At 44.7% G+C, this 72,089-nt stretch overlaps 1 protein-coding gene across 1 annotated transcript; it reads right to left on the bottom strand.

The window, feature by feature from the left end:
- Positions 1 to 1,187: 1,187 nt before the first annotated feature.
- LOC311148102 (pleckstrin homology domain-containing family G member 4B-like) lies at positions 1,188 to 44,325 on the bottom strand. Its single transcript, XM_084185011.1, has 24 exons — positions 44,209 to 44,325; positions 33,198 to 33,395; positions 31,484 to 32,984; positions 31,207 to 31,395; positions 30,980 to 31,103; positions 30,790 to 30,883; positions 17,007 to 17,093; positions 16,762 to 16,878; positions 16,275 to 16,373; positions 16,024 to 16,175; positions 15,781 to 15,919; positions 15,568 to 15,690; positions 15,254 to 15,442; positions 12,776 to 13,719; positions 12,324 to 12,573; positions 12,080 to 12,169; positions 11,751 to 11,969; positions 11,406 to 11,576; positions 5,644 to 5,821; positions 4,802 to 4,990; positions 4,445 to 4,702; positions 3,832 to 4,079; positions 3,615 to 3,672; positions 1,188 to 3,516 (listed from the first exon to the last, which is right to left on the bottom strand). Exons 1-23 carry the CDS (start codon positions 44,209 to 44,211, stop codon positions 3,631 to 3,633), a joined length of 5,604 nt encoding a protein of 1,867 aa, XP_084041137.1. The 5' UTR covers positions 44,212 to 44,325; the 3' UTR covers positions 1,188 to 3,516; positions 3,615 to 3,630.
- Positions 44,326 to 72,089: the final 27,764 nt, after the last annotated feature.

The raw sequence follows: 72,089 nt of genomic DNA on the forward strand, positions 1-72,089 counted from the left end.
TCTCACCATCAGCCAGTCAAACCCATTATGTTCGGTGTGGTGAGTAGTAATGTTGATTTTACTCTCAAAATCGCATTGTTCTATATCCAAGGCTGCGAAAGAAGCCAAATAAAAACACATTTCAATCTTATGAAGACCCTTTTCTTAAGTAATAATGTACACTGAGTGTACAAAACATTAGGAACACCTTCAAATATTGAGTTGCACCCCCCCTTTTGCCCTCAGAACAACCTCAATTTGTTGGGGCATGGAAAGTGTTCCATAGGGATGCTGGACCATGTTGATTCCAATGCTTTCCACAGTTGTCAAATTGTCTGGATGTCCTTTGGGTGGACATTCTTGATACACACAGGAAACTGTTGAGCATGAAAAACCAAGCAGCGTTGCAGTTCTTGACACACTCAAACTGGTGCGCCTGGCACCTACTACCATACCCTGTTCGTAGGCACTTAAATCTTTTGTCTTGCCCATTCACCCTCTGAATAGCACACATACACAATCCATGTCTCAATTGTCTCAAGGCTTAAAAATCCTTCTTTAAACTGTCTCCTCCACTTCATCTACACTGATTTGAAATGGATTTAACAAGTGACACATTTTCATCAGCAATAAATTCCAAAATGTCAAGCGTATTTTTCTGCTGGTGGTATTTAATTGCAAAATATGTAATTTCAATTGTTTAACAACCTATCAACCAACCTGTCAACCTTGGAGTGTTTCCATCAGTAAAACACCAGAACATTTTTTGAAGAACCATAGTACATTTTGATCTACTGTAAGTCTGTACACTAAAGAAGCGTTGCTCTTTTACGTTGATCCAATACTTTAGATAATGCCCGGTGTTACTGGTCTTGCAGTTAGGGAGCGTGCTTTATGATGTCCTGGCTTCAATGTTACTCCAGGGATATTCGTAGCATGTGTAATATGACCATGTTGTCTGTCAGGCCACGTCCCCCTTGAAGCTCTTTTTAGTCACGTTAGTTCCTTCCTCAACATGATTCAAATAGCTTGCATCACATAAAGATGTCATTGTGAAATGTACATTTGTAAATTCAGCCTATGGTAAAGCTATACCACTTACTATATGTAACAAAGACTCACATGCAAACTTCACACCTGCATACAGGTCTGCAAATACTTTACAACAGCTTTAAAAATCTTCAGAAAAAAAATGTACTTGTTTTTTTCATTACCTTTTATTGTTTTATGTAACATATATTAATAAACACAGCGGTTATAATTAAATGACTACCCAAATTTAAATCAATAATATCTCAACGCCTAATTTGTTTACTCATGTTCTGTGTACTGATATTGTAGGTAACACGTGTGACACAAACTGTTCAGGACAGCGGAGGGGAGCTCTGGTAGAGGAAGGTACAGTTCAACAGGTTGGCCTACGCAACAATGTTATCTGATGTTCAACTGATGGCTATGTGCTGACCAAAAGGGTTATGCTCGGTCAGTCAGGTCACAAGGTTGAGTCATGGCCTATGACCTCTGAAGTGTCAGGATTCACATTCCAGTGAAGGAGGTTGTTCCCATTTCTTCTGATTGCACAACATCAGTGTGCGCTGATGTTCAAACCACCTGCTGGAGAAATACAGGAAAAGTCCTACATTCTCTACAAAAATGGCACTGATCCTATAATAAATAGCTTTTCAGTGAGAATTATATACGTTGGGTATTATATAAAAAACACAGTTGGAAAAATAAAACCAAAAAAGTGTGGACAATGAACAAAACTAACATTGATAACAGTGGTTTCAAAGAAAGTCTCACCATATTGACATGTTAAAAAGATAGGCTGCGATTCAATCAGATCAAGGGTTAACCCGCGTTGGCCGTAACTGCAGTGTGAGTTGACAAATCGGAGAGCGGCTGCTCGTGTGTTCAAAATGGCGATAGAAAGTGTTGCTCTATCGATGACAGAGATGATGACAGGCTAATGCATGTTGTCATGTTCATTTGGATGGGGGGATTTATAGCCTATTGGACATGTAGACAGTAGCCTAGAACAGGGATGGCCAACTTTGATGGGGGTGGGGGCCACAAAAATCTGAACTCATCACGAGGGGGCTCCCCCCCACCATGCGAGCATGACATTTTAGCGGCCCACCTCTACACATTTTGCCATTTGGTGGAGAGAAATATTTGCATATATGATATCTGAGTGAGAGTGACGAACAAAATCAGTGGGCCCCCCCCGGTCGGTAATTCAACCATGACTACTTTACGAATCTAAAAAGAAATAGTGGACATGGGTTAATTGAGTGACTCAGTGACTGACATAACAAGAGATAATCTGCTGATGTACAACCAAATTTCAAAATTGCACCTTGTGTAGTACTCTACTATTCTAACTCTCAACAGTAGGTGGAGACCCAAAAAAATGTAGGGGGTATGGGATTTGTCTGATATAAAGCCAGGTGTGGTTTCGTTGCATCCGATGGCAGTGTCTACGATAAGGTAATGCAAGGAGCCGCTTCTGGATTTGAGAGCTCTAACGCAGTTCCATCTCCGACATCGTCAAAACTGCTATACGGATGTCGTCTACCGCAGATCTTATAGAACCTAGCCCTAAGCAAAATTGCTAATTCATTTTTCACAGAAAAGAAAGAACTCAACAATGTACATTGTTTGTAATGAGAATATGTTAACTATTAGAACAACTAAACTGGAGAATAATCATAAGACACTGGTTTCTAATGAGTTGAGAATGCCAGATGGACCCCTTAAATTATTCAAATTGAGTGGTTTTCTCCCTTTCCAGAGATTTTTCACGGCAATAGAGTACAAAGCTTTCTACCCAAATGGAAAAAAACGTATTAAGTAACTTGCTGCTCCTCTGCTATCCCACCTGGATATCAAGTTGATCCCTAATTTATCTACAAATCTGGGCAGGAAATCATGTCAGAGTGCCACTGACAAGTTGCCCTGAGCCTGCAGAGAAAACGAATGGGGACAAGTGTTTCTATAGTCAGTTGTTTGAGTTTGACATGTCTACCGGTACATTATAAACAGTGTTAAATGTGTGTAAAAAAAAAATATTCACCCATATTTGACATTTCATGGGGATATGGGGTCATCAAGAGAGTCAACATGACATGATGAGAATGATTTGTAAATTCCAAAGAAATCCCTTTTTACAGCTGAAATACAACTCATATTATAAAGAAAAAAGTATGTTCTATGAACCAATGACAGCAAAACAATAGCCATTCAGTTAAAGCAGTAGTAGATCAAGAAGTGTTTGCTTAAGTAGTATTATCAGATAAATGGACACCATAAACCCTTTAAAATCTGACCACAGACCACCGTAGTTCTTTAAAGACAAAAAGTCACTTTCTCTTCAGTGCTTGTGAACTAGTGGTCCATTCAGTCTGTTATCAGAGTTTTTAATTGAAATATTCTTCTTGCCAGGACTGTCAGCCTGACTGCTCTCCATCATCAATGCTCAAAGATCCACAGGATGTTCTCGGTAGGCTGCACCATCAATCTGACTGGATGAACCATCTAGAAGGAAATCAATTCCATAATATGTTAAACAACTACACTGCACATGTATGCACCTTGTATGGTAATAAAAAGTACTGTATTTGGTCCCAACTCACCCGTTGAATGCACAGGTTAAACTTCTGTTGATTTTCCTATAGCAACCATTTCTTTGCCCTGTGAGGAAGGTATTGGCTGTCAGTTTTCTTTGATCTTTATAGAGATTAAATATTCAAAATGTAACTAAAATTATCAATTTGAAAATGTGCAGTATAATTATTATGAAGGTTTACTATTAGGTCCAATTACTGGCTTGATCACATCATTTCACCACACCTTTTGGAGGCTCTGAAGAGCAGCCAGCGCTGGTGGTTTGGGAGCAATGGAGGGCTTCTTCCTGATGGTGGCAGGTGAGCTGTTCTTCCTGAGATTGGGTGCTGCTGTTCTCTGGGTGACACAGGACTGGGAACTCTGGGACGTGACAGATGACAAGTCCTCCACCTCTCCACCAATGGCAGAGAGGCAGCTGCGCTCCAAGCTGCTGAACACACTGCCACTCTCACCTGACGACTCCGTGCTGTCCACTGGAATCAACAGAAAGGTAAGTAGATATGGCATCACCCACGTTTAGTCACATGCTTACACATATCAAGAGTCATGTTCTGTATGTCTGATTGTGTTAGTCTGTAGTCTTGCACCATGCATAGGGCCCTGTGTTTTGGTTAATCATGTCACATGACCTGGATTTTAACCTTTATTTAAAGCTTTTTCATCATACTGTCCCCTTTTCTTTTTATGTCAGGTGGTCCAGCACCATCCTCAGACAATTGCTTTAATTTGTTGGTCTAATTCTCATTTCTGGAAAATACTTAAAACAAAGGTTAAAATCCAGGTAATGGACATGATTAGCCAAAACACAGGGCCCTAATGCAAGAACAAGAAAACTCACTGAGAAGATTAAGGTTTTGTTTCTGGTGATTATGATGGTTATTGAGGTCATCTTCAGTCACCGTCACAGTCTCCGGGGAGGAATAGACAATGTGATCGGTTTCCCCACCTTGTGTCTGGTTACCAGGGTAACCAACAGGAGGTAAAGAACCTTGTCCAGAGGAAAAAGATGAGTGGCTGCAGGAGGCACTACTGCCTGAACCAATGGAGTTGGGCCGGAGATATTCAAGATCTGTTTGTGGAAAAGACGGCACAGGAGCTGACAAAGCAAAGAGACAATTCAGTCAGTGAGTACATTACACATTTGTGTTGTCAGTTCATGGGTATGGGACTTGGGTCTTGGCTGTGGACTTGTTACCTCTTCCTAGCAGAACACAGTTGACGACCCTGTCACCGACGTCTGCCCTGTCCCAATTGACAGCCCTGTCACCGACGTCTGCCCTGTCCCAATTGACAGCCCTGTCACAGATGGCTGCCTCGCTAGGCTGTATGTCCATGAAAGGTTTCCTCCCCATGCCCATGAACACTCTCTCCTGTATCCGCAGCTCTACAACACACGAAACACAACACCTGTCTTCATGCTCAAACATACTGAACCAAAACATAAATTGGATGTATTTAACGTCTGATATGGCATTTGTTCACAATTGCACCTCCACGGGGGTTCCCAAACTTTTTCGCTCAGGCTCCCCTTCCAGCATTGGGGAACATCCCCAACGTGGCGCCCCCCTATGAGCACCATGTCTATTTCTATGGACACAAGCACTGTTCATGACACAAACTGTTCACACCCCTCTTGTTGGCAGAGAGAAAAATGTGCAGGTTTAAAGCTTATTTCCTGCAATTCTACACATTTTGTCATGGTGTGCAGAGCAAATTGTGTAGTTTGAAAGCACATTTTCTTGCAATTCTATACATTTTGCCATGTCTAATGTTTATTCATATGATATTTGAGTGACTCAAACATTACAAGAAAATGTATGGGCTAAGAAACCTAGCTAAAGAACATTAGCTGACATGGGCTAGTTGATCTGGACATTTATAAATAGCTCTCTAAGGTATGCAATGACCGACATGACAAGAGGAAAAGTGATGATGCACTACCCATTTTCGAAATTGCACCTTGTGCATTCTATTATTACAACTTTCAAGATTAAGTTGAAAGCTGGACTGAGTTCCCCCCCCAAAACTAGGATTCACCTCTGCTGTTGGCAGCTTGTTCCCAGAGGATCTGCTCCAGGTCTCTGGCCCAGGCCCTTTTCACCTCCGCCCTGTCAGCCTTCAGAGTGTACGTGTCCTGGAACTTCCTCCTCCGGAACCAGATCTCAAAACAGAAACCACTCTCTCCAGAGTTATGGGTCATCCCGATATCAGATGTCTAGACAGAAACAGAAGTGAAAGAAAGACTAAAGAAAGAAAGACTAAATAAAGAATGCTTGCTGTTTCCAATTTCTGTCACAAGCAGGGCTTGAACTCCGGTCACAGATGTGGAGAGCTGGGGGTACTACCCCTTAGCCACAGAGGAGGTGTAGTTGGACCCAAATGAAACACCCAAGGCAATACTCCAGGCAAGTAGATTTAATGCAAACAAAACAGGAGGCAAAACAAAATAGCTCCACGAGGGGAGAAAACCAAACTAAAGACAACTTAGAACAGCTTACTTGGACAAACACGGTGGGACAAAGCAGGAGACACATAGCCAGGACTCAATAACCAAGTGAGACACAAGGGGAAAACACACAGCTAAAATACACAAGGGGAAACAAGGCACAGGTGACCTGGATCAAGCTAATTAGGACACACGAGGAAGAACTAAGGCAGAGGGGAACACAGATGACCTCTAGAGGCCCGGAGACAAACAGGAGGCAGGAAGCTGACACACACGAGGAAGAACTAAGGCAGAGGGGAACACAGATGACCTCTAGAGGCCCGGAGACAAACAGGAGGCAGGAAGCTGACAGGACCCCCTCCTCTAGGAACGACTCCTGACGTTCCTTCCAGAACACCCTGGCCCCAGGGTGCGAAAATCTCGGATCAAACCTGGGTCCAGGATGTCCCTGGCTGGAACCCAGGAGCGCTCCTCTGGCCCGTAGCCCTCCCAGTCCACCAGATACTGCAGAGAGTTCTGGACCCTCCGGGAGTCCAGTATCCGGCGGACTGTGTAGGCTGGCTGGCCGTCAATGATCCTGGGAGGTGGCGGGGGTCTGCGTGGGGGGGCAAAGGGAGAAGACAAGACAGGTTTAAGGAGTGAAACATGGAAAGTGGGGTTAACTCTAAGGGAGCGAGGGAGAACCAAACGATACGAAACAGGGTTAACTTTTCTAGCTATGCGGAAAGGGCCGATGTATCTCTGGGAAAGCTTCTTGGATTCGACCCGGAGGGGCAGGTTCTTAGTGGCCAACCAAACTCTCTGACCAGCTCGGAAACTAGGGGCCGTCCGGCGGTGTCGATTAGCCTGACTTTGGTATCTCTGGGAGGTCCGAAGGAGGGTACGCCTGGCCTTCTTCCAGGTCCGCCTACAGCGTTGGACAAAGCGCTGGGCCGAGGGAACACCAACTTGCGCCTCTTCCTCTGGAAATAATGGAGGGTTGTAACCGAACTGGCATTCGAAGGGGGACAATCCGGTGGCTGAGGACTGGAGGGTGTTGTGGGCATATTCAGCCCAAATGATATAGGTGGCCCAAGACGTGGGATTACTGGCCGCCATACACCGCAGGGTGGTCTCCAGATCCTGATTAATCCGTTCCGTTTGGCCATTAGACTCTGGATGGAACCCCGACGATAGGCTGGCTGTGGCCCCAATAAGCCTGCAGAAGGCCCCCCAAAACCGGGACGAGAATTGGGGACCTCGGTCAGAGACCACGTCCAGGGGAATGCCAAATATCCGGAAGACATGGTTCATGAGGAGCTCAGCAGTCTCCTTAGCCGAGGGCAGCTTGGGCAGGGGAATAAACCGGGCAGCCTTAGAGAACCGGTCAACGACCACTAGGATGACGGTGTTGCCCTGGGATGGAGGAAGTCCCGTAACAAAGTCCAGAGAAAGGTGTGACCATGGCCTTCGAGGAATAGGTAAGGGATGGAGCAGTCCCTGGGGTCGCTGGCGTGTCGACTTTCCCTGGTTGCACACAGGGCAGGCCTCAACATAGACCTGCACGTCCTTCTTGATGGACGGCCACCAAAACCGCCGTCGGAGGAATTCCAGTGTGCGAGCACTGCCTGGATGGCATGTCAAGGGCGACTCATGACCCCACTGCAAGACGCGGGCCCGAACAGAGAGAGGAACGTACAGGCGACCGGCAGGACCACCGCCTGGATCGGGCTCACGGACAAGGGCTTCTCGTACCCCTCTTTCTAGTTCCCACTGAAGAGGTGCGACGATCCTAGACCTCGGAATAATCGATGCCAAGGGCTTCTCTTGTACCTCGGGAGAATAGGCTCGAGACAGGGCATCCGGCTTGACGTTCTTGGTGCCAGGTCGGTAAGACAGGAGGAACTGGAATCGATTAAAGAAAAGGGACCATCGTGCTTGCCGAGGGTTCATCCGCTTAGCCTGTTGGAGATATTCCAGGTTCTTGTGGTCTGTGAGAACCTGGAAAGGGTGCTGAGCCCCCTCAAGCCAATGGCGCCACTCTTCCAAGGCCAGTTTTACCGCAAGCAACTCTAGATCCCCCACGTGGTAGTTGCGCTCGGCCTCAGACAGGCGGCGAGACATGAAGGCACAAGGGTGTAATCTCCCATCCTCACCCCTCTGTGACAGGACGGCTCCCACCCCCACCTCTGAGGCGTCCACCTCCACCACGAAAGGTCTTTCTGGGTCAGGGGTCACCAGAATCGGAGCAGAAGTGAAGCGGCGCTTGAGATCCTCGAAGGCCCCTGCTGCTTCCGGACCCCAGTGAATCTTGGTCCCTCCTCCCTTGGTAAGCGTCGTCAAGGGGGCTACCACCGAGCTGAAATTCTTGATGAACTTCCGATAGAAGTTAGAAAAGCCAATGAACCGTTGAACCTCCTTGACCGTGGCAGGTGTGGGCCAGCCGTGGACCGCTTCGACCTTCTTGGGATCCATCTCTAGGTGCCCGGGAGTGACAATAAACCCGAGAAACTGAGTCTGAGAAACATGGAATTCACACTTCTCAGGTTTAACGTAGAGGTGATTGTCAAGGAGCCTCTGGAGAACCCTGCTAACATGCCCCTCATGCTCCTTCAGTGACCTCGAGAAGATGAGGATATCGTCCAGGTACACGAAGACGAACAGATTAAGCATATCCCGGAGAACATCATTAATCAGGGCTTGGAATACTGCGGGGGCATTGGTGAGCCCGAACGGCATCACCCGATATTCATAGTGCCCCGTGGGCGTGTTGAACGCCGTCTTCCATTCGTCTCCTTGCCGGATCCGCACGAGATGGTAAGCATTGCGGAGATCCAGTTTAGTGAAAATGGAAGCCCCTTGAAGCAGCTCAAAAGCAGTGGCCATGAGAGGAAGGGGATATCGATTCCGAACCGTGATCTTGTTGAGTCCCCGGTAATCAATACAAGGCCTAAGACCCCCGTCCTTCTTTTCAACAAAAAAGAAGCCCGCCCCAGCCGGGGAAGTAGAGGCATAGATGAGGCCGGCTGCCAAGGACTCCTTAATGTAGGTGTCCATAGCTGCGTGCTCGGGGGAGGACAAGGAAAAGATCCGACCTCTAGGAGGGCAGCACCCAGGGAGTAGATCAATGGCACAGTCATACGTGCGATGAGGCGGTAAGGAAGTAGCCCGGGCCTTGCTGAACACTGCCTTGAACCGATGGTAAACACTGGGGACTCGGGAGACGTCAACAGACTCTTGAAACTGGGTACTAGGGGCTGAGGGACTCTGAAGCATGCAGGTGAGTTGGCAAGTGGGACCCCAGCTTAGAATGGTGCCAGTAGGCCAGTCGATCTGGGGATTATGTCTGCATAGCCAAGGGTGACCCAGGATAATAGGATACTCGGGAGAGTCAATGAGATAGAAGGTCTCCTCCTGTTGGTGTTGAGAGATGGTAAGTCGCAGGGACTGAGTCGCCTCTGTAACCTTTCCTGGTTCCAGAGGTCTGCCATCTAAGGCTGTAACTGCCTGGGGTTGAGGAAGTAGTTGGGTAGGGATCTTAAGTTCCTTAGCCAAGGTTACATCCAGGAAATCACCTGCGGCACCGGAATCGATCATAGCCTGGACCCGATGCTGGTGGCCCTCCCAGGACAGAGTGGCTGGAATAGCCAGGACAGCGTTAGTCGGAGGAGCTCTAATTCTCCCCATCACAGCCCTCCTGTAGCTGGGCGGGGACTGGCGTTTCCCGAAAGCTCGGGGCAAGTGGAGCGGAAGTGGCCGGCAACCCCGCAGTAGAGGCACCGACGCTCCCTCATGCGACGTTCCCTTTCATTGGGAGAAAGCCTGGAACGGCCTAACTGCATGCACTCCGGGGAATCCTGGAGCAGTTCAGGAGCCGGGGAAGCTCTGAATGACGGAGTCCAAACAGGAGAAACAGAGCTGCTCAGAGGAACTTGGGACTGAGACACCTGGCGGCGAGCCGTTCTCCGCTCTCTTAGACGATTGTCCAGGCGGATGGCCAAGGCTATGAGGGACTCGAGATCTCCAGCTGGTTCTCGGGTGGCTAACTCATCTTGAAGGGGCTCAGATAACCCTCCCTGAAAGCAGACCCTCAGCGCTTCATCATTCCATCCGCTCCTTGCTGCTATGGTCCGGAAATCAATGGCAAAATCTGCCGTGCTTCGGGGGCCCTGACGGAGAGACAGTAGGCGCTTGGAAGCCTCCCGCCCACTGACAGGATGATCGAACACCCGCTTGAACTCTTCTACAAATGCAGCGTGGGAGTCACAACAGGCCTCCTGGGACTGCCACATCGCAGAGGCCCAGGCGAGCGCCTTGTCTGAAAGAAGGGTAATGATGTAGGCAATCTTGGAACGGTCTGTGGGAAAACTTGAGGGTTGGAGCTCGAAGGTGAGGGAGCATTGGGTGAGGAAACCCTGGCAAGAGCTTGGATCCCCAGAAAAGGGCTTGGGAGGTGGTAGTCGGGGCTCCGCCACCCGAGAAGGCCTGTCGTCACTGGGGGGTGACCTGGGGGAAGGGAGAGGACCAGGGAGGTGTTCAAAGAGATGGCGGAGGGAACTCATCACTTCGGCCAGGAGTTGAGAATGACTAGCCATCAGCTCTTCTTGTCGGCTGAGAACGGCTTCATGGCGCTGGAAAAAAGCCTCATGTCGAGTGATCACCGCCAACAGGTCCTGGGAACTGAGTGTTTCTGGGTCCATGGATCACTTGGTTATTCTGTCACAAGCAGGGCTTGAACTCCGGTCACAGATGTGGAGAGCTGGGGGTACTACCCCTTAGCCACAGAGGAGGTGTAGTTGGACCCAAATGAAACACCCAAGGCAATACTCCAGGCAAGTAGATTTAATGCAAACAAAACAGGAGGCAAAACAAAATAGCTCCACGAGGGGAGAAAACCAAACTAAAGACAACTTAGAACAGCTTACTTGGACAAACACGGTGGGACAAAGCAGGAGACACATAGCCAGGACTCAATAACCAAGTGAGACACAAGGGGAAAACACACAGCTAAAATACACAAGGGGAAACAAGGCACAGGTGACCTGGATCAAGCTAATTAGGACACAAGAGGAAGAACTAAGGCAGAGGGGAACACAGATGACCTCTAGAGGCCCGGAGACAAACAGGAGGCAGGAAGCTGACACACACGAGGAAGAACTAAGGCAGAGGGGAACACAGATGACCTCTAGAGGCCCGGAGACAAACAGGAGGCAGGAAGCTGACAATTTCAACATAAGGGCTGGATGATTTGGTCTTTGTTTAGCAAACATAAAGGCTGGTAAGATAGCATTATTTTTGTTGAACAATAATTACAGTACTCAAAATGCATTCTGTAAATTGGGTCTGTTTTTTTTAAATAATACTGTATACACACCTTGAAAGAATGTTTGTAGATGTACACATCATTGCCCACATTGGTCTTCTTGGTCTTGCTGAAGAGGATGAGATCCTGGAAGAGGAAAATACGACGGAAGCATTTCTTCTTTCTGAAGAACACGGTGAACTCATCCTGGCGAATCAGCTGGCCCTGTTCCTTCAGATTCACCTGGTGGCGGAGGGAGGAGTGGAGAATAATGTATTCCTGAAAATGCTTGATACTGTACATACAATAATGGGTGATCATTTCCCACTTATACTCCCACATCTACCCCCCATTTGGACAGCTGTTCATAAGTGATACATTATTTGGAGATTGAGATGATTTGGACGGTAAACTTACGTCACAGTCCTGGATGGCGTCCATGGTGAGGAGGTCATTGCCATGACGCATCTGGAAGCGGACCACGTCGGCTGCAGCCTGGAGTTCTTCCCTGTCTCTCTGAGGCCCACACATCCCCAGCATGTCTTGCAGCAGCAGGCTGTACTTACTGATCCTCTGGATGGGTCTCAGCAGGTAGGAGGACAGGTCCATGTGGTCCCCCAGCTCCTGCTGCTTCCTCTGGGATGGGAGGAGAGGAGACAGAGGATTGGTCGCAGTAGGGATGGAGAGAGCTTTGATAGGAATTGAGCATTGATCTTTGACATTGAACATTGACGGGAGTGCCTCACCTTGAAGATGTCATGGCGATGGTGAAGGATTAAGGCATCTGATTGAGGCTTGTTCTTGCTGTAGAGAGCATAGAGGCCTAAACTGTCTCTCTGCATATATGGGGAAGAGTTTACAGTCACAACAGGAATATTAAATGTATTCAACTTCAGTAGCAAATTCAGCTAATCAACATAGTTATAGGACTCAAACTTAACATGTAGAAAATGTGAATTAAGAGACATGAGCAGGCAAACTGAAACACACGTGTCTCAGGAAGCAGCGAGCCACTTGTAAGGGCTCTGTCTGACAGGCATCCAGCTCTCTGAGGAAGAAATGGCAGTGGAAGTCATACAGCTTCTCCAGGTTCCCAAAGATGACTCCACGTTTGCCCCGCAAGTCCTGGGGCACATCAGGCCTCTCCAGCAGGGGGAGGTAGTGAGTTAGGATGTAACCCAGGGAGCGCACATACTCCCTCTCTGTTAACAGTAGCTCCACCATGATCCGCTGCAGCTTCCTACAGACATATAAAGTTATATCAACAACACAGCCAAACACAAACTCTCATGTTCAGTCCTCTGGAAATAACTGAAAATCAATAATTGAAATGTACCTTTGTCAAGATAGTGCAAGCTTAGAGACAGAAAGAGTAGATGAAGCAAAAGTGAAAACACATTGAGTCAATCTAAGGTGAAGGTCTTGCTCCATTAGTAACTCACAAAACATGGCCAGCCTTCTCCTCTGGACTTGCCAACGATGTTGTTCCCTCACACCTCCTCACTGCTGGGCTAGTATTCCTTGAAGAGGCCCACTCTGCCCCCTCTTGGACACTACAGGATTCCTCTGAGCAGAAGCTGCCATGCCGTGAGATCTGGAACTTCTGAGCGGCCTGCAGGATCCGACAGGAGGGTTGCTTGTGGGAGCAGGAAGGTGTATGGACGCGAGTCTCAGACTGACTGGACGCGGCGGTCGCACACGACTCCTCGCTCATGGACCGGCCCAGACCCCCGCGTTGCCACGGGAACCACTCACAGCCCAAAGTGTGCGAGTCGGCAAGGGTGGCGGCCTCTCTGCTCCTCCCTCGGCAGGCCTCTCTCCCGCTGGGCTCCCTCTCCGCTCTCCTAATGTATCTGATATGGGGAGAGGCCGGCATGGTGGTGATCTTTGACCATTTACAAGGTCTGTTATTCTCAGGCTTGAAGTTGATATTACAGCAGGTCACAGAGTTGTTCCTGCTCTCCAAGGCCCCATGATACCTACCCACCATAGAGCCTGATGGGGGATTGTACCAGAGTGGTGGACCAGGTCTGGGCAGTAACAGAGCTCCATCATGATGAGTCACTGTCTGAACCGAGGCCTCATCCTCACCAGCTCTAAGTTGTTCATGCCAGGGGCCTGTGTTCCGCAAGGCCCTCTCCACATCCTGCAGTCTCTCCTCCAGCTGCTGCCTGACCTCCTGACACTTTAGCCAGGCTACGTTCCACACCCGCATGCCCCTGGAGCCCCTCAAAGCACACGCCTGGGCCTTCACCTCCTGGAAGAGCTCTGGGGAGAAATGGACAAAGCTCTCCTGGTACATCTGGAGTGTAGAGACATCATCCATCTCTGGGCGCTTGACAACCTGGTCCAGGTATTGTCTGCAGTCTTTGGCCAGCTCAGTAGCCTGGAAGAAAGGAAAAATACTTATTCAAAATAGAGTGGCTGCAGAGCCGACTTTTCCGGACCTTTCTTCCCGACAGCTAAAGGTCCCGAAGCGTCTGCGCATGTGTGAGATGCTCTACTTAACGCACAGGCTACTCTGGTGAATGGTGCTTGTTTAAAGGGAACCTTTGTGAGTTTGGCAATGAACCCATTTATCTACTTCCCCAGAGTCAGATGAACTTGTGGATACCATTTATTTGTCTCTGTGTCCAGTATGAAGGAAGTTGGAGGTAGTTTCGTGAGCCAATGCTAACTAGCATTAGCGCAATGACTGCATGCTAGCAGATACCCATAGACTTCCAGTCATTGCGCTAACACTAGTTAGGAAGTTTGAACTTCCTTCAAACTGCACGCAGAGACATAAAAATGGTATCCACGAGTTCATCTGATTCTGGGGAAGTAGATAAGGGGCAAAATCCCGAAGTATACTTTTAATAAAGTTTGATCAAAGCTGAATCAATGTCTGCAAGATCACATAATGATAGTATTGTAACGACCCGGTATTGTGTTCTGTGTTCGTGGGTGTGTTATTGTTCTCATGGGTGCTAGCATGGGTTAAATATGCCAGGTTGGGGGGGTATGACGGGTAATCCCGCTGGGTTTTATATGCATAAATAGGGGCTACTGTCTCATCTCTCTCTCTCTTTCTATTCGGGATCCTGATCTGCTCCTATGAGTCTGCCACTTAACTTTACATTGTGTATTTGTGTACATTCAGAATTTAGCGGCGTGGGCAGTGGCCTGAACAATAGCCCAGTTTAGGAATAAACCTGTGTTCTGCCCATCACACCTGGTGTCCGTCTCTTTTTCCTTCATGACCCAGCCCGGGTCATTACAGTATTCTACATAACAAAACCAAATATAATAGCATAACGTTGCTACTGTAAGACAAAAAACACTTCTTATGAGATTTTAGGATGATTGAGATCAAATGGTCACATTTTTCTTTCATGTGGCCAAAACTCAACAACGCGCGGCACCAGGCAAAATATGTGCTTTGATTGAAACTAAATACAGGTAGGCTATGCCTCGCTCATTGAACATAATTCAAAACAACAGTGTAGGCTACTTCGAAACTGTAGCCTATAACTCAAGAAGATCTAAATGCATATCCCCATGAAACTGATTGAGATCAAATGGTTGATATGTAGATGCTGCATGGCCGTAAAACTAGAATTATCATTCACGATTAACAGTGAGAAATGGGAGGTTCTCTAGGAGTAGAGCAGAGAAAGTAGAGAATCCCGCACGTGGGCAGAAGCTATGGGACCTGTAGCTGTCGGGAAGAAAGGTCCAGAAAAGTCGGATCCGCAGCCTCAGCCTATTCAAAAACCTTGAAAGAGACACAGAGTTGACAGTAATTCAAGCTTCATCATTTTCCCCTATATCCCTACAACATGTCACCATCAGTATGAATTTTATAACATGTTGTAGGTAAAATGTTAACTAAACAACGTGGAACAACAACCGATCCATTATTCAGTATAGACACCAACCTGTTCACAGAAGTTGCACACAGTGACCATAATCTCCAGCTCATTACAGCACCTCTCTGCCCGGGAGAGGAAGTCAGCCAGGCCAGATTTGAAGGTGCAGACCATGGTCCTGAACACCTCAGTCTCAGGGAATGGGCCCTGGATCTTCTCTGCCTCTGTCACCAGGGCCATTGCCTTGTGCTTCTGCTCCTAATGGACAGTAACAGTAAACATCAGATTAAATTGAAACATGGACTTTCATGGGCACTTCCATTTCTGCATGAAACAGTGTCACCACTTTGCGTCATTGGGTAAGTGGAGATAGACTGACTTACATTGGCTTCAGTGAGGCATGCACTGAAACTATGGAGAGTCTGCTCCACACTTTCTCTGGAGTCCTCCACCGATTCTGCCTCCAACAACCGCCGTTCCCCTTCTGTATCAAACCATTCCCTGATCTACAGAAGGGAGGGTGGTTACTAAATATCCTATGTATTTACATAATAGATATAAACTATGTATACTGTATGAGGAGCCTCAGAATGTACCTTAGTGAAGTGGCCCTCCATTTCTCTGAGTTGGAGCAGGTATTCAAGGTGCTCCAGGGACATGTTGGATCTTTGCACCAGCATATGGGCCTGCTCCTCTACATGGTTGTACATGCAGGTCACAGAATCCACCGCATCACTGCACAGAGCGGTCAGAGGTCAAGGGAATATTACATTGATAAGCATATTTTGAAGAAGACTCACAATTATCCCACTCATACTAAACAGTGACCGGTAGTATACCTGTAATTCTCACAGTGAGAGTATCTGAGGTCACTCTCCTTTCTCAGCCTGGCCAGCATGGCTCCACCCTCCCTTTGCAAAGCGACCAATCGGCTGTCCTCCAGAACATCCTTCATCAGAGTTCTCTGTTCTAGAATACACCTCTGTACATCCTGCCACACAGGGAGAGAAGGTATTGAGGATAATAAGAACCCCTAGTCCATTCCAACATGTTTTCAATAATACAGTGTCGTCAAGGTTAAATCCAATACCTGCACTGTGTCAATCTTACAGCCTCCCTCTAGTTTCCTGATGGCCGTTAGTAGCAAACCTGAGGCCTCCTGGAGATCTGACATAAAGGGATGAAGTTTCTGAAAGATAAATGTTCTGATCATCAGACATCAAAGCAGAACAACAAACAAGAGTTCTGTAGAGTCTGTTAAAAGGCTGTCGCATACTATCCAGTCAAAATGTTGTGCCATTTTTGTTCGTTTTGGTGTTCGGCAGGTTTTTTATTTTTTTTGTTCACACACAGAATGTATTTTCTAAAGGCAAGTTGAAGTTTGGTAGCCGAAGTCTACTTTAGTCAAATGTATAACCTATCAGCCCCTTTGTCGTGATTGGTCAACTGATCATTTTTCAAGGGAAGGTCTCCAAGGGAGTTCGAGATCACAGTCGTGTGCGCTTACGCCTAGACGAGTTCTGCTAGGAACAAACAGAACCTCATCTGCAGTCGCTTTTCTGCTCTGACTGTCCTACCTGATGGAGCTGCAGCCAGTCAATGTGGTTGTAGGGAAGGGTGCCCTCTAGGCCTGAGGTCAGCTGGCTCCCCTCCACCAGCTTGTGCAACCCCTTCAGTGAGGTCACCACAGAAATCTATTTATAGATAGATAATGGCACAGTCAGTGACATCAGAGAGCAAGCCACCCAGAATGAATGCAAGTGTTTATGAAATGATAAGCCTGATGGAAATCATTAGAGGAATCCCTTGATTCAGATCTGACCTGTAGTCTAGGACATTTCTCTGGGCGATGGCAGCTCTCCTTCTCCACTAGGATCAAGACACTGTGTATTGCATGGGGAATCTGCTCCTGTAACATAATCAAAATAGGAGACGTCACAACAATAAATCGGTATGAGTAAATACAGTAGCCTATAACTGCAGGTAAAACTGAGCACCATCAGGGGAGTAAAGACAACAATAAACAGAGGGAAAAGTTTAGTTGAGTTCAGTAGAGGACATATGAATACAAAAATAATTCCCTCGTTATGTCGAGATCACAACTTATTTATCTCATGATCACTACATAACAAAAGTTGTTTTGTCGAGATCACAATAATTTTCTCATGATCACGACACAGCAAAAGTTGTTTTGTCAAGATCACAAGAAATTCTATAAATAGGAGTGGACGTATTGATGATAGATTGCCAGTATGGCTGAGGCAGCTGGATCAGCTCATACGTTTCTATTGATTGCTACACTAAGGGATGGTACTATTGGGGATTTATTATTCTCCTAAATTGATGGGATGACTAACTTAGAAAGAATGCATTCTTGACTGGGCTAATGTAGGTTGTGACACCTGGCAAGGCTGTGATTGATGTGAAGAGCTGTTTTAGGGGGTAAAATGAGATAAGAATTGTGTCTTCAAATGCTAGACTATACTGGTTCTTTGTGATCTGTGAACCTTCCTTGGACGTAGGAATGATGTCTAAGGGAGCTGGCTCTTCTCACTATGATAGGTTGTTATGATAAACTTGTGCCTGGCTGAAGTGTGCAACAAATGGCGCCGAGGAGATGAGACCAACCCCTGAACCAATGGATTGGCTGAGTAAGTTTAAACCACACTCAGTTCTTTACTCTGATTGGCCAGCAGAGAAGTGGGAAACTTTCTCTGTCAGAGTATTTGAGCAACAATCTGAAACAATGGATTTAGTTCTCTGGGGTGTCCTGCGAGGCATCTCAGAGAGCCTGTATATACGAAACATCATATTTACCATTGAAGGTTTTTGCATTAATTAAAATAACTAGTATATCTTAGAAGTCGTGTTGACCTCTTTTGTTCCTAATACCAGATTTGAATTGACGCGACTTTGACAATTGGTGACCCCGACGTGATCTGGTAGAAGGGACTTTGCTGGGTAATGTCCGGCACATTTGGTCACCTCTTTCATCGAACCTGTCACGCCCTGGCTCTGGGGACACTGTTATGTTGAGCCAGGGTGTGTAGATCTATGTGTTGTGTTTCTATGTCGGGATTCTATGTATTGTATTTCTGTGTTGGCCAGAGTGGTTCCCAATCAGAGGCAACGAGTGTCAGCTGTTGATGGTTGTCTCTGATTGGGAGCCATACTTATAGAGGCTGTTTTCCCACATTAGTTGTGGGATCTTGTTTCTAGTTGGTTTGTGTTAGACCGTGAACTGTCACGTTATCGTTTTGGTCGTGTATCGCTAAATAAAGAGTATGTTTGCCTGCAACGCTGCGCCTTGGTCCTCCTCTCTTACCGACGATCGTGACAGAAGATCCCACCAAAACTGGACCAAGCAGCGTGTCCAGGAGCCATCGCCAGGGGAATCGCTAGCAGATCTCCGTGGCAACCTCGACTGGGTCAAGCCTAGTGAAGAGCAGAGAGGGTGGACTTGGGAACAGTGGAGGAAGAGTCTCGACTGGGTCAAGCCAAATGAAGAGCAGAATGGCTGGAGTTGGAAGCAGAAGAGCGAGAGTTGGGCGAGAACTATAGAGGCCTGGCCCACGGGGAGGAGAGACCCCCAGAAATGTTTTAGGGGGGGGGCTCACGCCGTGGACGACGGGGCAGCAGGAGGCCGCGATGGAGCGGTCCAGCGGGTGTGCAGAGGAGGCCGCCAGGTTAAGGGGGCCACTGGTCACAGAGGAGAGGGAAAGTGTGGAGGCACGGCGAGAGGTACTGGGGTGTGTTACCAGTCCGGTCCGGCCCGTTCCTGATCCCTGCATAGGGCCAGTGGTGTGTGTCCCCAGTACGGTCCGGCCTGTTCCTGTTCCTCGCATCGAGCCTGTGGTGCGTGTCGTCAGCCCGGCCCGGCCTGTTCCTGCTCCCCGCACCGAGCCTATGGTGTGCGTCGCCAGCCCGGCCCGGCCTGTTCCTGCTCCCCGCACCAGGCAAATGGTGCGCGTCGTCAGCCCGGCCCGTCCTGCTCCTGCTCCCCGCACCAGGCCAATGGTGCGCGTCGCCAGCCCGGCCCGTCCTGTTCCTGCTCCCCGCACCAGGTCAATGGTGCGCGTTGCCAGCCCGGTCCGGCCCTTTCCTGCTCCCCGCACCAAGCCAATGGTGCGCGTCGCCAGCCCGGTCCGGCCCTTTCCTGCTCCCCACACCAAGCCAGTGGTGTGCGTCGTCAGTCCGGCACGGCCCGTGCCTGTTCCCCACACCAAGCCAGTGGTGTGCGTCATCAGTCCGGCACGTCCCGTGCCTGTTCCACCGGTGCCTGGTCCGGCACCGGTCAGATGCTTCACGCCGGAGCTAGAGCAATCCGCTCCACCAGTGTGCAGTCCAGCTCCGGCCAGCGGGGTCAGACCGGACCAGGGGTACTTTGGGGGGTTGGAGAGGGAGCGGGGATCAGGCCCGGAGCCGGATCCGCCGCCTAGGCGGAGTGCCCACCCGGTCCCTCCCCTGTGGTATTTGGTTGACGCGGTCGGAGTCCGCGCCTTTAGGGGGGGGTACTGTCACGCCCTGGCTCTGGGGACACTGTTATGTTGAGCCAGGGTGTGTAGATCTATGTGTTGTGTTTCTATGTCGGGATTCTATGTATTGTATTTCTGTGTTGGCCAGAGTGGTTCCCAATCAGAGGCAACGAGTGTCAGCTGTTGATGGTTGTCTCTGATTGGGAGCCATACTTATAGAGGCTGTTTTCCCACATTAGTTGTGGGATCTTGTTTCTAGTTGGTTTGTGTTAGACCGTGAACTGTCACGTTATCGTTTTGGTCGTGTATCGCTAAATAAAGAGTATGTTTGCCTGCAACGCTGCGCCTTGGTCCTCCTCTCTTACCGACGATCGTGACAGAACCGTATGTTTCACAAACTGCCCGGGCTTCTAAAAAGGTAAGCAGATACCTATTGTTAAATAACCAAAGATCTGCACATTGGCTTTATCCAAATTAATTTTGTGAAACAACTGTCTGATGTAAGTGAACTAAATTATGAAACTATTATGAGTAGATAAGCACAATATTGTGACATGCAAACCTTTGCTAAATGTGATGTTTAAAACCATGGTACCAGAGAGTGTTGGTTCTACCGGCAAGGTCCGTTAAGATACGGCTAGGTTCAGGAGACAATACTGACATCTACCGGCAAGGTTCGTAATTGCGACAATACGGCTAAGGTTCGGAAGATATAGGGAATAATTGGTTTAAGTAATTGCTATCGGCAAGGTTCGTAACTACGACAGTACGACTAAGTTTCGAGGAATTACACCGGCAAGGTCCGTAACTGAGATACGGCTAGGTTCGGGAAATGTTAGATAAATACTAGCGACTGGCAAGGTCCATAACTTTGAGGATATGGCTAGGTTCAGCTGAGTATTTTTTAAAGATAGTAGAAGAGGCTGTGTGCCCAAATAGATTGTGTGTGGAATATAAGTGTGTCATTTATGACTGTGTGACATGGGTGTCATTTATGACTGTGTGACATGGGTGTCATTGATGACTGTGTGACATATTTGACTGTATGATAGGATTATGACTGTGTATTGTGAGTGAAGGCGATAACTGTGTACTATTTTTGCTGTGTGATAACTGTATACTACGCTTAACTGTGTACCATTTTTGGCTGTGAATACAAAGAATATTTTAAAACAGTAAATAATGAGAATTAAAAATAGGAAATAAGGTTTAAATTGTGCAAACGTTAACAAAAGACACCCATAGGAGGTACTATAAAAAGTTAGACAGTGCGAGTGTTGTCGTATGCATGAAAGTGTGAATGATAAACCTGTATACCTTGATAGAAAACAAATTGGGAATCAAAAGACGTCTGTGGCTGTTCAAACGGTATAATTTGGGAATAAATGTTGGATTTGTGGTTACTCAAACCATATAACCCGTCAGTGACAATCGAAAACATGAAATTAAAAGTGATGAATGAGTGTGACTGAACTAAATGTCACGCTCGTCTAAGGAGGAGGACCAATGCGCAGCGTCGAAGGTGAACATATTTATATTTAATAGAGTATGATCACACGATCAAAACAACAGACGAGATGTCTCTGGTTACATCAACAAACCAAATAAGAACAAGAAACCACAAACACAAAGGGAAAGATAGACAGTTTAAATATGGCTCCCAATCAGAGACAACCAGCTGACACTCGTTGCCTCTGATTGGGAGTCACTCAGGCCAACATAGAAATACAAACTAGAACATAAACAAATGAACACTCACACCCTGGCTCAACATACTAGAGTCCCCAGAGCCAGGGCGTGACAGTACCCCCCCCTAAAGGCGCGGACTCCGACCGCGCCAACCAAATACAACAGGGGAGGGACCGGGTGGGCACTCCGCCTCGGCGGCGGATCCGGCTCCGGACATGACCCCCACTCCTTCTCTAACCCCCCAAAGTACCGCTGGTCCGGTCTGGCCCTGCTGACCAGAGCTGAACTGAACACAGGTGGAGCGGATTGCTCTAGCTCCGGCGTGACGCAGCACCTGACCGGTGCCGGACCCGCCACCGGTGGAACAGGCACGGGCCGTGCCGGACTGACGACGCACACCACTGGCTTGGTGTGGGGAGCAGGAGCGGGCCGAGCCGGGCTGACGAAACGCACCACTGACTTGGTGCGGGGAGCAGGAGCGGGCCGGACCGGGCTGACGAAGCGCACCACTGACTTGGTGCGGGGAGCAGGAACGGGCCGTGCCGGGCTGACGACGCGCACCACTGACTTGGTGCGGGGAGCAGGAACGGGCCGGACAGGGCTGACGAAACGCACCACTGACTTGGTGCGGGGAGCAGGAATGGGCCGGACTGGGCTGACGAAACGCACCACAGACTTGGTGCGGGGAGCAGGAATGGGCCGGGCCGAGCTGGCGATGCGCACCGTAGACTTGGTGCGAGTGGCAGGAACAGGCCGGACCGTACTGGGAACACACACCACTGGCCCTACGTGGGGATCAGGAACAGGCCGGACCGGACTGGCAACACACGCCAGTACCTCTCGCCGTGCCTCTACATCCTCCATCCCCTCTTCCACCAGTGGCCCCCGTAACCTGGCGGCCTCCTCTGGTAACCCGCTGGGCCGCTCTATCGCGGCCTCCTGCTGGTCCGACGTCGTGAGCCCCCCCCTAAAAATTTTCTGGGAGTCTCTCTTCCCCGTGGGCCAGGCCTCGATAATTCTCGCCCAACTCTCGCTCTTCTGCTTCCAATCTCCGCCATTCAGCTCCTCATTTGGCTTGACCCAGTCGAAGCTCTTCCTCCACTGTTGCCAAGTCCACCCACTCTGCTCCTCACTAGGCTGCTTGGTCCAGTTCTGGTGGTTTCTTCTGTCACGCTCGTCTAAGGAGGAGGACCAATGCGCAGCGTCGAAGGTGAACATATTTATATTTAATAGAGTATGATCACACGATCAAAACAACAGACGAAAACGTGATGTCTCTGGTTACATCAACAAACCAAATAAGAACAAGAAACCACAAACACAAAGGGAAAGATAGACAGTTTGAATATGGCTCCCAATCAGAGACAACCAGCTGACACTCGTTGCCTCTGATTGGGAGTCACTCAGGCCAACATAGAAATACAAACTAGAACATAAACAAATGAACACTCACACCCTGGCTCAACATACTAGAGTCCCCAGAGCCAGGGCGTGACACTAAAACGTTTGAACTGATATATTTGAAATATAACATTTGGTGTTTGAAATAGCATAATACTGCTTTTGAATAGTTGTGTCGAAGCAATTCGGTTTAGTATTTGATTTGATGTTTGATGTTTGACATAGCAGAATACTGGTTTTAGGTGCTTGGTTTGGGCTATTTGGTTCATTATTTGATTTAACGTTTGATGTTTGACCGTGCAAAATACTGGTTAAACAATTAGACCGAAATAATTCGGTTTATCGTTGAGATATAGGCGTGCACCAACTTTAACTAGTTAGGTGGGAATTATTTGATTTAAGTGGGTAGACTAGAGTGCTTTGAGTAACGGCGGAATATTGGAGGCGCGCTGGGACGAGAAGCAGCTCCTCACAGCTCCTCAAAAAGTAGAGTTGCGAGGGGAGGGGCTGGAGAGAGCGAAAGTGTGGCTTTTGGAGCCAGAAAAGACTGGCAGTTGGCTGGGAACGCATGTGGGTATCTGACGAGAGAATGTTCTAAACTTGCTCACCGAACGCAGACGTGCGTCATGGGTGAGAAAGTAGAGAATATTAACATTTGCATTTTTGGTAATTTGGCAGACGCTCTTGTCCAGAGCGATTTATGGGAGCAATTGGGGTTGAGTGCCTTGCTCGAGGGCACATCGGCAGATTTTTTGCCTGGTCGGCTCGGGGATTGGAACCGGCGACCTCTCGGTTGTTGGCGCGGCGCTATTGGTCACTAAACTGCCTGCCGCCCCATATGAGTTTAAGATTGTGGCGTTGTTGGATAATGTGATTGGAATAAACTGACCATAAGTAATGTTGTTTTAGACGTAATGTATAATATAGTACAAAGCAAATAGAAGGTTAAATTGAACTAATTATCATGGTAGAGCTAACGTAGTACAGTGAGGGAACTTCATTTTGTGTCAGAGGGTAAGATGAGATCATTAATGGTACTATTGGTGGAAATATATTTATCATTTCAAGGCATGGAGTAACAATCTGCATTTATGAGTGTAAATTCCACGGCTGATGTGTTGATTGAATGGGTACGATGGAGTATTTGGTTTGGTAATGTTGAATGGACTGTTTGTAGCGTGTTTAGGGGTTAAATAGAAAAACTCACGTATTCAATAGGGAATGGGTAAGAGAGAGAGAGTTTTTTGCTGAGGTGAAAGCTACTGCGATTTTCATTTGGTGACGTCACTTGCTCTATGAACTGGGAGTAGTTACTTTGAGAGCATCGCAGATGGTGTGGAGTGACTGGCGATGTCCCTGGTTCGAACACAGGTAGGGACAGTAGACAAAGCTTTCGCAGTAGGGCTATATACCTAGATTACTATGTGGATTGAGAAATGTGAAAGGTTGAATTAGATAGCTTAAATAGAAGTATTCTAGAAAAGTCTATGAAAATATGTTATAAGGTTACCATGCGCTCTCCCCGAAGGAGCAAGGGGAGGGTGAGAGACAGTATAGTTCAGATGGTAGGAACATCATTAAATGTATGCTGACCAACGATAGCAAGTATTTGTTTTATTAATTAGGGCATAGTCAGAGAGAACAGTTAAATAAATTGAATAGCGAACTGAAATGGTTTAGAACGATAATGTATTTTGGTTAGGATGCAAGTATACATTGGCTGTTGTGATGGGGGAATAGCGCCAGCCTGTGGTGGGTTATGGATTTGTTACACAAACTTATATTTTAAATTAAAGTGATGGAATAGGCTACAATTATAACATTATCAGAAAAAAGACACAATTTAATGTGAAATAGTTATTACAATTATTATTGATAGTTATTACAGTTATTATCATTGATCCAGTAATGATATAAGGATAGTAGAGGAAGGCAGGGGATTTAATCTCATTTAGGGAAGTTATATTAGGAAGAAAATACCATTAAATGAGGGAACATTTGATGTAACCGTGATTGTATTGGCTAAACACTCAAATATGACATTTACAGGGGAGACAGGAACAATATAAGGGGAGACAGATTTTCCTAGGGGGTTGAATAAATAATTGATAAATGGATCATTTGAGATGAGATCACATGTAGCAGAGTTAGGGTAATCAATTAAATAATCATTGTATACTCGAGGAATTTTGAGTGGTTTAATGGATTAGTTAGGAGGAATTGGAATGATACAAACAATTATTGATGGGTTAAGACTGGGAATATCTATCATGTTTTGTGTGTACTACCATCTTTAGATTATAACTAGGAGAAAGTGATTAGCTCATCTCAGTTAGGCAGTATTTAGGTCATAAAAGTGAGCTATCAAATTGAGTGAGGCCTGGCTATTTGTGATTGTTGTTTTTTCAAATTGGGTTAAAATGGGTTCACAGAGCCAGAGGCTGTACAGAGAAAGGTGGAGCCCCCATGTTGCCCTAGTGAAAGAACATTCAGAGGAATGGTTATCACTAGGTAAATGGATAAAACAGGGGAAAAACATTACTGATTAGCAGAATACACCAAATGGGGATCAGTATGGCCACTCCACTGGGAGATATAGAATAAAGTTGAATTGGAGAGCAAAAACCCAGCCCAGAGTCCACTTGGAGATAAATTTTAACGGATGACAGAAAGAGATTTTCTTAACTCAGGAACAGGAGGCTGAGTTAGCAGCAATTCCGTTCAAATTATGGTCACAAGGACAGCAGATGTAGGACTAATTAAGGGGGTAGCTCCAGTACAAGTGGTTCCTCGATTCGATAATAGACCATACCAAAAGCAATATACTATGAAACCAGAAGCAATAAAAGGGATAACACCTACATTTGAGCATTTACTTAAGGGAGGGGTGATAATTCCTGGAGATGAGGTACAATGCAACTCTCCAGTATTTCCTGTTAGAAAGGAGGCACCTAGCGCCGACTGGAGGATGGTCATGGACTTACAGTTAGTTTAATATAAATATTATTCCCAGAGTTCCATGTGTACCAGATCCACATACATTGCTGAACCAATTGAAACCAGAGAACTCCTATTTTACAGTGATAGATTTAGCTAATGCTTTCTTTAGTATCCAAGTTCATCCGGATAGTCAGGGGTGGCTTGGCTTTACTTTTCAGGGAAGGAAATGGACTTAGGCTAGGATGCCTCAAGGCTACTCGGAAAGTCTTACAATCTTAGCCCAGGCTATAACTAAGAATTTGGGAAAGTTTGAACCTAGGGAAGGAAGCAAATGTTAGTTTATGTAGATGATATTCTATTGGCTAATCCCACTCAGGAGGGATGTAAGAGGGATACAATCCAATTGTTAACCTTCCTGGCAGAACAGGGACACAAAGTGAGCAAAAATAAACTTCAACTTTGGCAGAGCGAGGTCATTTACCTAGGACACACTATAACACAGGAGGGGCGAATGTTAAACTCATCCAGGAAAACTGCTATATTTGAAGCGCCAAAACCGTTAAAACAAAAAACAAATGATGAGCTTTTTGGTAATGATAAAGTGCTGTAAAGTTTGGATACTCCATTATGTACTGCATACGGGTAAATTAAGTGATCTTATCTATGGGAAGGCAATGGTAGCCCATGGTAAAGTAATTTGGAACTCTAAGGAGGCATACATACATCAGGGATGTTATCCAAATGGTAGAGAGTAACGAGGGATATGACATTGGTAGTGATTTAAAGATGATGAAGTTTTTGGTGGGCTATTAGATATAACTGGGTTAAACATGAACATAGAGATTTTTATTCTTTGTTGCTAGACAGAAGACTTAGGTGACCTAAAAAATAGACTTGTCATGTCCAACAATTAGTCTTCAGGTCAAGCCCGGGAGAGCCTGGGTAGAACAGAGTTTGAACTAAACATAAGTGTTTTTACAAGATAAGAGATTGATTGATTGGATTACTAATTGATTCTGAACTGGATGAAAGTTGAATTTAGCTGCCATAAAAGACAAAGGAAGTGGGAGGAGCAATAAAGAAGCAAAAGATAATCACAAAAATGAAAGGCATGGCAATAGGATGATAAATTACATAAGGATGGTTTAGAAAGGTGGTAATATTGACACATGGGCAAATCATGTGTCAAAAAGGGGGAGTGATAGGATTAAATAATAATGATAGGATTAAATAATAATGATAGGATTAAATATAATGATAGGATTAAATAATAATGATAGGATTAAATAAAAATAAAAAAACAACAATAGAAATTGAGAGCTCAACATGTATGTGTGAAGGTAGTTTATTAACCACACCCGTATGTCAGAGGTTTTGTGCCCCACAGGTGAACTAAAGGAGAAGGTGACCCACTCTATCTCACCAGGAGACTGGGTGTGGATCCAGTCCCTAAAAGAAGAAAAACTGGAAGCAGGCTGTTGGGAAGGGCCCTATCAAGTCCTATTAGATCCATCTGGGTGCATGTCACACACTGCAAAAAGGTAAACCCAGTTATACCTGATGAACAAACACAGAGTTAGGAGAAAGAACCGATCACCATTAGGGCTCGGGGGTTGGCTCCTTAACGAAGATTCCCTTACCCTGTCTGATCATCCCTGTGTGAGTTTGGTAGAAGGTGAAGCAATGGGTTGGCGTCTGACATGTTCTCGGGGCAAGGGTGGGGATTCACAGGTCTCCTGACGGTAGGTAGCTGTCTGATTGTGGGGGCCATATTCCTAACACACTCAAACCCTTCTGATCAGCCAAAAGTAGTAGTTAACCTAAAACAAGTTGATAAAATAATACCTGAGCACAGTCTATGAAGGCATAGGAGACAGCTAGATGTAGGGAAAGGGGAAGATTAGGGACTTTAGGGGAGGACATCACTATATGTATGTCACCATGTACATCCTGGGACTATGTAGTTGCTCATGTCGAGAGCGTGGGGGATGTGTAGGTCTCCGTGCACAGTTTGGGGACAGGTGTAGTGTTGTGAGGGTAGGGAATTGCCAGAGGTGGCAGTGCGACCCATAGAGAGGTGGGTACTGTCTGAGGGTCTGAAGTGCACAGGAACGGGTTTGTCCTCCATGCGGGCCGCCTGGGAGTGTGGTGGGGGAGTCTTGTAGTAACTTGAACTATCTGTGTCCCCCGATAACGAGGTCATTTCGACCTAGGTTGCCTACGTTTGAGGACTCAGGGGATTCTAATTGTTTTTCTAGGACTAGTAAGATAGGATACAGAGTAGGGCATCTTAGCTCTGCTCCTACACAGAGAATATCACAACTGAAAGAGAACATGACTAATCTCTCCTCTTTGTTGCAGCCAGAGGATTTTAGGAACTAAAACCAGGCCCGTGCTGACATCTGATGGTTGTGTGGTGATAACTGATTGTGAACTCACCTACATACGCAAACAATCAAACGTGTCAGAGACTGGTGAGTTGTCACGTAGAAAGTAGGACCTCCTCCCGGGATCCTTTGATGAAAGGATCCTGTGATGGGATAGGAGAACCTCGAGGGGTTCCAGAACAATTCAAAGCTAGGAATCAGATCGCAGTTGAGTTTGAATCAAGTATTTTTTGGTGGTCAACAATTAATAAAAACGTAGATTGGATAAATTATATTTACTATAACCAGCAAAGATTTATAAACCACACTCGTGATGCAATAAAGGGATTAGATGAGCAGACAGCGGCAACTATCTTAATGACATGGCAGAATAGAATAGCTTTACATATGCTTTTGGCTGAGAGGGGCGGAGTTTGTGTTCTGTTTGGATCTATGTGCTGTATTTTCATCCTCAAACAATATAGCACCGGACGGGTCAGTGACAAAAGAGCTTCAGGGGAGTAACTACACTGATGAACAAACTGGCTGAGAACTCTGGTATTGATAGCTCCATAAACGGTTGGTTTGATAACATATTTGATAAATGGAAAACTATTGTTGTAACTATTCTGGGTGAAGTTATAGCTTCTATGGGTATACTTGTTCGTTGTGGATGTTGTCTTATTTCCTGTGTCTGAGGTTTGGTGAGAAAGGAGATGGAGAAGGTGATTTCCCAACAGATGGTGAGATACGGCCCAATCCTGGACTCCAACCTAGGAATGGAGGATATGACCTACCAGGCTTGGTGGAGTGACACTAGAGGGTGTCTAAAGGGGGCCAAAATATACTTCTCTGTTTGTGTTTTATGTTTTAATAGTCTTATGTTTTGTGTTTTATTAATCCTGTGTTTTATGGTTTGAAGTTCTTTGATGACTGGTAACAATTTGCAAGTGGGGTGTAGATGAACTGAGGGTTTGAATTTTTTAGTATCATTATGGCCTATTAATAAAAGTGTGATTTTTTGTTTGTATTGTATTATAATGAATGACAATCTGTGTTTTCTTATTTTTTGAATCACACCTTATTAGGTGTGAAAAGGGGGATTATTGGGGATTTATTATTCTCCTAAATTGATGGGATGACTAATTTAGAAAGAATGCATTCTTGACTGGGCTAATGTAGGTTGTGACACCTGGCAAGGCTGTGATTGATGTGAAGAGCTGTTTTAGGGGGTAAAATGAGATAAGAATTGTGTCTTCAAATGCTAGACTATACTGGTTCTTTGTGATCTGTGAACCTTCCTTGGACGTAGGAATGATGTCTAAGGGAGCTGGCTCTTCTCACTATGATAGGTTGTTATGATAAACTTGTGCCTGGCTGAAGTGTGCAACAAATGGCGCAGAGGAGATGAGACCAACCCCTGAACCAATGGATTGGCTGAGTAAGTTTAAACCACACTCAGTTCTTTACTCTGATTGGCCAGCAGAGAAGTGGGAAACTTTCTCTGTCAGAGTATTTGAGCAACAATCTGAAACAATGGATTTAGTTCTCTGGGGTGTCCTGCGAGGCATCTCAGAGAGCCCGTATATACGAAACATCATATTTACCATTGAAGGTTTTTGCATTAATTAAAATAACTAGTATATCTTAGAAGTCGTGTTGACCTCTTTTGTTCCTAATACCAGATTTGAATTGACGCGACTTTGACAGTACATTTCATGCTAACATCATGCTTTCATTTGTGTTTGGAGCTTATTATCAGTATAGAAGTTAGAATGTTAGCAAGCTAAATGTCCCTTACCTTGAGCCAAGAGCTCGTGGGGAGCTAAACCCTCATGAAGCATTTAAGCCCTAAACGATGCCTGACTGGCAGGCCTGTATGCCACTCCCAGGCAACAACACAGCTAACTTGGCTAGTCTTGTGAGTGAGTGAGTGCCAGCTAGCTAGCTAGTTAGCTAGGTAGTCTTGTTAGCTAGATAGCTAACTAGCTTGTTAACTATGCTGGTTGTTGGCTTGCATAACTGATATGTGTATAATTGTAAGGGACACTTAATGTTTTATGGATAATATTTACATTTACAGAGTATGTGTATCCATTGCTGACAGGCTGATCAGATTCAAGTTCAGCCTCAGAGCTTGATCAGATTCAATAGCAGCCTCAAAGGCTGATAAATCAGGATTCTGCCTTGGAGGCTGTCTGCAAGGAGCCTTAAATATGAAACAGCCTACAAGGCTGCAGTCTGATTGATCAGCTTCTGAGGCTGCTATTGAATCTGAGCAGCCTGTCAGGAATGGAACTCACCCACTGTAAATGTAAATATTATCCACAAAACATTAAGTGTTCCTTATAATTATAAAGATATCAGTTATGCAAGCTAACAACAAGCATAGATAACACGCTAGCTTGCTAGCTAGCTAGCTAACAAGACTACCTAGATAACTAGCTAGCTCACCAGACTAGCCAAGTTAGCTGCGCTGTTCCTTGCATGCGATTGGCTGTGGTCTTGGGGGCAGCACGCAGCCTGGGAGACATGCCCCATGTGCATCTGAACAAATTAATGGATGATGTGTGGTACTTTTGATTATCTTGTGATCTCGACAAAACAACTGAGATAAATAAGTTGTGATCTCGACATAGCGAGGGAATAATTATTTAGATAGCTGCTACCCTCTTGTGGTGATGTTGTGTAGTGCTGATTCCAAAATGACGAGGAAGATGTAAAGTCTTCTTACCTGAACCACCAACAAGGCCTTATTGAACTGTGGTGGAGGTGAACTCTTACGAGCATCAATAACTAGTGTCATTCCAAGTTCTCTTAGTTCTCTCCTAGAAATTATGAAGATGAAAACAATGAATTAAGAATATAATCCAGTGGTTCAGGCTACAGAAGAGAGGGACCAGCCCAGGGGGTATCATACATACCTGATTACAGAGTGGAGGTAGAGCAGAAGTTTGCAGAGTTCCAGACTAGACACTAAAGGAGATCTCCATCCTTCCTGGTCTCCGTACACCTCAACCACCAACCGACCTGTCCTGTCTCTGCCACCTGAGTATGGGAGAGGGGAACATGAGGATCTGATACACTTTCCCTGGACAGATATCATACACCTCTGTCTCTGAGGCAAACCATGTAAGGGGGGTTTCCATACCAGTAAGACATGCTACTCCCATCTGGAGGTGGTGAGTGCTGGGTTCTGCTGAGGCTGGTAACTGGACCTTAGACCTGGGCACAGCATAGTGACCCAGGGGCTGCTGGGTAATTTCAAGTGGAGGGGCCGGTGGAGGGGTCTGGTGTCCGTTTGTAACGGGTATGGAGGGTTGGCCAGCTTTGGAGACATCTTTAGGAAGGAGGGATGATACAGAGGGATGTGATATATTTCATATACTACAGAATAACAAAAAGATGTCATGCTGTAGACCTCTTACCTTGGTTGGGCAGTCTCCGCCTGTTAATCTTTGGGGAAACCAGTCCAAAAGCTGTGGCATTTTTACATTTCACTACATGTAAGCTGGGAATCATCTTTGTAGGTAAGTCAATGTCCCTCCTACTTTTTCTTCCTTGTATCACAACTTCACACTTCTCTGATATGTCCACAATAGTGGTCGACAGTGAGGAGGGACATCTCCCATCATCCTCTTTAGTGTCATTCAGGCTTTGTAAAATTCCACTGGATTTGGTGGTCATTTCTGTAGACTCCCTAGTGTCACATAGGCCTTGGAAAACTCCACTGGATATAGTGTTACTTTCTCCAGACTTCCAACAGGGAACAGTGCTAACAGGGGGAGTCTGGTCATGGTGACCTGGGTCTGGATGGTAGCACTGCTGGGAGGGACCAGGACATAGTTCTTTACCCTCTGGTCCCAGCCTCCCCTCACATGGACTAGCTTCCTCCAGAACCACCAGTGTATTCAGTCTATTGTCTCGCTCAAAGGTAATAGGGTTCTGCAGTGCTGAATGGTAAGACTCTCTGTACCAGCACCTGAGTTCCTGTGCTTTGGACACCTGGCCCATTCTCCTCCTCATGCAAGGGGTGCAGGGGGGGTCCTCGGAGAACCGGACGGTCCGGCTGCAGTGTGACGGTTCCCTGAGGGGCTGGTGGGGGGCTGGGGCCAAGGCTGGGGGCAGGGCTGGAGCCGGAGGAACACCAGGCCTGTTGAGGGTAACAGGCCTAAACATGGGCGCTCTGGGGTGTGTGTGACTGTGAGCCCCACTGAGAAGCAACGCTTCTTTCTCCTTAGTGAACTCCACCAAGTCTATATATTCCCCCTCAACCTCAGAGATGTTGTTGCTGCGGCTGTCCCATGTGTTGGGAGACACCCAGCCTATGGGCTTAGCCACAGGCCAATCCTGATCCACCTTAACCAGCCTGGTGCAGTTACTGTCCACCAGACGCAGCGACACCGCAATGCCATGTTTAGCAGGAGAGATCCTTGTCTCAACAGAGTACCCAGAGGCAGGGGGAGGCAGCACCAATGAGGGCCCTGGCCTTGCCACTTTCTCCTGTTGAGCAGCAGCAGGGTCAGGAGATGACAAGGCCATAGTTCTGGGTTTATCCACAAACTCAGGTAGAGCCACCTGTGCCCATGGCACCTTCACCATGCCCTGGTCTGTGGAGAGGATACATTGGCTGAGAAGGGTGCCATGGCGGCCACGGTTGAGCTCTCCCAGCCAGTCCTCAGTGAAGATGCAGGGGTAGGAGGTCTCAGGGATGGGTGTCTCCTCCACCTCCCGACCCTGTCCCTCCTCCTCCCCCAGCAGGCTCCGGACCACGATGCGGGCGGACTGTTCAGAGAAGGGTGCCACCTGTAGGTAGAAGTCCCCTGGGCGCAGCAATAGGGGGTTGATGGAGGCCAGCTGGATCACCACCTTCTCACGTAGACACAGAGGCCAGCCCTCACAGCGGAACACCACATCAGAGTACTGGGCCTGACGAGAGAAAATGACAAACATTTCTTTACCATTTAATTTGTCTTTATACTTAGCATTACTTAGCAAGCTTTGTAATTGAGGTAACTTTGTTTGGTATAGGTGGTATTTATTTGAGCCTGTATGCCTGTATATAATGTGTATGGTGAACTGTTATGTCTTTTTTGTATAGCATCTGTGTTGATGTGTATATCTCTGAGGCTGTTGACTCACACAGGCAGCCTGCTGAACACTCTCAAGGATGTGTTTGGCTGGAATGAGGAAGTCCAGCAGACACTGGAGGGCGTCTCCTTGGTAACGTTCCTCTATGACCTGGAAGAGCTGGCTCAGGACGGTGGGGGCTGTGGCCTCGAAGGGAGGATAGAGGGCTGAGAGGGTGTTCTGGATGGACCTGTCCAGAGACTCAGGGTTCTATTAACAGAAGAGACAGGCCTGAGGTCAGCACAAACAAAAGTTAAAATATTCAAACGTTTTTTTGCCCAAGAAAAGATGGAGATAAAGATTAGATACAGGCAGGAGTTGTTTCTCACATACATAGGCTACGGTACATTTGCATTTCTGCATCCCTTCAAAAACGCTCAATTGACATCCATTAGGTCATAAAACACACAATCACCATTGTCTGCTATCCTTTGATCCTGGCATCCCTCAGTATGTTTCCAGTAAGATCTCAGACAAACGCCACCTTTTTCCTTCTTCCTTCATACAGAACAATCCATAACTGTTCACCAGAGACAGATGTTGACAACACAAGGACAATGTTGCTGTGGATGTCAGAGTTGCTACAGTATCACGCAGCATATGGGCAGATACCAAGCATCCATAAACAGACTGGGGGTCTCTGCTAGAGGAGAGGCCTGGTTTATGGTTTCACATTCTCTCTGACCTCCTCCACTTTTAGGCCCTGCTTAATTTAGCTTTGTGAAAGCCATGCGTCTGCTGTGGGAGGAAAATGTATATGTGAATGTTTCTCGTCTCAATGGAGAACCTCTGTAGGAGGAGACATGTTTCTATGGTCTGGTGCAATGTGGTTACCATGCCTTGCCAAGCTACATAGACTGATTTCAATATAATTGCAGGGATATTATGACTGGCAAATGTTACTAGACACCACCCTCTTTATTGTTCAATTATATTTCAACAGATTGTGAATTAGAATAAATATACAAAATGGAGTAATGAAGCCATTTCTATCAACAATACATATTTTTCCTCAATGGGAAAATACGTTGCCTCCTTGCTCACAGTGCTTGATGAGTTTGTTTTGAATGGAGAAATACCACTGTGATGATTCCACAGATGATTCCACAGAACTCAGTGTATCCCAGCCCTGGTGTGGAGATGGAGGGAGAGTCTGGGCGTATCAGGTCGTGATCAGAATGATCCCTTTGGACCTTGTCTGGCTGACTAGCCTACTTCCTGTCCAGCTCTCAGTTATTACTCCATCTGCTAGTCTATGGTGGACAGGAGAAAAACCTAGAACTTCACTAATCTCTGCACCCAGTAACCAAATCTGCACACTGGCTACTCAATTTGTACACTTTTATGTAACAGTCTGACACAAGAGACTAGCCCTCCTCTAAAACCCTCTCCTAAATCTCTAGAATTCTCAGGACCATTTCCACAAATAACCTTGATCTCTCCAAAGACAGCAACCATCATTACACCTCTTGCATGACTAGGCCACCACAGTTCAGACCGTTCCCCAGCAAAATGCAGAGGAGGTGGGATATCACACTGTACTGGGGTCCCCTGTATCCAGTGGTGGGCTCATAAGTATTTAGAATCGAGAATGTTGTGGAGATACAGTACATGTGGGATTTTCATCTTATAAATGTTTGGATCATTGTCTTGGAAAAGCTGTGTTCCTCCTGAAGGTGATAGAAACACCTGCTTCATGGTCCAGGGAGTTTCTATGAAAGATGTGTTATGTTCTTCATAGCCTGAATCTGTGGTATCCGACTGGGCAAAAACTGGTTGAATCAACATTGTTTCCACATCATTTCAACCCAAAAATTATATTTGATGACGTTGAATTAACGTGGAAAACTGATTGGACTGGCAAAAAGTCATCAACGTCAGGGAACTTTCGTCTTTTTTTCACCCAGCTTTTAACCTAAATCGAATGACAAGGTGACATTTTTGGTTGATTTCACGTAAAATTCACGTTAGTTTACAACTCAACCAAATGTAAATCAAAACTAGATGTTGAACTGACATCTGTGCCCAGTGGGATCTGATGCAGGGTTGGGCCTGATGTTGGGTCAATAGAAAATCAGATCCTGGGCTGACCCATTGGAACATGCCTGTGACCTGAAAACACATTTCCAGCACCTGTAGGGGCTTCTGAATAAAGCCCTTATGTTATGTCATACTATGGTTGAATGCTTCTTGATCTCTGCACATAAAAAAGCACTGCAGGGCACGTTACTCATCAAGCCATGATAACAAGCTCTAAGGAAAGCATGACAGGTCACTGCTGGTTTGAAATGAAAAAAGATTAGAGCATCCAAGGGTTTGCAATGTGGGAAAGTGGCATTAGCAGGGCTAGCAGGGTCATGACTCACGGTTACTGTTATGTCTGAGCAACAAGAGAGCACCCTGTGGGTGTAAACAGCAAGCCTGCCTAACAGTCTACTGCTGAGTGCTGACATTCTGCTGAAGAAACACTGGGGACTAAATAAATACACATCCCTCACACTCGGTCACTAAAATAAATGTCTTGTCTCAGATTGCAGTTTATTGCATTAGGATATCACAGTGGGGCTTGAGTATATTCAGATATTTCAGTTTAACATTTCTCTTCACTTAAAAGCTAACCCAAACAATTCCTTCTAAGCCGGTGGCAGAAAGGACTTTGAAGTATCTTCAAGTATTTCGGTATGAATTATCTTGTATACATAATGTCTGGAAGAAATATCATGTATAATAGCGAGCCCATGGATGATGCTATTTAGCAGAGCATCTGAGCCATTTCTGACACCAATTGAACTTCAAATAGGCAAAAGCTACATTTCCTGTGTTTATGTCTGTTTTTTTTTATGTTCAACAAATCAGGTGTAGATAATATGTCTGGATTCTCCCAGATCAGACCAACTATCTTTGTGACGTCTGAGCGACATCACAAAGATGTCTGAGCGACACCACCCCCAGGATGACCGTCCACACATCCTTCTCAGTGATTCTCCGGGGCAGACAGGCACAGTTGACCAAGCTAGCCTATTAAGAATCTAAGAGATCACAAACACACAAAATGAATGATGAACTGTAATGGCAGCTTGACCAATAGAGGGTTGCTATAGCATCCGTCCCTGTGTATCTCTGGTATCCTACATTCTGGTACATTATTCACGTTTCTATTCAACATTTTAGTAAGTGGGTTAGTTCTGTGTGACTGCTTTTGAATCAAATTATAGCCTGCTGTGGCAACCACTAAGCAACCAACACATACTGGCTGTTTAGGAATGCTCCAAACTGGAGATGAGGACAAAGGTGTGTATTGTTTAGCTGGGATGAGCTGCCTGTCAGTAACCAACCAAGATGCTATAAATCTGTTCAGTTGAGAAGCTGAGAAGCACCTACCATGTATCGAAAGGATAAGAGCTCAACATAAAGCCACGATACTTGTATTTAGAAGGCACCTCTTTCAATAAAATATGTGAGTGAATAAGTAAGAAAAGTACACTGCTGCTTATTTTACAGTCCCTGTGTTGGTGGTGTGTGTTTAGTCTTACAGTAGATGGAAAATAATGCAAACTAACACAACCAACTGTACGTAACAAGTTTTCTTTGTAACCTCAATCATCTGTGCTGTTTGGGTTTTGTACTGGCATGCCGTGATATTCATATCTGTGATCTAAATAAATCAATATTGCTGTATCATTGTTTTAATTTACGGGCCAGTTAACAGAATGGTCTCATTGCATAATTTGAAACAAAACTCAGCCCAACTGCACTAAAGACACACTGTCGAATCACTACAGACACTTAATCAGGAGCTGTCTAGGTTTAGTGTCTTTTGGGTTCCATAAATGTTTACCCTGAGGGTAGCAGACTGACTGCTGCACATTTACACACTAATTCAACTCTCCAGGTAAATGTCAGTAAATGTTTGCTTTGAAATTGTCTCTTTGAAAACTGTGCTTGTGCCCATAATCATGGAACTAGCTACATTATTAAACAGAGGGTGGAATTTAAAGAAAACTTTTCCTTGATAACACCGGAACAAAGTCATGATACATGTTCCCTGAAGTAAATGGGCCAGGGGCATACAACATGCTGAGGGCAAATATCTTGCATTACACAGCAGAATTTACAGACAGGCATTCAATTACATACCAGTAGATTTACTCAACATCTTGGTTAACCCCCTCAGGTCAGAACGTGCTAACGCCCTCCATGAGAACACGCCAAATTACATGAGAGTGTCATGGGCCTCTCACTCCACCGGGTTACCACCTTAATTTTCTTCCACTCTGCTCACCACTCTCTCTACTCAGCCTAACTAGCTCCACCTGTCCCTGCTCTGCTCTGCTCTAATTACTCTGCCAGCTGCGCTGCATTACCCACTACCTCTCCCAGTATTTAAGGCCCTGTCTTTCAGCTCTCCGGTGTCAGATCGTCTGCAAAGCTCACACCCGGAACCTGTTTGCTCGCGCTTCTGGCTCACCCTGGTTTTGTGACCCCGGACCTGCCTGTTTTTTGGATACTCTTCTGCCTCAGGAGATCCAGACCTGCTTCTGCCATTACGACTCCTGACTACTCTTCAATCCCGGTAACTCTGACCAGCCTTCTGCCTTGCTACTACGTATTTTGGATTTCCCTTGAACTGTACTGCTGCCTGGTTTCATTCCGCCCTGTTGTGTCTGTGTCTCCCCCCCCCAGGACTTCTGGACCACCCACCACCGGCTTCATAGGACGCATCGCTGCCACTGGGGGGGGCACAGACCCAGCGCATTGGACGGGATCCCTGTTACCCCTGGAGCCTTCATTCACTCCCTACTTCCCTTTTCCCTTAAGTTTAATAAACTTTCTGGTGTGACGCAATTGTGGTCCTCTGGTCGTCTGTCTGAACCGTGACAGTACGATCTGACCATTATGGACTCAGCGCACACTTTCCCCGACATGGAAACCGATGAGCATGAGCAGCAGTTCCAGCAGCAGCAACAACAACTCGCCATGATCATTCAACTCCTCACCAACCTTACCCCAGCCAGTCTGCCCACCAGCCCAGCCCCCGAGTTACCTGCCCCGGTCATTGCAGCCGCTGCTCCGGAACCCAAGATTGGAAACCCCGAGCGGTTCAACGGCGATTCAACCCAGGTCCGGCCATTCCTGACTAGCTGCCGGCTTCAGTTCTCCTTGCAGCCAAGGACCTTCGCCACGGAGGGGGCTAAAGTTGGGTATGCCATCACTCACCTGACGGGCCGAGCTCGACTCTGGGGAACAGCAGAGTTCGAACGTCAAACCCCCGCATGTGCAACCTTCGACCTGTTTGCTGAGGAGATGCTGAAGGTGTTTGACCTGGATTCACCCACCGCAGAGGCGTCTCGTGAACTGTTCAGTATTCGACAAGGCAGACGTACAGTCGCAGACCATTCCATCGACTTCCGAACCCTGGCTAGACGAAGTTCTTGGAACACACCATCGTTGGTGGACGCGTTCTTCCATAGTTTGGCTGACTATATCAAGGACGAGTTGGTCTCCCATGAACTGCCTTCCACTCTTGATGAAGCCATCGCACTGACTGTCAGGATCGACAGAAGGATACAGACCCGTCGTCGTGAGAGGGGGCGCCAAGGTCCACCTACTACCGGCATTCGGAGAGATCCGACTGGGCTCCTGTCATCTACTGCCACTCACCCAGGTCAGCTTGATCAGTCTGAGCCTATGGAGATTGGGCGAGCCTCCCTCACTCCTGCAGAGCGCCAGCGCCGCTTCACCTCAAACCTCTGCCTCTATTGTGGAGGTGAGGGACATCGTGTGGTAACCTGCCCTTTAAAGGGCCGAAGCTCACCGGGCATAGGGGGAGTCCGGTTGAGTTCAATGACCATCCAGTCCTCCGACCGCAAACCCCTGCTGCAAGTTCACCTCCGCCTCTCTGACTCAACTCACACCCTGGCTGCTCTGGTGGATTCTGGCGCCGAAGCCAACATAATGGACATCAAGCTGGCACGCCAACTGGGACTGGAGAACCTCCGTTTGACACCTCCTATTCCTGCCCGGGCACTGGACGGACACTTACTCGGATCGGTCACTCATGTCACGGCCCCGGTCTCGATGGGTCTGTCCGGAAACCATCAAGAAACTATCCAGTTTCACCTGCTCCCCTCTCCAGGCCAACCCCTCATCCTGGGTTACCCATGGCTCCGCCGGCACAACCCTCAGCTCGACTGGGTGACCGGGGTGATCAGGGAGTGGGGAGAGGACTGCCACCGAACCTGCCTGCTTGCTGCCGCACTACCCCCTCGGCCAGTACCTACTAACTCCGCTCCTGACCTCTCCAATGTCCCAGAATGCTACCATGGTCTCAGAGAGGTGTTTAACAAAGCAAGAGCCACATCTCTGCCCCCTCACCGACCGTACGACTGTGCCATCGACCTCCTCCCTGGAACAGCTCCTCCAAAGGGTCGTCTTTATTCGTTGTCTGCTCCTGAAAGAAAGTCCATGGAGGACTACATCAATGGCTCTCTGTCCGCAGGATTAATCCGTTCATCTTCATCTCCTGCTGGTGCTGGCTTCTTCTTTGTGGGGAAGAAGGACGGATCTCTTCGCCCCTGCATCGACTACAGGGGACTCAACGACATCACAGTGAAAAACCGTTACCCTCTGCCTCTGCTCACCTCTGCTTTTGAGTTGCTCCAGGGAGCCACTGTTTTTACCAAGTTGGATCTCAGAAACGCTTACCACCTAGTGCGGATCCGGGAGGGAGATGAATGGAAAACCGCATTCAATACACCAACAGGCCACTACGAGTATCTGGTTATGCCTTTTGGCCTCACCAATGCTCCTGCTGTGTTCCAGGCTCTAGTGAATGATGTACTGCGGGACATGTTAAACAAGTTTGTCTTCGTTTACCTGGATGACATCTTAATCTACTCCAGAAACCTGTCTGAACACACCCGCCATGTCCAGCAAGTCCTTCATCGTCTTCTGGAGAATTCCCTCTACGCCAAGGCAGAGAAATGTGAGTTTCACGTCAAGACAGTGGCCTTCCTGGGGTACATAGTGGCAGAGGGAAGTATCCAAATGGATCCTGCCAAAGTATCAGCAGTCACTTCATGGCCTGTTCCGGAGAACAGAAAGAAGCTGCAACAGTTTCTGGGGTTTGCTAACTTCTATAGGAAGTTTATCCGGAACTACAGTACCGTTGCTGCCCCTCTCACTGCTCTAACCAGCACCAAGCAACCCTTCACCTGGACCCCAGCAGCCGACAAAGCCTTCAGTACCCTCAAGGTGAGGTTCACCTCCGCTCCCATCCTCCAGATGCCTGATGTGGACCGGCAATTCATTGTGGAGGTGGACGCCTCGGATGTGGGAGTTGGTGCTGTGATTTCTCAGTGGGCTGCGGAGGATAGGAAGCTCCATCCCTGTGCCTTTTTCTCACGTCGGTTGTCCCCCTCTGAGTGCAATTACGACATAGGGAACCGTGAGCTGCTGGCTGTGAAGCTTGCCTTGGAGGAGTGGCGTCACTGGCTGGAGGGGTCCACCATTCCATTTCTCGTTTGGACCGATCATAAGAACTTGGAGTACATCCGCACGGCCAAACGGTTGAACTCCAGGCAGTCCCGCTGGGCCCTGTTCTTCACCAGGTTTAATTTCACTCTGTCATACCGGCCTGGATCACGCAACACCAAGCCAGACGCCCTCTCCCGTCAATTCCAGAAGGATGACACCCCCTCCAAGGACCCTGTGTCGATTCTGCCAAGTCCCTGCATCGTTGCAGCTCTGACCTGGGCTGTTGAGGAACAGGTGCTGGAGGCTCTCCGTAACCAGCCAGGTCCCAGCACTTGCCCAGCTGACCGCCTTTTTGTCCCCGAAGACCTGAGGTCCCAGGTCGTTCAGTGGGGACATGACTCCCGCCTAGCTTGTCACCCTGGCTCCACCCGCACTTACAACCTGCTCACCCAGAGGTTCTGGTGGCCCTCTCTGAGGAAGGATGTACGGGAATTCGTCCAAGCCTGCCCCATCTGCAACCAACACAAGTCGTCCTGCCAGCCCCCAGCCGGATTGCTGCAGCCCCTGCCTGTGCCCAGACGTCCCTGGTCTCACATCGCCCTTGACTTTGTCACGGGGCTGCCCCCTTCAAGTGGCATGACCGTCATTCTCACCATCGTTGACCGTTTCAGCAAGATGGCACACTTCATTCCCCTCCCCAAGCTCCCAACCGCCAAGGAGACCGCCCAGGTGGTCCTGGAACACGTCTTCCGGATCCACGGACTGCCAAAGGATGTAGTTTCTGACCGTGGTCCACAATTCTCCTCCGCTTTTTGGAAGGAGTTCTGTCACCTGCTGGGAGCCACAGTCAGTCTGACTTCCGGATTCCATCCCCAATCCAATGGGCAGTCAGAGCGGGCTAATCAGGAGCTCGAGAAGGCACTGCGATGCATGACTTCACGCAACCCCCACTCCTGGTCGCAGCAATTGACATGGGTGGAGTACGCACACAATTCTCTGACCTGCTCTGCCATCGGTATGTCCCCTTTCCAATGTGTTTATGGATACCAGCCTCCTCTATTTGCCAGCCAGGAAGAGGAGGTTACTTGCCCATCTGCACTTGCTTTTGCCCGTCGATGTCGCCGCACCTGGTCACAAGCCCGAGCCACACTCCTCAGATCCGTTGCCAGCTACACTACCGGGGCCAACCGTCGGAGAATTCCTGCTCCCACCTACCATGTTGGTCAAAGGGTGTGGTTGTCATCGAAGAACCTGCCACTCAGGGTGGAGTCGCAGAAGCTGGCACCTCGGTTCATTGGCCCATTCCCTATCATAAGAGTGATTAGCCCAACTGCTGTCCGGCTCCAACTGCCTAATTCCCTGAGGGTGCACCCCACTTTCCATGTGTCTAAGATTAAGCCCATCCATGAGAGTCCGCTGGTCCCTGCTGCGCCTGGTCCTCCTCCTCCACGGCTCGTCGATGGTGGTCTGGTTTACACCGTCCGCCGCCTGCTTCGGTCCAGACGGAGGGGTAGGGGTCTCCAGTACCTCATTGACTGGGAGGGCTATGGACCTGAGGAGAGGACCTGGGTGCCAGCTAGTCGGATTGTGGATAGGACTCTCATCACCGCTTTCCACCAACGGCATCCTGATCAACCTGCAATCCGTAGGGGCCGCCCCAGAGGGGTCCCTAACCGTCCGGCCCGCTCGGCTTCCTGTCCTGTGCCTGATCCTGTCTCGGGACCTGTCCCATCTCCCGACCACGGCCCTCCGGCTTCCTCCGAGGATGAGGACGTTCACTCGGACCGTTCGGAGGAGTTCTAGCCCTCCTCCGGCTCCCCTCCTCCCGCCCGGCGTGGTGTTGCTCTTGGGACTTCTGGGGCCGTCCTTTGGGGGGGGGGTTCTGTCATGGGCCTCTCACTCCACCGGGTTACCACCTTAATTTTCTTCCACTCTGCTCACCACTCTCTCTACTCAGCCTAACTAGCTCCACCTGTCCCTGCTCTGCTCTGCTCTAATTACTCTGCCAGCTGCGCTGCATTACCCACTACCTCTCCCAGTATTTAAGGCCCTGTCTTTCAGCTCTCCGGTGTCAGATCGTCTGCAAAGCTCACACCCGGAACCTGTTTGCTCGCGCTTCTGGCTCACCCTGGTTTTGTGACCCCGGACCTGCCTGTTTTTTGGATACTCTTCTGCCTCAGGAGATCCAGACCTGCTTCTGCCATTACGACTCCTGACTACTCTTCAATCCCGGTAACTCTGACCAGCCTTCTGCCTTGCTACTACGTATTTTGGATTTCCCTTGAACTGTACTGCTGCCTGGTTTCATTCCGCCCTGTTGTGTCTGTGTCTCCCCCCCCCAGGACTTCTGGACCACCCACCACCGGCTTCATAGGACGCATCGCTGCCACTGGGGGGGGCACAGACCCAGCGCATTGGACGGGATCCCTGTTACCCCTGGAGCCTTCATTCACTCCCTACTTCCCTTTTCCCTTAAGTTTAATAAACTTTCTGGTGTGACGCAATTGTGGTCCTCTGGTCGTCTGTCTGAACCGTGACAGTGAGAAAATAAACACAGGCCTAATCTTTGTGGATCTACTGTAAACCATCACTGAGCCACTGAAAAAACAAATGTTATAGTTAGTTGTTTCACGAGCTTTGCAAATGTGGCCTTTCTTGCGTGCAAATGCTAATTATGATGCCTTGAGCAGCAGAATGGCTTGAAGTTGGTGGCAAACCAGTAGTCTAGTAGTAGTAGTGAGCTTAAAAATAGTTCATTATATTAAAAGTGGGGGATCAGTTGCACCATCTTTACTCATCCTCCTACCTGTAATTATGTCACAGCTGAACATAGTGTTATTCAAACTGGAAGTTTTCCCTCCCTCCCATGATCACAGCGATAACAATTACACAGAGAGCATTAACTTAAAGCCTGAATTTTATGACATTCCATGAGTGGCCTCAATGTTTGAGAGCTTACTGAGGTAACCAAGCAAAACAGTTCATAATTTGTACTGCTGAAGAAAGAACTCTTGTTTTCAGGTGGTGATTCAATGGAAACATACCGGTATGATGGTCACTTCAGTTCCTAAGCCTACCTCTCCAATGTACTCTCATCCAGAGCTATAAAGAATATAAACATATAGCCATCCCATCTCCAGAGTCTGAGTAGCACTTCAGTAATTTTTTCCCAAAGGGATCCTTTGTGTAATTCTATGTGCTAGACACATTTATAAGGGGAGACGCAAGGCAACTGATACAGTGGGTGTTTTGTGAAATCACTGGGAATGCACAGTAATCTGAAACCCTCACCTTGAGTCAAAACATTTAGCTGTGTAGCTAGCTATGTTTAGTGGGAGCACAGGGGCATGAAACCCTACATGTGTGTTTGTAATGACAGAGATTGTGGGGCCAATTTAGACATTTGAAGCATGTAAATGTTAAATATTTAAAAACATGATGGACAATGATGAAAATCATATCAAAACAGCAAATACTGGCAATAAACACATATGAAATGGAATGAAATGCAGTCAAAGTAAGCCATGTTGAGCAGCAGTTACAGTACCATGTTTCCTACAGTGTGTTGGTTATCCAGTTAAGCAGGGATGTCTCTGAGTACAGAGTCCAGTCAGGTGAATAATCCTTAGACAGACGGGTCTCACAAGGTGACAAACTGATCACAGTATTCTCCATTCTATCCACATTGACTCTCATTGCTTAGTGAGGAAAACAGAATTTTAAGCAACAGGAAAACTCCAATATAATAATATTGTAAAAAAAGATATTGGAGGTCCCGGGTGATCTTCTGCTGCTGCTAATAGCTCTCCTGGTCTGCTTTTCCTCTCCTGGTGCTATGTTTGTCTGCCCACAGTTTGAGAGGAGGCAGCACGACCCATGCAGCGTATGAGAAAAAGCATGCAGGAGCAAGGGAGAGAGAGAAAGAGAGAGAGAAAGGGCAGAGAGAGGGAGTGCGAGGGGAGGGGAAAAGCTTTCCCTCTCAGAAGGAAATCCCCTCAAGATTCTTTCTTACTTTTCTTTGGGGTTACTCTTAACCTCCATCTCACCTCTCCCTCTCCTTCTCTCTCTCTTTATCGGTCCCTATCCCCTTGTCTCTTTCTCTCGCTCTCTCATAAACGCACCTTTCCACTTTTCCATTCCTTGGCTCTCATCCCATTCCACATTCCTGTCCTCTTTTGGGTGTCTGCATATTAACTCAATCTGATTGTTAGTATGGCACTGTGAGCAGAGACAATGTGAAGATGGTGGTTATACTGTAGATACAGGTGATTTCATTCAGGAGGCCTAGCTGTGGTTTATTATTTTTATATATTCATATTGGTTTTCTAACCAGCTTCCTCAAGCTCACATTACCTTGCACATTAACTAATGGACAATATATGTACAAGTTTTCTTATCACAGCTGTGAGAGAGAGACAAATAGAAACTACACGACTTTCACCACGAACAGTGAAAGACAGACAAACAATGTAGCCACTGATTAACTTTGCTGTAATTGATGCACTGCCAACGGACTGGGGAGTCTTACTGTGGACAAGCACTTGCAGGTCCAGACAAAGACCAGTGGTGGAAAAAGTACCCAATTGTCATACTTGAGTAAAAGTAAAGATACCTCAATAGAAAATTACGTTAAGTAAAAGTGAAAGTCACCCAGTAAAATCCTACTTGAGTAAAAGTCTAAAAGTATTTGGTTTTAAATATACTTAAGTTTCAAAAGTAAATGTAATTGCTAAAATATACTTAAGTATCGAAAGTAAAAGTATAATTTCAAATTCCTTATATTAAGCAAACCAGACGGCACCATTTTGTTGTTTTGTAGATTTACGTCTAACCAGGGGCACGCTCCAACCCTCAGACATAATTACAAACAAAGCATGTATTTAGTGAGTCCGCCAGATCAGAGGCAGTAGGGATGACCAGGGATGTTCTCTTGATAAGTGTGTGAATTTTCCTGTCCTGCTACGCATTCGAAATGTAACAAGTACTTTTGGGTGTCAAGAAAAATGTATGGAGTAAAAAGTACATAATTTTCTTTAGGAATGTAGTGAAGTAAAAGTATAAAGTTGTCAAAAATATAAATAGTAAAGTAGAGTACAGATACCCAAAAAAACTACTTAAGTAGTACTTTCAAGTATTTTTACTTAAGTACTTTACATCACTGACAAAGCCTAAAATGATACATGGCATCTATGTGGATTTGGACAGTCAATGTTGCCCTCCCAGCTACACTATACTATCTCTGTATAGAGATCTGGGTGCAAACACACTCTCCCATGGACCAGCTCTTGCAGAGAACACATGGAGAGAGATCTCTAATTTATACCCAGACATCCTGCACTTAATGTCAGTGTGTTGAGAGATAAATTGTAGTCCTTTGAAGAAACATACTAACTAGATAACCCTCTAAAACTACTGCCTAATATAGCCTCCTCCCTCTCTCCCTGCTTAGTGTGCACTGACTGGACCCCTTTCCCTGTGGTAAATGTACATTTTAATTGCGCGGATAGATCTTGTTTAGATTACCAGAAGCGTTATCTGGCCAATTCATTACGCAATATGTACGTAGAGACTCCAGACAGGAAGCCACACTGGGGAGGAGTGGAGAAAGTCACATCAGTCCATTTCCTTGTCCTAACTCTGTGGTCTAAAGGGTGGAGCTGTACAAACAGAGAGGGGTGTGTGATGAAATACCTTATAACTCACAGCAGTTGAGAGTAACTGTTCTAAAGGAAGTGGAAAGTGTATCTGCTCCGTATGGCTGAATAAGCAAACCTGGCCAGAGAGAGTAGTTGGAGAGCCAGCCAGGGAGGGAAGAGCGTTGATACTGACCCTGACCGTGGGAGAGAGGACCCAACCAGCACATTCCTCTACAACTTACAGCAATGCTCAGTTCATCCAACGGACAGGAAGTGTGTGTGTGTGTGTGTGTTTGTGTGTGTCTGTCTGTGTGTGTGGTTACAGTATATGTAAGAGATAGGTATCTACATGTTTCCCAGTTTGCAGGTTCATTCCACAGGTCTTATAATGCGCTGATATCTCAACTCAATAAAGGAGTCAGCTTCTCCCTTGTTGACAACGTTTAAGTGTTTGCCACGGCCTATTCAGTGTAATAGCAAAATCATTATTTCACAAAAATGAAATTAGCCGTTATTAAACGCATTACCTGCCTTAGTACTGTACATGCAGTCACTTGAGACGAAGCATATAGTAATTCTCCATTATCCCATCAAACAATCCAGAGACTGGCCATGGGAGGATGAAGTCAATTTTGACCCCCATAGCCATCAGAGAGACATCCTAATCCATGGTGAGGATGATATGAACGATTTTATACTCCTATTATGGTTGCATTTCAGTTAGCAACCTTGTGACGGTCACCAGCCAATGTGTCCTAACAAGGCGTTCCTATTGTCTGTAATACGTGTGTAATAAGCACATGTTACTCACTTTTACTTGGCCTTTGCTTGGTTGCTCATGCTAGAGGGCAGTGCATTGCTCTGACTAACACATACTGTAACCCTGGGCATAAAAACATTCACTGCTGCATGGTCCTCTGTCCTCGTTCAACTCTCTCCCTACAGCATCTTCTGCTAGGCCCATGGGCAACATGAAGAAGGTCCTGCCACATTTCTGGCATTTGGACTAGCATGTTATGGCCAGGGGAGTTGTCCCTGGCTTTATGCATTAGCTGGCCAAGTCTTGGTTGACCTTGTATCATTGACCTGATATCCCACGGGTGACCACAGTTCCACTGTGACGCACAGGAGTCGACAGTCACAGACAGTCCACACAAAGAACACTGTCAGTAGTCTGCAGGTGTCTACAGCAGTAGCACTGTGGAATGGACTGTTTACAGTCGCAGTGTTGTTAATGCTGGTCCTATGGAAACAAACTGACCTCGCACCTCCTCACTATTTTTGACTTGAGAATCCATTGAATGTATGGCATGTATGAACCAAACACTTCGCTAAAGCAGCTAACACGACATTATCATTTAACAAAGCAGTTAATATACGAGACGAAATGCCTTGAATAAGCAATCAGCGGCTGCTGATTATTTACAATAGAGGCCTAATTAGGAAACTCAAAGCACTTTAACATTTACATTTGTTTCACGATGACTTATATGATGAGTGAGATAGATAGACTCAGTGGGAGAGGTCTATTTTGGAATTCATCTAACTGGCTGTGTGAAACCCTGACCCAGCCTCCTAGGCTGAACACTGACCCTGTCACTGTAAATCACCCGCCTGTTTGGATTGTTTCAAAAGGTCTGGCCTGAAAAGCAGCTGCATCCCTTTTTTAAGTTCTCGCATTGCTGTCATGTACTTTTGTTTTTTTTAGCTGACCTGTGTCTGGTTTGGAACAACATAGAGGGGAGTTCAGCCACTTGATAAGAAATGTTTGCTAGACTGTCACGTCCAGCTGCATCCAGACAGTTGGTACTTGAGGTATCAGAGTGAACTGCCGGGAAAAACCCTCAGAGACCACAACAGAACTCTAGATGACACAATAAATGACACAACTGATGGTTAGGATGTAACGATAGTGAGTTACAAGACAAGTTAGACGTGCTAAGTACGGAGGAAGGGGGAGGCATTGGGCAATCTTCACTCACTCAAAATATCCAGCTGAAATGCTGAATATAACCCTAACACTTTATCTAAGCAGGGGTTACTGGTGGATGAAGACTCCATGTTGCATTAGAGACATTTTACCTCTGGGTAACCTTGAGTCATCACTGTGTTTCCTTCAGGCTAATTCACATGGAGCCTTGTGTTTGACTCATACATGTCCTCCAGGGTATTTCTAATGATGCCCTCTCTACTATGACTCACCCATGGAGAACCCAATCTCATTTTAACTGCATGAAGAGTCTGCTGGTGATAAGCCATCACTGTGACCCCAACCCACCTCATGTACCCGAAACTAAATCTAATATGACCCTTTTCATGACTCAGCCATGGATCATATAGACTGCCAACCCTGCTGGTGGTCTCTTCCCCACACACACTCACAGTCTGGCTCTCCCAGCATGAACTCTCTGGAGGCTGCCAGGGACAAGTCTCATCCCTGACTCACCCTGGCCTCCTTCTCTCCTCTCCTCCACCCCTAGCTGTTCTCCTCCTTCTCTAATAGAACGATTGGACTGACAGTGTGCAGCTGCTTAAACAACACAACGGCTGAATGTCTTGCTGCTGCTGGGATGCACTCCTTGGCTTTTTATTTACAACCTGCTGCACAGGGGCAGTCCTAGTGGAGCGACATGGACAGCAACAGCTGGCAAGGAACAGAGAAAGAGTAGTACAGCGGGATATGGGGGACCATTTGAGGGACAGAAGATATAGAAAGGAAATAGAAAAGAAGGATGGATAATATTTTAGCTGAGCTCATGAAGCAGATTACTAATTTTCTCATACCTGGAAAGTTCTGGTGTTGGTTGTAATGGGTTATAGGGAAGGTGTAGCACCCTCTACTGGGCTTCTGATGAAAATATGACCTAGTGTTACAGTTTTAAAAAAATGCTTTGGTACTATTTTCACAAGTATGTGGTCAAGTATTTCACCACTCTTAGTACAAAACTCAATCATCAAAAAAGCTGTTATTTCAAAACTCTAAGCACATTTTCAATTGTACAACACACAAAATCACACAGTAACTTCTTCACCAAACCTTGTCAGTGTTTCATCTAGAAATACCTTTCATATTAAGTAATTGCCTTTCACAATGCAATGCTCACAATACTTTCCATATGATTCTCTTCTCATTTGTTTAAATACATTTTACCATTACTTAATCCAACTGTGCTTAACGGTTGATCACTTAACCGTTTTGGAAAACCTATAGTTTTTTAACTGGTTTGTCTACTATATGGATTTTGAGAACTACAGAAATAAAATGTGTGTTTGTAAAGTATAAACATCTAAATTACATGTATGATACATGATAACCATTCATAATGACTACTCGTTATTGCTAATTGATTTCACATAGTGGTAACCACAATTGGTCACCATATAAAAGGGAGTGTTTGAACACTTGCCATTTTATTTCAACATGGAGCAGGATAGACAGCAATGGAGAGGAAGAAATCAAAGAGCTCGTGGACAAGGGGCCTGTCAGAGAGGTGGGCATGGGCCCCATCAAAGAGGTGGGCATGGGCCCCATCAAAGAGGTGGACATCAGAGAGAGGGAGGCATACGGTAGGAAACTGTTGTGTCTAATGAAGTCCAGGCCATCGGCGTTGACAATGTGGTAAACAGAGTCCTTACCATGGCAGAGACTGACAGATTAGTTCACCGAGGCTGCCAGATTAGTTCACCCCAATCTGAAAAGATCAACTGTCAATTCGATGAGAACATTTCGCCAAGAAAACCGGTAAGTCTGCAGGATATGCACTATGCTTTACCATTACATTTACAGTAAATGGCATATTGTAATGTATGTAAATTCACAAAACATGTTCCAGTATTCTTACAGCATGATCTATTGACAGTATAATCTGTTCTACCCTCAGAATTGACAGAAGACCCCATGGTGGTGGCCGTGTGCTGACCAACCAGCAGGAGTGGGCGGTGGTGGAACTGGTGAGGGCCAGGAATGACATACGGCTGTCCGAAATAAAGCAGGCCATTGAGGAGTATGATGACACCTTTGCCAAAGTGGCACCCATCAGCATACCAACAATCGCCCGCCATTTGAAGAGGCACCAGGTATTTATGAAACTATTATACTGTATTACTGTTACTATTTGATGCACAATATCATATTGGAACTATACTGTAAAAATAACTAACCAAAATATATTTTTAAAGGGTGATGCTTGATGCTGCTATTAACCATCACAAGTATATCTTTGTTGATGAAGCGGGCTTCAACCTGGCCAAAACTCGGCGCCGTGGGCGGAACCTCGTCGGCCAACGGGCGACCGTCCAAATGCCTGGACAACATGGGGGAAACATCTCCATGTGCGCAGCTATCTCTGAAGCTGGTGTGGTAAGAAGTCAGCCATTACTTGGATCCTACTACGCTGCACAGCTCATTGTGTTTCTCAATGAAATTGAGCAGGCCTGTCAAGGTGACGGGTTCACCTATGTCATTGTGTGGAGCAATGTCAGGTTCCACCATTGAGGTGGTTCAGGCATGGTTTTGGGCCCATCCCCGATTCGTGACCCTATACCTGCCCCCATACTCTCCTTTCCTCAACCCTATTGAGGAGTTATTTTCAGAATGGAGGTGGAAGGTGTACGATCGCCATCGCCATGAGCATGCCACCCTCCTTCTGGCCATGGATGAGGCATGCGACGACATCAATGCAGACCAACGTCAAGATTGGATTCGCCATGCCAAAAGGGTTTTCCCGCGGTGCATGAACAATGAGGACATTCACTGTGATGTGATGAGAATTTATGGTCAAATGCTCAAGACAGGCTTGATTCAAATGAATGCGTGCTAAACGTTATGCTTTATTTTCATTCATAGACAAGTTTGTGGTCATACGCACATCCTTAAAAACGTAGGTGCCTCACACTGTCTATGCTCCCAATTCACCGCTTTATTGACTACGTTTAGATCCGAAATGGATCTTCATCAGATCAAATTGCTGCAGGAGGGACTGGTGCACTTCACAAAATACATGGCATCATGAGGAAGGAAAATTATGTGGATATATTGAAGCAACATCTCAAGACATCAGTCAGGAAGTTAAAGCTTGGTTGCAAATGGGTCTTCCAAATGGACAATGACCCCAAGCATACTTCCAAAGTTGTGGCAAAATGGCTTAAGGACAACAAAGTCAAGGTATTGGAGTGGCCATCACAAAGCCCTGACCTCAATCCTATAGAATATTTGTGGGCAGAACTGAAAAAGCGTGTGCGAGTAAGGAGGCCTACAAACCTGATTCAGTTACACCAGCTCTGTCAGGAGGAATGGGCCAAAATTCACCCAACTTATTGTGGGAAGCTTGTGGAAGGCTACCCGAAACGTTTGACCCAAGTTAAACAATTTAAAGGAAATGCTACCAAATACTAATTGAGTGTATGTAAACTTCTGACCCACTGGGAATGTGATGAAAGAAATAAAAGCTGAAATAAATAATAAGCCATTTAGCAGACGCTTTTATCCAAAGCAATTTACAGTCATGCGTGCATACATTTGTACGTATGGGTGGTCCCAGGGATTGACCCCACTACCCTGGCGTTACAAGTGCCGTGCTTTACCAGCTGAGCTACAGAGGATCACAATCATTCTGTCTACTGTTATTCTGACATTTCACATTCTTAAAATAAAGTGGGGATCCTAACTGACCTAAAACAGGGAATTTTTACTGGGATTAAATGTCAGGAATTGTGAAAAACTGAGTTTAAATGTATTTGGCTAAGGTGTATGTAAACTTCCGACTTCAACTATATGGTCATAAAGGATTATATACATACAAATGGGTTCAAGTTAAAACCTAGGCAACAGTAAAACAAAACAAAAATTTGTTTGTTTCATTTAATTTCATACATTTGATTACAGACAGTACACTTATGTTGCAATTATAGCTGAAAAAATTAATAAAAAATAAATGAATGATTGTAGATCAACTTTGATCACACATTGGATAGATATTACGGAAATTATAGATTTTCTGTCAATGTTGTTGGGTAATGTAAGTGTATTGCCTAATGTGAAAGCTGTGTAATTGACAGTACTGTAGCATATTACTTTCAGCACTTCTAAGGGCGATTTGAAACACGTATCTTGCATTGTTTGCTATTGGAAATTGGTAGTTAAAACGACTAAATAGAAAAGATATCATGTTGTGTTTTGGTGATTAAACCAATGTTCTCATTACATTTCACAATAAACTTATATTTTGAATTAATGGTTGTGTGGTGAGCGATGTTTACAATTCAAATGAATGCACAATGACAGGTTTTGAATGAAAGACTACCTGTGTTACAAGTGTGACCAGTTTGGAGTTTTGTACTAAGAGTTGTGAAAATGTACCACATACTTGTGAAAATAGTACTAAAGCGATTAAAAGAAACTCAGGGGGATATTCGAATGCGGGAAGCAATAGATCAAATGATAAATTATGTAAGTAAATAATGAGTAAAACTGGTGACCAACAAATGGTAGATGGTGGAAATGTGTTCTGACAGTGTAAATAGTATAGTTCTAAATCCCAACACCAAAGAAAACCTCAGGGAAAGCGTTCAAAGTTGACTTCTGTAACTGAATGAGCCAACTTGATACTTGACATCAGAAATGTAAGGAACACATTTACTGTAAGCTTAGAGTGTGTATGGGGGAGTTATGTGGAAGTGCTCAGCATGGTTTCCTTAGCCTGGAGCTGTCAGAGCAGCACCAGTGTCAAAATAAACACCAAATACCAGACCTCATCTCCTTACATAACGAAGAGTGAGTGGGCATCATTTAATTACTAAAGAACTTGCAGGCTGTAATGAGACATTTCATAATCACTGACAGTATTATTTCTTACAGTGAAATCCCACCTGACCATGTCCACTACCATTCAAAAGTTTGGGGTCACTTAGAAATGTCCTTGTTTTAGAAAGAAAAGCAAATTTTTTGTACATTAAAATAACATCAAATTGATCAGAAATACAGTGTAGACATTGTTAATGTTGTAAATGGCTATTGTAGCTGGAAACGGCTGATTTTTTATGGAATATCTCCATAGGCGTACAGAGGCCCATTATCAGCAATCATCAGTCCTGTGATCCAATGGCACGTTGTGTTTGCTAATCCAAGTTTATCATTTTAAAAGGCTAATTGATCATTAGAAAACCCTTTTGCAATTATGTTAGCACAGCTGAAAACTGTTGTGCTGATGAAAGAAGCAATAAAACTGTCCTTCTTGAGACTAGTTGAGTATCTGGAGCATCAGCAATTGTGGGTTCGATTACAGGCTCAAAATGGCCAGAAACAAATAACTTTCTTCTGAAACTCGTCAGTCTATTCTTGTTCTGAGAAATGAAGGCTATTCCATGCAATAAATTGCCAAGAAACTGAAGATCTCGTACAACGCTGTGTACTACTCCCTTCACAGAACAGCGCAAACTGGCTCTAACCAGAATAGAAAGAGGAGTGGGAGGCCCCGGTGCACAACTGAGCAAGAGGACAAATACATTAGAGTGTCTAGTTTGAGAAACAGATGCTTCACAGGTCCTCAACTGGCAGCTTCATTAAATAGTACCTGCAAAACACCAGTCTCAACGTCAACAGTGAAGAGGCAACTCCGGGATGCTGACCTTCTAGGCAGAGTTGCAAAGAAAAAGCCATATCTCAGACTGGCCAATAAAAAGAAAAGATGAAGATGGGCAAAAGAACAACAGACACTGGACAGAGAAGATTGGAAAAAAGTGTTATGGACAGACGAATCGAAGTTTGAGGTGTTCGGATCACAAAGAAGAACATTTGTGAGACGCAGCCCAAATGAAAAGATGCTGGAGGAGTGCTTGATGCCATCTGTCAAGCATGGTGGAGGCAATGTGATGGTCTGGGGGTGCTTTGGTGGTGGTAAAGTGGGAGATTTGTACAGGGTAAAAGAGATCTTGAAGAAGGAAGGATATCACTCCATTTTGCAACGTCATGCCATACCCTGTGGACGGCGCTTGATTGGAGCCAATTTCCTCCTACAACAGGACAATGACCCAAAGCACAGCTCCAAACTATGCAATAACTATTTAGGGAAGAAGCAGTCAGATGGTATTCTGTCTATAATGGTGTGGCCAGCACAGTCACCGGATCTCAACCCTATTGAGCTGTTGTGGGAGCAGCTTGACCGTATGGTATGTAAGAAGTGCCCATCAAGCCAATTCAACTTGTGGGAGGTGCTTCAGGAAACATGGGGTGAAATCTCTTCAGATTACCTCAACAAATTGACAACTAGAATGCCAAAGGTCTGCAAAGCTGTAATTGCTGCAAATGGAGGATTCTTTAACAAAAGCAAAGTTTGAAGGACACAATTATTATTTCTATTAAAAATCATTATTTCTAACATTGTCAATGACTACATTTCCTATGCATTTTGCTATATTTCCTATTCAAACTCATTTCATGTATGTTTTCATGGAAAACAAGGACATTTCTAAGTGACTCCAAACGTTTTAACGGTAGTGTACATAATATTCTGTGTACTATATTTTATAGGCCTATGTAAAGGCAATGATCATCAATATCTATCAGTGGTGTTTCTAGACACATTTTACTAGGGGGGCCAAGGAGGGGCCAGTGTTTAATCAGGGGGGCACACATAAAAAAACTGGCAACACATGATATTCAAAGATTATAAACTTTATTTTACTTTAAAATCATATGACATTTATTATAACACGTATTTTGTACAAGAGTGCAGATGCAAGAGAGATAGTGCCATAAAAATGAAAAAAAAAAAAAAAAAAAAAAAAAAAAAAAAACGTACAGGGTACAAATACAGGGTTCATATTCAATGTGAACAAAACTCCAGGATACAACAAAGGGTACAACAATGTGCCATTTCCTATTTATGGAAGCCCCACTACTGTGGACAGTTGATTCCACATTTTGTTTTAAGAAAGAAAACTTTCTGAGTGATTTATAAACAAAACACACTACCCTATATCCATTTAGGTAAAATAAACCAAATCAGAAAAGAAATTCAATTCAAAGAGGCTTTACTAGCATGACCATATTGACATACAGTATTGCTAAAGCACATAAACAGGGAAACGTGTTACACATTAACATCCAGTAGTCCAATAGGATGCAGACAATAAACATTAAGTTAACATTCGTTTAAAAGCAACAATCATGTCAACACAATGTAGCAATATGAACAACACTGATGGATATCAGCAACAACATGAAAACAAGAATATTACAGGTGTCTGTGTGTGTGTGTGTGTGTGTCTGTGTCTTTGTGTACTTCACTGTCAGTTGATGAGCAGGTGTACAAAAAAAGGCTTTACAACATATATGGGCAAGTCCATTTAGGACAGCACATTTCCACCATAGTTCACATTAGGAAAAAATGACAGCATGAATGCTCACTAAACAAACATATACTACATATACCTTTTTATACACATTTTTTTCCAGTAATTTTTTAAGAGTGAAAGGGAAGTAAGCAATCGCTCATCATAGGATCATACATATTTCAGTTACAATATTAGTTACAATATTAGTGTTAGTTAGATCATCATGTCAAAGCTGGACCTGCAAAGTCTGAACGACACAAGTGTGCAATGATTGGAGTGATTTTGTTTCTTTTTTTTCTTGCTTTGCTTGTTTTCAAAAGGAAAAATCATAGTTGGTAAAAAATCAAATAAACTTTCGTTGAAAGGTATCACACTGTATAATTTACAAATATCTAAAGAGGTTTAGTGGATGCCATAAAACATCTGTGGAGCTTGAAGATTTGTAGTACATAGATGTTTGGCAGAGATAATTCAAAAGAATAAAATCATAAACTCTATCTAACTTTTTTGTTTGCTGGGGCAAAAAATGACTTTATGTCCCTTCCTCGTTTCATGATAACTATTAGAAGAAGAAAAAACGTAGGGGCATGCATTACATTTTGTTACCTAACCATCCCTCCCTACTTAACACTGGCAGATAACCTGTTGATTACTTTACTAAAAATGTATTTGTTATCGCGATGCAACAGCCAAGACGGATGAAGTTACGTGGTTAACATCACAACATTGTGTAGACCTAGCAAGGATAGCCTACTAACATTTGGATATTTGCTTCTGCTTCGATGAGTTTGCTTAGATATGATTACATTTCTAAACAAATCGAGACCAGACATTTAAAAACTTGATTTGATTTATGTGTGAGGAACAAAAGGAACATGTAGGCTATGTGCAAGAACAACAAGTCACTTATGATATTAAATCGTTTTGCTTACCTTCGACCTTCGGGTGCGCCACTCTAATTTACCCGTGTAGAACGTTGCCGTGTAGAGCGTTGCATTAGTTCCGCTTTTGGCGCTCGCGTGTAAAATAGTTATAAATTCATAATTTTTTATTTGGTCAGCACGGGGGGGCCACAGGGGTGGCCAGGGACATTTCCAGGGAGGCACGGGCCTCCCCCGGCCTCCGTGTAAAACCGCCACTGATATCTATACAGTATGTTCTAGTCTTGAGACATGGATGTGATGCTGTGTCCAGTAGACTAATGAATTGCCATTTCTGCAGCCCTTTACAAAGGTGACATGGGAGTTATAGAGTAGACAGTTTGTACAAGAGTACATAATGAACCTGAGAAAATTAAATAAGGCCCCTTGTGTTCAATGTGACTCCTTTATGTGACAAGCAAACATGCATTTATTTGCCACTGTGCAAAACTCAAACAGTAAGCATTCAAGTTTGAACAGCAGACTCTTGTCCTGAGTAGGCTATACAGCTCCTGCCCGCAACTGATCTTCACATAAACTTTGCCAAACAAAATACAACCACACACAGAACTTATTTTGGACCAGTAGCCTGCAATAGGCTTGAGTACTTTATGTCCATAGCCTAAAATAGCACATTAGTACAGTAATTAGAAACCCTACACTGATATACTTGTATTAATCTGACCAACGTTTTGACTGATTGAATGATCAATTCGGAAGAAAATTGTCAGAGTGAGACACTTACCAGTCCTATATGTGTCTATGTCGCTCCTCTTTTAATATTCATCAAGTTCCATGAGCGGTCAACGGGACTAGTAACCAATCCCAAAGGTTATTGATTTGGAAGAAACCCTTGCTGCAACCTAGACGACATGTAGACAAATCTCTGCCGGTGCTCAGTAGGCTACATTCCGATTTAGGCCTGTGTCACACTGTGTCTGCGCTGCGGGAATGCGTGCAGTCGCATCAGCAAGTGAAAAAGGCTCAGAGGTTCTTCAATTATGACTGTCTGACAGGCCCTGTTGTTCAGATCAAGATTAATGCCCACCCATCTGGTGCCATTGTGTCTCCAATGTATGTTTCGAGGCGCGTGGAACAGTTTTGTGAGATCTGTCGAAACCAACCTTGAAACATACAGCTGTTGAATGTGACCAGTGTCCTTCTGCTGAATGTATAGCTTTTGAACTATAACAAAAAAAACGCTTATGGCCATGGCAACATAGCATGAGTGAGTTATTAATGGAACAGGATATGAGTGTGGGAATTCAGTGATTCAGAATGTTGCAGTCTTTCTTTAAGAATATTATTTTTATGAACCTAGGTCACTCCATTCCAAACAAGGGCATTATGTTCTGTCTCTCCCATAAATAAATAATTAACTGCCAAACATGGATTGGTTCATATTCCTAATTAACAACACATTATCTCACTTCTCTTGAAGCTCTCCCTTGCTTTGTCTGGTCCCATGTAGCTCAGTTGGTAGAGCAAGACGCTTGCAACGCCACGGTAATGGGTTCGGTTCCCACGGGGGACCAGTACAAACATTTATGCATTCACTACTGTAAGTTGCTCTGGATAAGAGTGTCTGCTAAAATGTGAATGCCTGTTTTATTGGTTCAGTTAGTATGGGTCTACATGTAGGCCTACACGTCCAATTCAAATAGGTTGTCTGATAGGTTATCATTTTATACAAATGGGATATGATTGAGGACAGACACATCATCTCAGATCATGGAATGATCCCCAAAATGCAGTTCTTTCTGTGGATCAGCATGTCCAAAGCTTAAACAAATATTATTCACTGATTATGTAGTTTCTAATGCCTTTGTGTATTATTTTAAGTTCCATGCAGCATAATTTTGCCCTCTTGTACAGTATGAGGATGCTTCACATTCCAACCCTGTTTATATCACTCAAGTATTTATTGTGGGAACAAGAACAAGAGATGTATTTTTCTCATAGCATAGGCTATTCCTCAATTTATTCATAATGTTAAATTATTGGATTTGCCAGTTAAATGAGTGTAATCAAGTCCCAGTAACTCAATTCTCTAAATGACCAACACTGTTTCAGCATTGCCTTAAAATACATCTCCACCTTAAATGTTCAGGTATGATCTGGTCTGATACATTACATTTACATTACCTGTTGCAAACCCATCATCACTTAGATACAATCTAATATTTAAATGTATTTATCCCGATGTCCCTCAAATTTTCACAAAGATAAGTTTCGCAAGTAGTGTGTTGCAGTCCCATATAAAAACAGCAGATGGCAATATAAGGTTGTGTGTGTGGTCTAAATTGAAACGTAGTGATACAATATGGAATGAGCTGTTCTAAGATATGACAATGCAGTTTGACTAACTTCCTTACTGCACCTGCATGTAGTTATGTATTTATGTGTGTAGTAATTGGAACTGAGTGTTCTTTTTCTGTCACACACAGCTGTCCAGTGCATGAACCACTACACTTAGTCCCTCCACTCATGTATTCAGACAATTATTGGCATTTTATAATGAATCCGCAACATTAACAGCACAATTAACTGGTGTTGTTACCTCTTCCTAGCCTTGCAGTCTGACTACTGAACTGTAAAATAAAAGGGGACTGTAGTAGTTCATCTATGATGCAGGAATGTCCAAACTTTCATTAATCCCATGCCCCATTGCCATATCCTACAAACAGTATATTGACAGGCAGCCTGAATGAGATAATTAGTGGTATAAATATCCCTAGCCTAACAGGTGTGACAGCCAACCTCTGATGGCAATTATTGGAGGTCTTTATGATGGTTGTATTACACATGGGTGGAAGAGTACTGATATATTCTACTCAAGTAGAAGTAGTGTTACTTTAATAACATTTTACTCAAGTAGAAGTAATATTACTGGTGTAAAAAAATGACTCAAGCAAAAGTAAAAAGTAGATATTTTAAAATGTACTCAGAGTAAAAGTAATTTAGTTACTTTTAAAATAAAAACATTGACCTTGATAATTAGCAAATTTCACTAAGGTTACCTGAACGTTGTTACACGTGATATTTTCCATCCATTCAATTGAAAAAGTAAGAGAGGAAATTAATCTACAGTAGGAACGAAGTAAAAAAAAAAAAAAGAGTTGCAAACAGTGCTGGCTTCAAGTGCTTGTGGGAAATGGGAAACTGGGAAGCGGGAAGTGGTAAATCCGACATGATTGTTGTCAAGTGCTTTTGAAGTCGGAACGATTCTTCAACAAATAAGATTTTAGCTAGCTTGATAAGCTAGCTAACATTGCTAATAATACAGTTATCTAGCTTGCTTAGCATTGACAATATGATCAAACTAACTACATTATACATATGATAAGGTTGTAATTGTCAAAAACCGATTTGTTAAATTTTTTTGGTTAAAAGGGCAATTAGGGTAACAACATTTTCTCAGAGTTTCCCACTTGTAATTCCGTCTTGGAGGGTAATTCAAGTCAAATTTCCCACTGGGAACTAGGAGCTTCTGATAACTCCGATAGCACATGAATGCTGCAAAGACACATCTGTATGTAAAAAAAAAACTAAAGATTAGTCAAAAATATACTATTAACATTTGAAAATAAATTAAACATTTAAAGCAATTAAAATCAGGTATGGAACGAGTACTGAAATATCCTACTCAAGTACAAGTACTGTTACTTACATGAAATTTTACTCAAGTAGAAGTAAAATGACTGACTTTGAAAAATACTCAAAAAAGTACTCAGAAAATTACAGTAACTAGAGTAGTTGTAATTCGTTACTTTACACCTCTGGTATTACATAGTCTCTAAACTTGCACAACTCTGTTGTAAATCTGTTATGGATGTTACAGATTTTCCTCACCTTGATTTTCTGAGACTTTACAGTCTGAAAATAGAAAATGATTGAAGCCTTGACTTTGTGACATTTATCCTCTGATTCATGTGACGACTTTGATGTGAAACCTTCCCCTCTAGCCTACAGGGCAGACAGACAAACTCACATATAGAATTCTTTCATCCTTCAATTCTAAAGTACGACGAGAGATAGTGAAGAAAGGTAATAGAGAACTGACATAACTATGATTTGCTTTGCAGAGGCAACAGGCAATATTGAGGCCAGCATGTGGCCATGTGGTTCATTTCTCCATACCGTGTATGTAGATTGATTAAAAACAATAAAAACCTATTGTTACGAAACCAATAACTAGCCTACTGAATTTGCTGCACTCGTTATGGCTAAGGGTCTTAGGCCTACTTAACTGGTCTGTAACTTGATTTAAGGTATGCATCTATGTCAGAAATCAGCGTATAAGGACTGTGTTGTATGAACATGTGCCCAGGAAACCAAACCTCCTGGTCTGCCAGTCCAAGCAGATTATTCATATGTTCATGGTGACAAAATAAATATGTACAAAAACTACAAAAAGGCATGCCCAACTAAAGAGGTTAACTAACACAAAGACACAAACAAAGGTCAGCTGAGAGCCTTCTGGCTCCTCTCTCTCTCCCCAACTGACAACCATCTGATTGCTCACACCTGAGTATTTATCAAGGCTTCCTGGCAGAGCACATCACTTAAACCTGTTGCTGCTGCCACCTGGGGAAGAGGTGTGGAAGTGTAGTATATTATCCATCTACAGTTGAAGTCGGAAGTTTACATACACCTTAGCCAAATACATTTAAACTCAGTTTTTCACAATTCCTGACATTTAATCCTAGTAACAATTCCCTGTCTTAGGTCAGTTAGGATCACCACTTTATTTTAAGAATGTGAAATGTCAGAATAATAGTAGAGAGAATGATTTATTTCAGCTTTTATTTGTTTCATCACATTCCCAGTGGGTTAGAAGTTTACATACACTCAATTCGTGTTTGGTAGCATTGCCTTTAAATTGTGTAACTTGGGTCAAACATTTCGGGTAGCCTTCCACAAGCTTCCCACAATAAGTTGGGTGAATTTTGGCCCATTCCTCCTGACAGAGCTGGTGTAACTGAGTCAGATTTGTAGGCCTCCTTGCTCGCACACACTTTTTCAGTTCTTCCCACAAATTTCTATAGGATTGAGGTCAGGGCTTTGTGATGGCCACTCCAATACCACGGTTGGGATGGTGTTCTTCGGCTTGCAAGCGTACCCCCTTTTTCCTCCAAACATAACGATGGTCATTATGGCCAAACAGTTCTATTTTTGTTTAATCAGACCAGAGGGCATTCCTCCAAAAAGTTCGATCTTTGTCCCCATGTGCAGTTGCAAACTGTAGTCTGGCTTTTTTATGGCGGTTTTGGAGCAGTGGCTTCTTCCTTGCTGAGCAGCCTTTTCAGGTTATGTCGATATAGGACTCGTTTTACTGTGGATATAGATACTTTTGTACCTGTTTCTTCCAGCATCTTCACAAGGTCCTTTGCTTTTGTACTGGGATTGATTTGCACTTTTTACACCAAAGTACGTTCATCTCTAGGAGACAGAACGTGTCTCCTTCCTGAGCGGTATGAAGGCTGCGTGGTACCATGGTGTTTATACTTGCGTACTATTGTTTGTACAAATGAACGTGGTGCCTTTAGGCGTTTGGAAATTGCTCCCAAGGATGAACCAGACTTGTGGAGGTCTACAATTTATTTTCTGAAGTTTTGGCTGATTTCTTTTGATTTTCCCATGATGTCAAGCAAAGAGGCACTGAGTTTGAAAGTAGGCCTTGAAATACATCCACAGGTACACCTCCAATTGACTAAAAATATGTAAATTAGCCTATCAGAAGCTTCTAAAGCCATGACATCATTTTCTGGAATTTTCCAAGCTGTTTAAAGGCACAGTCAACTTAGTGTATGTAAACTTCTGACCCACTGGAATTGTGATACGGTGAATTATAAGTGAAATAATCTGTCTGTAAACAATTGTTGGAAAAATTACTTGTGTCATGCACAAAGTAGATGTCCTAACCGACTTGCCAAAACTATAGTTTGTTAACAAGAAATTTGTGGAGTGGTTGAAAAATGAGTTTTAATGTCTCCAACCTAAGTGTATGTAAACTTCTGACATCAACTGTATGTGTCTCACACTGAACTACCCCTCATAACACTATAAAATGAGAGCATACTCTAATAGATCCGTGAAATTATGCAACTGAGATTGAAAATGAGAACAATCTGTCTGCCTCTGACTACACTGTAATTTATATCCAGTCAATGTTAGGCCTCGAAATACATGGATACATAAACATGTTGTTTTGACAGAAAACACACATCAAATTCATCACAACACAACTCAATCAAACACAATTACGTAAAGGGATTTTTCAAGACATCATTGAAAGAGAAATTGATTTTAAAAGGTCATTTTAAACATGGCTCAGTGTGTAGTATTAACCTATGACGGTACTGCATGTTATGTTAGCAATGTAGTACTATGTATTATGTATTATGTGAGGAATTATAATGATATAGTATTATGCAGTGTTATATTATGCATGGAGCAGATGGTGGTGTTGAGCATTAGGTTAAGCTGATCATATGGAGCATAGAGGTATGTCCCGTGAGCAGCTGTATTGAGTATGGTGCGTTAGACAAATATTTCCCGATGTTTTCACCATTAAACTCACCCCATGGATTATACAGGGAGCAGGCTCGGTGATTAACAGCCAATGAAGGTAATTATGTCTGAGAGAAACGGATGAGAATATATGTACACACACACATGCACACATACACGCGCACACACACACACACATGCGCACACACACACACAAATGCACACACATCCTATGAAAAACAACCCATCATCCCTTTGCATTCTGCAGAAGAGGTTAATACTAACTATTGAAATCAGAACGGAGGACTGCACGTAATGCTGCATATCAATAATGAGGTTCTCTGCAGTAATGTGTTCTTCCCTGAAATGGGGACCATTATACTCATTTTCTCAGCCATTGTCTATGGCTTCCTGCTCCCCGTGGGCACAAATAGGGGCAAAGAGCCACATGAGAGCAAATGATGCAGGGCTTTAAGCCGAGTGGGAGCAGCCCCCCCAGCACAGAGATGATTGTGGAGAGGACTCAGGTTATGGAGTCCTCTATGCACCCAACGCCCTGGTGCCCCTGCGGAGTTTCTGATTATGCATATACAAAGGAAGAAGAACTAGGAAGAGATCGAAATTGCACAGCTTCTTCCCCGCTGTCTCAACTGGAACAAGCATCACCTGGAGATCCACCCACCATGGCTGTGATGTCTCCCGCAGAGCCGGTCGGGGCTGCAATTGCTCAGCAATCTCAGTGGGGTGGTCCTCTCCCTCTCTCTGTTAGGCCCTACAGGTGCAGGTCGACTATTTGAGGTCAGATACAGTATCTGCAGAATGAAGAGCAATAATAATATGCCATTTAGCAGACGCTTTTATCCAAAGCGACTTACAGTCATGTGTGCATACATTTTTACGTATGGGTGGTCCCGGGGATCGAACCCACTACCCTGGCGTTACAAGCGCCATGCTCTACCAATTGAGCTACAGAGGACCACATTGAGCTACAGAGGACCACGAGCAGAGAGCTGAACATGGGAGACAGGAGGAAGGCACAGGAGGAAGAATATGTTAACTGGGGAAAGACTAGAGAACCACCTTGCAGTCCTGCTGTGCCTCTGTTCAAGCGGTTAGAGTGATGGGCCAGTAACCGATGGTTCTAATACCCAAGCAGACAAGATGAAAATCTGTCCATGTGCCCTTGAGCAAGGCACTTAACCCTCATTTAATCCAGGGGTGCCGTACTACTTTGGCTGACCCTGTAAAACAACACATTTCACTGCACCTATCTGGTATATGTGACATTTTATTTATTTAATGTACAAATACTGTTATAGATTAAAGTATGATTTCCCTCTCATTATAAGTTGAAAATACTTATTGAGCCATTTTGAGCTGCCAAGGGGTAGCACATTGCATACATTTGAAGGGTGTAGAATAGATTTAGAGGTTTAGTAATGAGGTACATTTCTATATATATCCTGCCTTCTAAATGATGCGGATAAGAGGGTCTCGTCAGAGAGGATGCCTTTGATGGTATGAGTCTTTAGGAGAGATTTAGCCCCTCTTGGGAGCAGCAATGTAAATGAATTCAGACTGGCATAGTAAATGAGACAATATACATTGGATGGGGTTTGTGACAAAAGCTTGCTTGAGGAAGACCAGCCAATGGTTGGAACCAATAATGTGAAGAAAATGTAACTCCATCATTGTTAGGAGCATCAATCAGTGTGTGCATCATTTACTGTGTTTGGGTCCTTGTCAACAAGCAAGACTAGAAACAATGGGAGGTTTTGACAACAAAGTAGAACAAAGAGAAAGATATCTAATTTAAATTTAAATGTAGCCACTATGAGGAGTTCAAAATTTGACCCAAAATGAACCAACTCCGCTCCCCTTACTCAGGCTGTATAAGCATAATAGGCTATTGTCTCGTTCACTCACTGTATGATTGATGACTTTACTTTTTATGATGGATTACTTTGTTTTCGGTTTTAGGCTGTTGATATTTAGCTGTTTTCTCATATGATTGATGTGGCAATTAATGTAAGGAATTGTGTGTACAGTTTTGTACATTAGTTAGGATTAAGGTTGATGTGGATAAGGAGAGAATGTAAATAAAAGCTAACAAACCCCAACTCTATGTCTATGGAGACAGTGTAACCTCAGTTGGTAGAGCATGGCGCTTGCAACGCTATGGTTGTGGGTTCGATTCTCATGGGGTGGCCAGTATGAAAAATATATGCACTCACTAACTGTAAGTTGCTTTGGATAAGAGCGTCTGCTAAATGACTAAAATGTAAAAATGTGATAGAGCAGTCTGGCTGACCTCCCCCACCACCCGCTCATTACTCTGATACAGATCATGTTGCAGAGCAACCATTTTACAATTAGCTAATGGATGAACAGAGTAGCTTTTTCTGTATCTGGTACAAAAACACTTTAAAGGCCCAATGCATCTGTTTTTAAATCACTGTCATTTCTGGGTAACAATTAAGTACCTTACTGTAATAGATTTCCATTAAAATGGGCAAAAATCGTTTTTTAGCCAAAAACTAGGACTGTCTGGGAGTGGTCTGAGTGGGGAGGGGAAAACTGAAAAATGTTATTGGCACAGAGGTTTGGAACTCTCTTTGTTATTGGTCTATTAAACTATTTACTGCCTGGCAAGCCAAAACTCCCACCCATGCAAACCTACTGGTCAGAAGGTCATGTGTAGATTGTATTTTTTCAACCAGCAACTATCAGGAAATAACACTGATCAAATGTTTTCACACTTTAACAGTGTTAATTTCATCAGCTGTTGTACAATGTGATATGCTGACATATGAAATTGTTTTAAGATGGTCATACTATGGATCATTTAGCTATTTTATTTGGAATTTTACGACCCCTTTAGGTATAAAAACATAAATACACTACCGTTCAAAAGTTTGGGGTCACTTAGGAATTTCCTTGTTTTCGAAAGAAAAGCAATTTTTTTGTACATTCTAACCAGAATAGAAAGAGGAGTGGGAGGCCTCACGGGTCCTGGCAGCTTCATTAAATAGTACCCGCAAAACACCAGTCTCAACGTCAACAGTGAAGAGGCGACTCCGGGATGCTGACCCACTCCTCTTTCTATTCTGGTTAGAGCCAGTTTGCGCTGTTCTGTGAAGGGAGTAGTACACAGCGTTGTACAAGATCTTCAGTTTCTTGGCAATTTCTCGCATGGAATAGCCTTCATTTCTCAGAACAAGAATAGACTGACGAGTTTCAGAAGAAAGTTATTTGTTTCTGGCCATTTTGAGCCTGTAATCGAACTCACAATTGCTGATGCTCCAGATACTCAACTAGTCTCAAGAAGGCCAGTTTTATTGCTTCTTTAATCAGCACAACAGTTTTCAGCTGTGCTAACATATTTGCAAAAGGGTTTTCTAATGATCAATTAGCCTTTTAAAATGATACACTTGGATTAGCAAACACAACGTGCCATTGGAACACAAGACTGATGGTTGCTGATAGTGGGCCTCTGTTATTTTAATGTACAAAAAAATGGCTTTTCTTTCGAAAACAAGGACATTTCTTAGTGACCCCAAACTTTTGAACGGTAGTGTATGTATGAAAAAATGATTTGATAAAATACAGTGCCTTGCAAAAGTATTCATCCCCCTTGGCGTTTTTCCTATTTTGTTGCATTACAACCTGTAATTTAAATGGATTTTTGTTTGGATTTCATGTAATGGACATACACAAAATAGTCAAAATTGGTGAAGTGAAATGAAATAAATTACTTGTTTCAGAAAATTCAAAAAAAAAAAGAACGGAAAGGTGGTGCGTGCATTTGTTTTCACCCCCTTTTCTATGAAGCCCCTAAATAAGATCTGGTGCAACCAATTACCTTCAGAAGTCACATAATTAGTTAAATAAAGTCCACCTGTGTGCAATCTATGTGTCACATGATCTCAGTATATATACACCTGTTCTGAAAGGCCCCAGAGTCTGCAACACCACTAAGCAAGAGGCACCACCAAGCAAGCGACACCATGAAGACCAAGGAGCTCTCTAAACAGGTCAGGGACAAAGTTGTGGAGAAGTACAGATCAGGTTTGGGTTATAATAAAATATCAGAAACTTTGAACATCCCACGGAGCACCATTAAATCCATTATTAAAAAATGGAAAGAATGTGGCACCACAACAAACCTGCCAAGAGAGGGCCGCCCACCAAAACTCATGGACCAGGCAAGGAGGGCATTAATCAGAGAGGCAACAAAGAGACCAAAGATAACCCTAAAGGAGCTGCAAAGCTCCACAGCGGAGATTGGCGTATCTGTCCATAGGACCACTTTAAGCCATACACTCCACAGAGCTGGGCTTTACGGAAGAGTGGCCAGAAAAAAGTCATTGCTTAAAGAAAAAAATAAGCAAACACGTTTGGTGTTCGCGAAAAGGCATATGGGAGACTCCCCAAACATATGGAAGAAGGTACTCTGGTCAGATAAGACTAAAATTGAGCTTTTGGGCCATCAAGGAAAACGCTATGTCTGGCGCAGACCCAACACCTATCATCACCCTGAGAACACCATCCCCACAGTGAAGCATGGTGGTGGCAGCATCATGCTGTGGGGATGTTTTTCATCGGCAGGAACTGGGAAACTGGTCAGAATTGAAGGAATGATGGATGGCGCTAAATACAGGGAAATTCTTGAGGGAAACCTATTTCAGTCTTCCAGAGATTTGAGACTGGGACGGAGGTTCACCTTCCAGCAGGACAATGACTCTAAGCATACTGCTAAAGCAACACTCGAGTGGTTTAAGGTGAAACATTTAAATGTATTGGAATGGCCTAGTCAAAGCCAATTGAGAATCTGTGGTATGACTTAAAGATTTCTGTACACCAGCGGAACCCATCCAACTTGAAGGAGCTGGAGCAGATTTGCCTTGAAGAATGGGCAAAAATCCCAGTGGCTAGATGTGCCAAGCTTATAGAGACATACCCCAAGAGACTTGCAGCTGTAATTGCTGCAAAAGATGGCTCTACAAAGTATTTACTTGGGGGGGGGGGGGGGGGGGGGGGGGGGGTGAATAGTTATGCACGCTCATGTTTTCTGTTTTTTTGTCTTATTTCTTGTTTGTTTCACAATAAATATTCTGCATCTTCAAAGTGGTAGGCATGTTGTGTAAATCAAATGATACAAACAATCCATTTTAGTTCCAGGTTGTAAGACAACAAAATAGGAAAAATGCCAAGGGGGGTGAATACTTTCGCAAGCCACTGTATTACTTTACTACTAAAGCTCATAGAAATGCATTGAATAACACATTCATAAATAGCAAAAAGGACAGTCCAAAAATAAATCATAAGAAACAAGGTTTTGAAGTGTCTGTCCTAAATCTAGGAGATATAATTTTAATTGTATTTTTTTACACATACATTGAGGGAAAAAAGTATTTGATCCCCTGCTGATTTTGTACATCTGCTCACTGACAAAGACATGATCAATCTATAATTTTATTGGTAGGTTTATTTGAACAGTGAGAGACAGAATAACAACAAAAAATCCAGAAAAACGCTTGTCAAAAATGTTATAAATTGATTTGCATTTTAATGAGGGAAATAAGTATTTGACCCCTCTGCAAAACATGACTTAGTACTTGGTGGCAAAACCCTTGTTGGCAATCACAGTGGTCAGACGTTTCTTGTAGTTAGCCACCAGGTTTGCACACATCTCAGGAGGGATTTTGTGCCACTCCTCTTTGCAGATCTTCTCCAAGTCATTAAGGTTTCGAGGCTGACGTTTGGCAACTCGAACCTTCAGCTCCCTCCACAGATTTTCTATGGGATTAAGGTCTGGAGACTGGCTTGGCCACTCCAGGACCTTAATGTGCTTCTTCTTGAGCCACTCCTTTGTTGCCTTGGCCGTGTGTTTTGTGTCATTGTCATGCTGGAATACCCATCCACGACCCATTTTCAATGCCCTGGCTGAGGGAAGGAGGTTCTCACCCAAGATTTGACGGTACATGGCCCCGTCCATCGTCCCTTTGATGTGATGAAGTTGTCCTGTCCCCTTAGCAGAAAAACACCCCCAAAGCATAAAGTTTCCACCTCCATGTTTGACGTGGGGATGGTGTTCTTGGGGTCATAGGCAGCATTCCTCCTCCTCCAAACACGGCGAGTTGAGTTGATGCCAAAGCTCGATTTTGGTCTCATCTGACCACAACACTTTCACCCAGTTATCTTCTGTATCATTCAGATGTTCATTGGGAAACTTCAGATGGGCCTGTATATGTGCTTTCTTGAGCAGGGGGACCTTGCGGGCGCTGCAGGATTTCAGTCCTTCATGGCGTAGTGTGTTACCAATTGTTTTCTTAGTGACTATGGTCCCAGCTGCCTTGAGATCATTGACAAGATCCTCCTGTGTAGTTCTGGGCTGATTCCTCACCGTTCTCATGATCATTGCAACTCCACGAGGTGAGATCTTGCATGGAGCCCCAGGCCAAGGGAGATTGACAGGTCTTTTGTGTTTCTTCCATTTGCGAATAATCGCACCAACTGTTGACCCCTTCTCACCAAGCTGCTTGGCGATGGTCTTGTAGCCCATTCCAGCCTTGTGTAGGTCTACAATCTTGTCCCTGACATCCTTGGAGAGCTCTTTGGTCTTGGCCATGGTGGAGAGTTTGGAATCTGATTGATGGATTGCTTCTGTGGACAGGTGTCTTTTCTACAGGTAACAAACTGAGATTAGGAGCACTCCCTTTAAGAGTGTGCTCCTAATCTCAGCTCGTTACCTGTATAAAAGACACATGGGAGCCAGAAATCTTTCTGATTGAGAGGGGGTCAAATACTTATTTCCCTCATTAAAATGCAAATCAATTTATAACATTTTTGACATGCGTTTTTCTGGATTTCTTTGTTGTTATTCTGTCTCTCACTGTTCAAATAAATCTACCATTAAAATTATAGACTGATCATTTCTTTGTCAGTGGGCAAACGTACAAAATCAGCAGGGGATCAAATACTTTTTTCCCTCACTGTATTTAACCTCTTTTTTTGGGATAGGCACAAAATTACCTTCATACTTCCATTAGTTTTTTAAAACTGGTACCGGTTACCTTCAGATGAGTCTCCTGACACTTGTGGGGGTCATAGAGCAAGACGGAGAACACCATCGTGTTCGTGAGAGTGTCCCCTTTCATAATAGTTTGTAGGGCAAACAGTTCGGACGCTACAGACGTTGACCTGAGAAGACCAACTTTCGGGATGTCTCATGCTCTGACAAAAATCGCTCTAGCTCCTTTCACCTTGCACTGCAGATGCAGAAGTGCGACACTGGAGGATGCGGTGGATTGAGATGCATCCAATGCAAAATGATATCTCTAGCTTAAACTGACAGATTTTGCTGCAAATTTTTTTGTTATGTAACTTAGATGGACGCAGCGGTGCGTAAATAGACTCTAGGAGGTTAATGGATCTGTTTCATGGATCTAAAACTCCTCTTTGCCTTGCCACAGGTAGAAATAAATTAAATTAGGCTTTTATAGAATCTTGTTCAGCTTTTTTTCTCCCCCTTTCTTTTGTTCAACATTACATTTTACCTTTTAGTCATTTAGCAGACGCTCTTATCCAGAGCAACTTAGAGTTAGTGAGTGCATACATTTTTCATACATGAATAAGGCCAGTAGATATTGGATCTGGCTTCACAGAGCCATCTGTGGTACTGGCTCAGTGGTGCCAGGATTACAACACTGATGTTGTTTTTAGATAGAACCATTGGCTGCTGGGTCAACCCCAAACTGAGACAGACCAGCTCTAGGCACTTACTGTAACTACAGGTCAGCCCCAACATAAAGAAGACCACAGGGTAAGAAGGAAAAAAGAGAACACAGACATGAGTGATAGTAAAATGCACTAATTATTGGAGACATGGCAAGACTAAATCTCTATTTCACAGAAATGATGGTACATCATTTCTTGGAAGCATTCTGTTTTTGTTTTTTTGTAGATACTCAATATCTCTTTATGACAGGTAAAGAGATAATAACCTGCACATTTGTGAGATTGAGAGTGTATATGCCTGTCAGTTACCATGCCTCACTACCCCTGACTGTCCCTGGCCGTCCTTATGAAACATGAGGCCTGTTTAATTAGGTTAAAAGAGTCCCACTCTGATCTGAAGAGCAATCAGTGAAAGCCAGATTATAGAGTTGGTTAGGACCGGTGTGGGCTCACGGCTCCCCAGCTTCCATGGCTTCTTTCCCTATTTTATGTGTGTCTCTTCCTGTTGACCAATCTCTTACATAATCATTTGTTCACTTTAATCTCTTTCCCTTTCTCACTGGGTTTCTGTCTCTTGTGCATGCTCCCCTCTCAACTGCACTCTACTCCCTGCAGCCTTCTCCAGTTCCCTTTTTTCTCCTTCATTGCTTTTCTCTGACATGCCATTCAGAGGAGGCTGGTGGGAGGAGCTATAGGAGGATGGGCTCATTGTAATGGCTGGAATGGAATAAATTGAACGGTATCAAACACGTCGAACATATGGAAACCACATGTTTGACTCCGTTACATTTATTCCATTCCAACCATTACAATGAGCCTGTCCTCCTATAGCTCCTCCCACCAGCCTCCTCTGATGCCAATTGACTCTATCATTCCTCTCCTATCCTACTGTCCCTCTCTTTCCTTCACCGTTGAGTGATCATTACATTGGATTCCATGGCAACATTTCACTCGCCCACCTAACATCCTCTAGTCAGCTGCTTCTGGCATCCAACTGCTTCCCATTTCTATCTATTAGTCAAGTATCTTACCTTGTCTATCCTCTTAGTATGCTCTTGTCTTATAGTTGAATATAGGGGATCATGGCTGTATATTGTGGCAAGTGTCGCATAAACTACAGTACTATCAACCATAAAATCACAGCTTTTATAGTATGGGGCAATCAGCTGCTACAAGTCTCAGGTAAGGCTATGACACTGTGGAAGGCTGCAGAATCCTTGCTATTACATGCTTAGCTCCAGTACAGGGACAGTCAACTGAGGACACGTCAAATTTGTTTCAAATCA

This window comes from Coregonus lavaretus (genome assembly GCF_964263955.1).
Source record: "Coregonus lavaretus genome assembly, chromosome: 20".
NCBI lineage: Eukaryota > Metazoa > Chordata > Actinopteri > Salmoniformes > Salmonidae > Coregonus > Coregonus lavaretus.

Excerpts from the sequence above, each read along its gene's own strand:
- LOC311148102 (XM_084185011.1), bottom strand. Across the intron at positions 12,574-12,775 it reads GAGAAGGCTGGCCATGTTTT|GAAGCTGCAGCGGATCATGG; the intron begins GTGAGTTACTAA and ends ATATGTCTGTAG. Across the intron at positions 11,577-11,750 it reads ACGCCATCCAGGACTGTGAC|GTGAATCTGAAGGAACAGGG; the intron begins GTAAGTTTACCG and ends CTCCGCCACCAG.